We start from the raw sequence: 72089 nt of genomic DNA, 5'->3' as shown, positions 1-72089 counted from the left end.
AAAGATTCTCCTGGCCACAGGCTTTTAGCAGGAGCCATGAGTCCAGGAGAATTTGGGGGTGGGCAGGACTCCTTGAAGGACCTAGAAAAATCACTGGAACTGAACAGAAGCAAGGATGGTTCAGGCAATCAATAATTCCATCTTGCTAGGATTTTTGAACATTTTCTTTTCATTAGACACAGCTTTTAAAATTAGTCCAGTTATTTGAGCAAAGCATACTTTCTAATAACGCCTCTGAATATCAACAGTGTCGAACGTCTCTATTTAATGTTTAATTAATTTTTATCCCTGCTGTTTTCTACCTCATTAAGGAACCCACCTTCATGGCACAGCATCAATAATTCACAACTGCTTCTGAAGCCAGGCTCAACACAAAACCCTGTGCAATCAACGTAAGGCAAGGTTTGTTGTTTGAAGGCACCCATCTATTGTTTATGGCTGAAACGCAAGGTCTCATTGATTTCTTATGGCTCATAAACACATGTGTTACAATTACTTTTGTTAAATGCACACACAGAGAAATAACCCATTAGACTTACTTATAAGCACCATCCATCTGTTTGTGAGCTGATGAGGCAGAACAGATTTATTGTTAGTTTATTTTGAGGCACACCATTGCTTAAAAGTCAGGAGTACATTTGTACTAAAACTGCCACAGGCATCCGTAAGACAATCTGATGTGGTTTTAGGTCACTTCTCTAGCTACAATAATCAAATTTACCATTAAGAATTTGCCTTCGGCTGAAATTGGAGCAGCAATGCCCAAACACAATTTCCCCCCCGCTTTCTTTCTGGTTTTCATAAAAAATAAAATAAAAATAAAAGCAGTGTTTTGAACGGTTAATGTTGCAGTTGATCTATGCTGTTTTCCCCCCCCAAAGCTTATGTGAAACCTCTTTTATTAAACTGATACAATGACCCATCACATTTCTTTAAAAAAAAACACCTCTATATTTCAATGTTAGGTTGCTTAGGTAGATTTTCTTTTCAGGAAAATGACCATCTCTTTGTGCGGGATAATAGATACATGTGCAAGCAGATGAGAAAAAGAAAGCGGAGAGGGGAGACAAACAGACAAACAGATGCAGTTAATCTGGAATGAACTCTATATATGTAAGGCTGAATACTGTATTTCTGATATGCTAAATAAATGAATAAAAATGCATGCTTGTACATTATGAAAACCTGTGAACCTTTTGGTAAAAATGAAGTGGAAGTGTGAATTGTTTGTCTAACAGGATTTAAGATCCTTAATTTACTTGATGTTAATGTAGAAGTTACTCTGCTAAGAATTTATCCCTTCCATACACTGTCAACATAACATGAAAAATGGGATGGAAAGAGTGATTCTAAAATCCAATCAATGTTTGAACTGCATAGCTTTCTAACACAGCTTGACTGAACGTATTACGGGAAGTCATAAAGTAGTTTGCTTGGTTTTGTTAAAGCATCATGAGTGAACTCAGCCATGAAAAAGCAAAGAAATGTTGGGTGCAAATCCATACGATGATGCAAAAGATATTGCAGGCTCATAGCATGATGAAACCAGAATTATTCCTACTGAGTTTTATGGAAAAGGAATTAGAAAAGCAATATGGGAAATGAATATTGTATAGGGTAACTGTGGCAAGGTTATTGTATGCAAAAAGATGGAAAAGCAATGAAACACCTACGGTGGAAGATTGGATTGTAAAATTAACTGAATTTGCAAAAATAGTGAAGCTGACCAGTTTGGTTAAAGAAAAAACAATAAAGACTTTTAAACGACTGGAAACCTTATATGGACTTTTCCTTGAAAGAAGAAAAGATGGAATTGTTGATTTCAGGATTTGGGGCTTTAAAAGGGATGAAGAGGATGGGGGAAAGATTAAGATGATAATAACTCGATAGAAAAGTTGAAGACATAATTGTATTTTTTTTAGTCCTTTTTTCTCTTTTTCTTTTCTTCACTTTCTATCTCTTTTTTTGTTTGTTTTGTATACTTCTACAGTATTAAAAATACTAATACATATATTGAGAGCCAGTTTGGTGTAGTGGTTGAGGCACCAGGCTAGAAACTAGGAGACTGAGTTCTAGTCCCGCCTTGGGCACGAAACCAGCTGGGTAACCTTGGGCCAGTCACTATCTCTCAGCCCTAGGAAGGAGGCAATGGCAAACCACTTCCAAAATCTTGCTAAGAAAACTGTAGGGATTTGTCCAGGCAGTCTCTGAGAATTGGACATGATTGAACAGATTTTTAAAAATACATAAATAAATATAAATATGAAAAATGAGTGAACTCAGCCACTTCCATTTATGATTAATGGTTCCATTTATGATTGATACCCTTAATGTGGGTAAGGACATTATGATGTTGGCACTTGTGTGAACCAGGTTTCTGTGCCCAAATGCAAGACTCCTTTTTCTGCCCTTTCAAGGATCCAGAAGTAATGGGAATGAATCCTGCAAACAAATCTGAAAGGAGTAAGTATCCCAAGATGAATGTTCAAAAGCTCTGGGTTTCAAATTCATAGTGCCATCTCCCACTAATTCACCAAAATAATTTAAAATTTATTTATATTTTCCCTTCCAAATATTGATCCATTTGGGCAAGTTTCTGCATTCCTTCCTGCAGCAATATAGTCAGTGAATTCCCTGATGTTTTTCCTTTTCTCTTTAATCTGCCGGGACCGAGTTCCATTTGTCCCACATCTGTCTGGACAACATCTGGAGCCTCAGGAAACTCAGCTGCTTGGCTTTTTCAAGCACTTCATAGGGGAAGCAAGAGCATCCTTCCAAGCAAACAAGGCCTTTTGTTCTCCCCAAGCAAGTGTTTCTCATTAAAATTGTCATCTCCCTAACAAATTGCTTCATTTCTCCTGCAGCTGGGCTGATTGCTTTCCTCTGGGTTTGCACTGGCCATAACCTTCCTAAGGGATTGGAAGACTAGAGCACAAGGTGACTTTGCATTTCTCATTCTCTCTCCCAGCTTGTTCCATTCTCCATTGCAAGAAACGTCTGCATTTTTCCCTTTGCTGACTTAGTGGCACTTTTCTGTTTTTTGTTCTGTTCTACTTTTAATTTGCCTGCCCTATAGTTTCTCTGGGCAAGTTCCCGCTAGCAGAAAACATCTGTCCTCTGTTAGAAGCTTCTTTTAAAGTCAGGAAAGACAGCTGGGCCCCTTTGGGGAGGGGAGAAGACTCCCTCTCCATAAAAATGTTCTGCATTCCAATTCTTGAGGCAAAAGGGGGAGCACATTCTGTATTTGGCTTGAGATGTTCTCATGCTGAGTAGGGAAAGTCTGTTGCTGATGTGGATCTTCTCCAACAGGGTGCAGGGGAAGAAAATGGACCACTGGGTTGAGATGATTCCTACACAACCCTACACCCTTGATCCATTGTTTCAGACGGGGAGGGTGGACATATGTAGTTGGGGGCTATGGCTACCTTTGACTGAAGGAGGCAGTGTGATGTTCATTGGGGAAGCAATGTCTTCATGGCTTCATCACAGATAAAGAGATCACTACTAGGACAGAGCATGGATTGCCATCCTCTGCATCACGGCATCAGAGTAAACTATCAGTAGTGATGAGTACAATATTGCCTGGTCCGAAAGCAGTGGGAGGCGGTGTTTTGCCCAGAGGCACCAACATGCTTTGAATGCTTCCCTTAGCGGTTGCCAGACTCCTTCCCTTCCCTAAGTTGATGTTGCTTTTTGATTCCTTTAATCATCAACAACAAAAGGGTAAATTGCAAGCAAAGTACCAGTTTCAAACGTCATATTTCCTTCTAGCATCCTTACTAGCATCCTCAGAGAATAAAAATGGTGGGATGTCACTGCAGCCCCATGCTGTGGTTGGACATGTGTCCCCCATGCTGAGGTAGAAAAGATAGCCTGAGAGTGGTGGGGAAACAACCCGGAGAACAAGAACTAAAAACAAGAGCACCATTTCAGATTGCCTTCTGGTATCTAGAGACTGCCTGCACTTATCTGAAGGCTCATTGTTCAACCAATTTGCTGAAGATAGACAGATCTGTACCTGGACACTACTTCCACTGTCTTCCACAATACAGGAAAAGCCAAATATAATTACAGTAAGTAAAACTAATCATGTTGTCTCTAGAAACACTGCTGTTAGCAACCATGTTTAAGTTTCAGGAACCACAGGGATTTTGAAGGCCCTTGGCCTATTTATTTATTTATTACAGCATTTCTATACTGCCATATCTTACCACAACTGAGGACAATTTACAAGCTGAGTAGGAAAGCACAGTCTTGTGTATAGTGGATCCCACAATATTCTTCTAGCATCTGAGATACGTGGTTGCTTAGTGTAGGTCATTCTAAGGTTGGAAAGACCAGTGTTCTAATTCCAGCTATGTAAGGCAGCTTCCCAAGTTTTGAGCAGCATCTTCATGGGCTAACAGCCCTTGAATCTTTCTCAGAGATGAAAGGGAAGGGTTCTGTGCAGCATCAACCTCATCAATTGGTAGGCAGCATGAAGCATCTCCATTGACTGGTCCCAGGAATATTAGAACTGAACTGAATGTCCACTTGCTCTGAGTTTTGGGTTGGCAACAGTGTAGGAATAGTATTCCAGTTACCTCTAAGAACATACCATGAAAAGGGTTATTTGTCCTTTTGCAATCCACTGCCTGCATTTCTTCTCTGTTGCTAGAGAATCTTTTTTCTCCTAATGACTGCAACTTCTTTCTTCATTTGTCACAAGGGTGGTGCTAGTTACATAATGACTACACCATTGCTGCACTGCTATGAAATCTATCAGATTTGACCACACATCAGGAGAAAGAGAGACAGAAAAAAGTGAGGGGTTGCAGCTGATGTACTGGTCTGTGCCGATAAGCAAATCACATTTATAGTAATCAAGATGGATCAAGAGCAACCGGGAGTGAAAACTCATTTATTTCAAAGGACCACAACTCATGCATGTTAATTTAATCTGGCCTTGGCTGAGCTTCGGTTGATTGGCCACGATCTACCAAATCTGCACTTCCATCACTTCACCTGAATCCAGTAAAAAAGAAACATCTATCTTTTGTCCACCCATCTACTTATGTATCTGCCAGAATGTAGAACTGTTGGTGATTGAAAATACAGAACTAGCTGATGATAAACAGCTACAGGTGCAAGACCAGTGTTCCTGTTCATTGAAATAGTTTTGTTTTTCACATTGATAACAAATGAGCAACCTTAGGAAAGACATTTATATTTCCAAGTTTTTATATCTGGTTTTAGTATAAGCCTCTTTTTTTAGCAGTGAACAAATGGGAGCTAAACTAACGGAGGAGGCTCGGTATGTTTTAAGAAGCAACATACACATACACCCATGTTTAATTGGCAAGTTGCTGGTGGACCTCAGCTATGTAACTGGGAATATTGTGAATATGTTCTAGAAGGTGCATATTTTAGAAGGTATATTAGAAAATGTGCTTAACAAGTATAGTAATCCCCACATTTCATTGTGTCACTGACCTCCATTAAGTAAATCTGTATTTGCTCATATTTCACAGATTTAAACTGGTTTATCATCAATCTCTTAGTGCTGAGTACTGTAAGGTGGTTATATATATGTGGAATCTCTAGTAGACAATTCTTAGTACCTCAGCCAACTTTTGTTTTCCAAATTTGGGGGGGGGCTGTGACAGGTAAAATGGAGTAAAGCTGGCATAAATAGATAGAGATTGGTGTAATCAATAATAAATTAAATGTCTAAATATTGAAATTCCATTATCTGTTGTGGCTGTTTGGATCCACTGGTCTGTTTTCATAATGTAGACATTGTTAGGAGAGCCAGTTTGGTGTACTGGTTAAAGCTTCGGGCTAGACACCAGGAGACCGTGAGTTCTAGTCCCACCTTGGGCACAAAGCCAGCTGGGTGACCTTGGGCCAGTCACACACTCTCAGCCCTAGGAAGGAGGCAATGGCAAACCACTTCTGAAAAACCTTGCCAAGAAAACTGCACGGACTTTCCAGGCAGTTGCCAGGAGTCAACGCTGACTTGAAGGAGCACGCGCACACACACACAAAAGACACTGTTAGGGAGGAAGGTTTACCCCACCAAAATTTCTAGTACTGCTTTAAAATGGAAAGAGGAGAATCTTCAGCCCTCCTGAATATGGCATGGTTTTGATTAATGCAGCATCTAAATTCCCAATTTTGGCCAGGTGCAAATGGCTAATTCCCTCAGCCTACGCATCAATTTTGACTGTAATTCCTAAGATAAACCTCTTTTCCTAACATTAATGGGAACCAGCTGCCTCCCATTGACAACATTAATAACAAGGCTTCAGCAAAAGGTGGGGGAGGGAAGGGGAGAAGGCAAGAATGGCAGGGGGGATGGGTGGCTGAAAAAACCCACATGCCTTTGCAGTCCTCTCCTGGGAGTGATTTCCAAAATTCTTGGGGCATAATAACCTGCTGAAACATCTTGCTGGGTTAAACACGTCCACTCTTGCATGCTTGGAGTTCAGCCTGACTTATCGGAGGTTGTATATTTCAGCTGCAAGGGTGTAGTGAGGGTGTGGAATACGTAGCCTGCATTTTCTTTCTTTGACTGGGTCAGTTGCCCATCTATCTTTTGCTATCTTTTTTCGGTATTATGACCTGCATCACAATGACCCACTACAACATTTTCACAGTGTATCTCCATTTATTTCTGCTCAGACCTGACCATTCCATCATGTTATTCACCTTTTGGACCCGTCTTCCTCAAGCTACCACTTTCCAGGTGTGTCACAAACTACAGTGCCTATAATCTCAAGCAACAAAGTGCTGGGATTTATAATCCAACACATTTGGGGCACCAGGTTGGGAATAGCCAGTTCTTCATTGTCTCTCAAAAATATTCTTCTATTTTCTTTTAAGGGCTGAAACTTCATATTGGTATTTCCTGAATCTGGGCATTTTTCTTTCAGTTAAAATATACTTTTCCAGTTTTGCTTCATATCTGAATGGTCTTCTGAAAGTCCCAAGTATGCTGTTTGGGCTCTTAAACAATGATTATACATATGCATTTACTCATGCATTTACACACACACACATACACCCTTCTGAATAGGCAAACTGATACAGCTGAGAAAACTCAGGTTGAAAGTGTATTCCATGCTAGTACAAGTATAGAGTAATTACTATTGAAGTAACAACAAAGTACAATTAATGAAGGATCTACTATTAATTTAACTGACCTGAATTCAAGCTCATAGCAACTTTGTCAACTTTTCAAAATGCTTTCATCAACAGGAGCTTCAGAATATATTGATTCATTCATTCATTCATTCATTCATTCATTTATAAGACCTCTGTGCTGCTTAGTTGTATCTGACTGTCAGAGACAATAGGCAAAGTAAGATAGTTCACTCTGGATGGAATTGGCCTCAAAGAATCAATGCCTGTGGTTGAAGCAAAGTGCCAGTGGTCTGTCAGTGCATTCTTCTTCCCACTATAAAAGTCATCTTTTGCCTTTCCACATTAAAATCAGATGCAGAGCGTAAATAAATAAAAACAAAACAGCCGTCGTCTCGGCTTCTGTACAAAGAGCAACTCAAAAAACTGTTGGTCCTGTTTGTCTACTTTACAAGCCAACTTCTGCTTAAAACAGATGAGCCTGACATGATGCTTTGACTGTTATGGGTTTGAGGCTTGCCAACTACTTGATGAAGGATCAACTATTTTTGAAGGCAGTTCTGCACCAGAACTTGTCATCACACAAAGCTAGAATATCAACAACAGAGCTCCACAACAGACTTTCTCACTGATATCTTAGAGTAAGAAAGCCTCCAAGTGGAAGTGTTGGAAATCTTTTTTCACCCAGAACAGACCAGGCATGAGCAACATGGTAGCCATGAGCTTCATTGTTCCCGTGGACATCTCCCTTGCTGCCCATCAGCATCCCTGCTCTATGAGATATTAACTTTCTTTAGATTCTTTTAATAAGTAGTGAACTGCCATCCTGCAGCCTCTAGAGGTCTTGAGATAGAAATCAGACTCACCAGAGGAATCCAAATTAAGCACCCCTGACATGGCCGTCTGTAACCTCCCTTTGAACACATCCAACAAAGAACCACTGAACTGCTCTTATTATTACCAAGTTTTCCTAACATTCAGTTGGAATCTGCCTTCCTGTAAATTAACTATTATTCTGTTTCCTGAACTGTGGGATGATAGAGAACAGATCTGAGCCTTTGCATATTGGAAAAGCATTATCCTATCCCTGCTCAATTGTCTTACCCAAGTCCCTCAGTCCCTCCTTGCAAGATTTAGATGCTTCTCCTCTGCTCATCCCTGTTGTCTTTCCCTGAATCTGTTCCAGTTTCTCTGATATGTGATTCCCAGAGTTGGATCTGATACTCAGGTGGAGTCTGGTCAATGCAAAATATGGTGGAATTATTACTTCCTGTGATTTGAGAATCTATTGAGATCTATTGAAGCAGCCTAAAACTTCATTTGCTTTTTCAAAAAGGTCTGCGTTTAAATTGTTGGCATCACCCAGTAGACCAACCTCACCAACTTCATGTCCTTCAGATGTTTGGAACTACCACACCATTAGCTTCAGCCAGCATGGCCAAGCAGATATTTGGAGACTTAACTTGGAGATACAGGAGAGCACACATTTGAGGAAGTCTCGTTTATTGAGCTTGATGGAGCAATGATCTAAGTCACTTTCCCAAGTAAGGAAGGAAGAATTAGTTGTGCAGTTTATCCTCTTGAATTTCTCTCCTGTGACGAGAAATTTGCACACTGTGTTCCTGGAAAACTGCAGAATGGTAAGCAATGGGTTGGTGGCAGGATTATTTTGAAATGAGGCAGACACTCTGTGTTTAGCCTTTGGCACAGCTAGTGTTTTTGGCTACTAGCCATGTTGAAAATATGTTTTATTTGAGCTGGCAGCCATGTCTACACAAGCGATTCCAGGTTGACCCTTTATCCATGCAAAAAGTAAATGGCAGAATTCCTGACGTCTCTCTGGGTCTCTCAGATTAGAGACAAGAAGGCTGTGTCCTCTGGCCAGTCAAGTTGTGGACCAGAAAGAATGTTATGGGTTATAAATGCATGCAAAGGTGATAAATGAATATTAAACAATACCATTTCTATCATTTCAAGTAAGTTTACCTTCTTCCCTTGTCCTTCTTGGTGGAGATCTTGACTGGATTATATTTACCTGGCAGGGGAGATACCATGATCATAGAGACCTTGACTGGATTCACATAGTGATCCAAACCTGAAACCCAAGTTAGCAAAATAATTCCTATCTTCCCATAATACACTATTTTCAAACAGTATGATGACTTGGTTCATGCACCTCACTAAGCTAATAGCTAGGTTCCCAGAAGCCTCTTTTTCCCTTGTTATAGGACTGAGTTCCAACTCCAGTGGGGCTGTTCCTTCATAGGAGGTTAAAGATTTACCTCCACAAGCCACCCACACATTAAAAATGAGAAATACGTTTTTCTAAGAGTCTGAGTAAACTTTAGGAAAAACTTCCAAACAGGAAGAGCGGCTTGACAGCAGCGGCTGGAATTAAGGTTACCAACTGCAACTTTTCAATACGTGATTTTGGAGTCGGCTATAACAACTTTCATGAATGCCTATATGTTGGGGAGGTTTTACCATGAGCAAAGGTGCTGAAGATGTGATACACATGAAGGTGCTTGAGATGGAAACAGAACAATTGTAAGGGTCCTTCCCTGGTCCATAAGATTATACTGTGAACTATTTGGGTCTTCCCAAGGTTGGGGCCAGTTCCTAAGCTGATGGGGAAGTAGAAGGCATCTCATGTTGGATTCCTCCCTACTACCCATGAGGATGAAGCTGTATCTCCAATCCAGGAGGGAGAAACTGAGCAACCATATAAGCTATACCCAGGAGCTTTCATTCAAATCCGTTCTGAAGTTTGACGGTCTTCATCCTACTCTGCCATTCCATTTTTATATGAAGACAGTCACATTCTGACTATTTTTTATTTCTCCTGAAGGTTCAATCCATCACAAATGTTTAAACAAAACATCTTTGTATCTCTTGCTAGATCTGTATGCCTTTTCTCACTTTGCTGCCTGAACCTACATTTAAAAGGCTTGTCCAACTGGAGGATGGGAGGGAAAATAATGCTGGTATACATCCAACCCTACAGCCATTAGAAAAATAATAATGCTGTCCTAATTATCTCTCCATAGGATGGCATAATTAAGGAGAAGGGTAGCAGATGCGGAGCAGCCATAAAGCTTCTTTGTGTCAAGCCAACATCATTATGGCCACAGCTCTTCAGAGGAGAAGGCAGGAAATGAATTGGTTTGTCCCATCAATGAAGAACACCAAACGGGCACACAGATTGTTTGCATGAAAGGTGCAGATAATGAGAAGAGGGAAAGAGAAATAAAACCTTTTAATAAGAAAAAAAAACAGATAAACAGTTTTAATTCTCAGTAGACAGGCATCCTCTGGAAATACCACCAAGGTAGCTACTGGATAATGGGGACATTGGTCCCCATCCTATTTTCTAAGGGGGGTCTTTAACAGTAACTGCAGTCTTAATCTTATCAGACATCTAGCTAATAAGATTACTGCTTAGACCAATTTTTATAGCAAAATCTAAAGTTGCTCTTTACTGACTCAATCCAACTGACCTAATATTATTTACTTTTAATGAGCCATTGCTTAGGTTGGAACAAAATACTAACCTTCTTGTCCTTCCCCTTATTTCTTAGTATTCTGAAAAGCAGGAAAACTGATTGGTGTCCTTGTGTTTCCTTAGATCTGATTCTGTAAGCTTTGTGTATTTTCAGCTCCCTAATATGTATTTTTTATCTCCTGAGTATATGAAGTTTTTCATTTCGGCATGTTTATAGACACCTCCTTTGTCATTACTGTTGTTTCCCATCTCATTTGACTAAGTCCTTGTGTGTGTATATCTATACACACATATATGCAGGGAGGGAGGGAGGGAGGGAGAATGGAAAACTGGTATGCTCTGGAATAAAATACCAACCTTAACTTTATTTCCAATGATACCTAAAGGTCCCACAGGAGAAAATAAAAATGGCAAAGTAACTGGAGCCCAACATTTTCTTTGGAAATATGCCCATCTGCCCAGAGAAAAAGCAAAGGTATGCTATTGGGCTAGACAGCACCTTGGGGAACTACAGGAGCGATGAGGAAAAATCTTACTAGCGTGCCTTCCAGTAAATGGGTCTATTTTTGTGACCAGCTGCACAAGCCATGGCATTCATTTCTGAATAAGGAAGTCTCTCATGACTGATTATGTGCCATCAAGTCAGTGCTGATTCTTAGTGACCACATGGATAGATTTTCCCCAGGAGGATCTGTCCCCAGCCTGGTCCTTCAGGTTTCCCAATGGTGCATCCATCGCCACTGTAACTGAGTCCATCCATCTTGCTGTTTGCCATCCTCTTGTTCTCTTTCTCTCCACCTTTCCCAGTATCATGGACTTCTCAAAAGAGCTGGTTTTTTGCATTGATTGATTGATTGATTGGTTATGTGCCATCAAGTTGGTGTCGACTAGAAAGAAGGAGCTTCTCCAAAGAAGGAGGTCTCCCAATAGTGCAATCATCGCTGCTGTAATTGAGTCCATCTACCTTGCTACTGGTCATCCTCTTTTTCTCTTCTCTTCCACCTTTCCCAGCACTGTAGACTTCTCCAGAGAGCTAGGTCTTCACAAAATGTGCCCAAAGTAAAATAATTTGTGCCTAGTCTTTTGTGTCTTCAGTGAGATCTCTGGGATTTGTTCAATGACATATTGTGACAGTATCCCCATATTTATTTACAGTACATAAATTAAAAAACACCCAAATCTCAACAACTCTGGATGCTTTACACTATTACAAGCCAGAGCAATGTAGTAAAAGAACAAAGAGATGTGAGTCCAGAAAATAAACCATACCAAACAAAACCAAATCTTACAGGGGTTCCTCACTATCCCACCCCCAGACCTGGGAGAATAGCTAGGTTTTCAATGCCCAGAATAATTCCCACTGGTCCAGTCCAGAAATAGATAGAGTAACACTAGAGTCAGAAGAAAGAAAGTCTGCAGGAAGATGTCAACTCTAAACTATCTCCAAATCTGCATTCACTATGAGATCTTCAAACAATAGCCAAAAATATTGCAGTTTCTTCCATAAATATAATATATATTGTATAAATTGCATTAAACGTTTGAATTGTTTGCCATTTTCTTCTAAACATTTCCTTACTTGTTTGACGCATGACCTTTGAACATTATTTTTACTGAAGGGAGTTAGGAATTCAGCTCAAAATACAAAATAACAAGTACGATGAAAAGTCTAAGAGAGATCAAGGACATGCACTCATTTCCAAGAATGGTGGTGAAGAGGTGGAGAGGCTCCTAGAGATAGGAGAGAGGATTCACAAGATTACCTTTCCTAAATATCTCATTGGATCAGCCTAGGGGGTAGCCAGAGAGCAAGATCACCTGGATCTAGGTTCTGAGATAAATAAATGATTGCTGGCCGCCCAGCAAAGCCCTGAAAACATTTTCCTTGATTTGTCTTGGTTGGGAAGGACCTCAGCACTATCATTTGCACGGTGGCCCTTGAGAAATGTTTATTTTGTTCTATCCTAGAAGCTTTCCAGGCAAAATGAATGGAGGAGCAAGAGACAGCCAAAAAAATAGGGACTGATAGCTGGAGAGACCAGGAATAAGATACCTAGAGCTAGCTAGATATTTCTATTATGGCCATAGATCAGCTCAGAAAAAAATATGTAACAGAATTTGCAACCAAACCAATAAAGACAATCCAATACAATCCAATTTTAGCAGAACCTGACCCAGCAAAACACTATTAACCCTCCCAAATAGTAAAAAGGAAGGAAGGAAGGAAGGAAGGAAGGAAGGAAGGAAGGAAGGAAGGAAGGAAGGAAGGAAGGAAGGAAGGAAGGAAGGAAGGAAGGAAGATGCAGACTAATATACAAACAGCAGCCCAACTCACCTCACAGGACTGTTGTTGTGGGGAAAATAGGAGGAGGAAGGAATATTAGGTATGTTCGCCGCCTTGAGTTATTTATTAAAATAATAAAGGCAGGATAGAAAATAAATAAAATAAAATAAAATAAAATCATAACATGCAAGTGAAGTCTAAGAGGAGCTGCTGGCCTAAGGCTCACTCCCAAACAGTTGAAGCTGCTTTTAGCAATGGGTCATGTCGGATATAACATTCATACACAACCTACTGGCTCTGTGCCGCTCTGCGTTCTCCCAAAATTGCTTCTATTTTTAATATGTTAGAAGAGGAAGATTATTAAATCTGTTGGGAGTCATAATAGAAACTGAATGTCATTCCTAAATTGTATTTCCATGTACATTAATTTACACCACATTTTAATCCTCCTCCTGACTACCCCTACTTTTGGGAGTGTATTATAAAGTTAGCTTTCTGAGTTACAGCCTCCAGCTGAGTGAGTTATCTCAAATTTAGTGGGGAATTCTGCCTTGAGTAGTGATCAACTTTTGATGGACTTTTCCAATAGCACATGTGCTGTGCTGGAAGAGCTCAACTATGGCTTTAGCATGTTGCACGAACCAGACCATCATGTGAAGTCCTAAGGTGGTTTAGTTATTTGGGCATGATACATAATATGAACACAGCCACTGTGTTTCATCAGTCTGGATACAAGGCTTGGCATCTTGGAGGAACTTAGACATCTATCCTGAATGCTGCACAGATGTTCTAGAAACAGACCTTTTTTAAACGTGGTGTTAATTCGATTTACAAAAGAGGTTTGCTAAAGCCTCGAAGAAGCCTTTGGGATGGGAAAAAGAAAAATTGAAGAGAGATCGAATCCTATGACACCATGAGCAAATTGAAGATCACGATTGTTAGAAGTAAAAGGAAGGAATATGAAGTTGGTCTGTTCAGCCCGTTAAATATGAAGTTGGTCTGTTCAGCCTGTTAAAATAAGACAAGTTTCTATAAAGCTCTGGTAACCCTCTACGGACTTTTTGCTGACGCTAGGACTGAAAAGTTGATGATTTATGGATTTGCAAATAGATAAGCGATGGGTTATGGAAAGAAGAGATAGTTATCTGTAACTTTATAGGGGGTGAAGAGTTATCAAATTTGTTTATACTTGTTGTGATGAAGATCAGAAGTCATTTCTTTAAACATTTTTTTCTCTTAGTCTCTTCCTTTTCTTTTTTTTTTTTCTTCCCTTGCACCTTTTATTCTTTTTTGTATCTTGCTTTCTCTTTCTGGGTTTGGTTTGTATTTGCTTTTACTATTGCAATCAAAATTTTCAATAAAAACTATATTTAAAAAGTTGGATTAATTCCATAGGTGTGTTATCTTCAGGGTACAGTATTTTAATAGGCCATTTGCTTTAAAGCCTTGGAATGCTTTCCTTCTGTTGGATTGTTTAGGCTGTAAGCTAAATATGTCCAGATCTCTGACTTCGGAAGACCCGAGAACACTCTCGATGCTTGCAAGTCAGTTCTTGAACCAGACACCTTTCTGAAGCATCTGCCACTGCCAGGGAGTGAGATTCTTGCCTGAGAATTGTTCTGCACCGTCCAGCCACAGCTGCTTTTCCAACAGCCACTTCGGCCTCCTCTGCCTCCCTCGTGGCCCTCCTGCCCTGCCATTGCAAGGAATTCCAGCTCGGCTGCAGGAAAGTGGCTCCGTTCAGACTTGTCTGATGGTGTCCTTGCGGGAGAGACATACTAATTTGTCACACCTTTAGATCAGATAGCAGATCCTGCCTTGGGAGGGGTGCCAGATTTTCAAGTTCCGCCTTTTGCCGTTTTAGCTTTCTGGGAAAAGAAGGCTGACGAGATGGGTAGGCTTTTCCAAAGGTGGGAATAAAAGTACTTAGAAAAGTCCTTCTTCTCCTTCTCCTCCTCCTCTCCCTCCCCTCCTCCTCCCCTCTTCCTCGTTTCTTCTTCCTCCTTTCTTCCCCCTCCCCTCCTCCCCTCTTCCTCTTCCTCTTTTCCTCCCCTCCCCCTCCTCTCCTCCTCCTCTTCTCCTCCCCCCCTCCTCCTTGTTTCCTCCTCCTCTTCCTCCATTCCTCCTCCTCCTCCCCCCCTCTCCTCTTCTCCACCCCTCCTCCTTGTTTCCTCCTCCTCTTCCTCCATTCCTCCTCCTCCTCTTCCTCCTTTTCTCCCCCTCCCCTCCCCTCCTCCACCCCTCCTTTCCTCCTCCTTCCCTCCTCTTCTCCCCCTCCCCTCCCCGTCCTCTTCCTCCTCCCCTCCTCTTCTCCCCCTCCCCTCCCCGTCCTCTTCCTCCTCCCCTCCTCTTCTCCCCCTCCCCTCCCCGTCCTCTTCCTCCTCCCCTCCTCTTCTCCCCCTCCCCCCTCCTCCTCTTCAGCCTTTCTTCCCTCTCCCCCCTCCCCCTCCTCCCCTCCTCCTCCTTTATTCCCCCTCCTCTCCTCCTCCTACACAAAAAAATGATTCTGAAGGAAAGCAGCTGTGGTTGTCATTCTATTTTTCAAACTTTGCTAAAGAACGGAAGGGGGTTATAACCCTCCCCCGGCCACCCTCATCTTCCAAAGGCATTGGTTTTGCAGAAACTCTTCTTCTGAAGATGGTTGCATACATTAAAAGGAGGTGGGGCTTCAACTGCATGGTCATGGCACATGCATACACATACTCACTGGCACCCCTTGTCATACTGTGTCCAAGTGCAAAATACTGTTCAAGATCATATCATGGAGAGTGACTGACTTTCTTCTTCTTCTTCAGCTTAACTTTCAGTTTGCACATGAGCCATCTGTGATCTGTTCCAAAGACCATGTCTTTGATGCTATCATCAAGCATCTCCACCTCCCTTTAGCAATAATATAGTCAATATTGGAGGCAGGAAGGTGGTTGCATTTGGAAATGGCCATCAGGTAATTAAAAAAGAAAAGCTTCCTTGAAGCTGAACTTGTGTGTTCATGGACATGTCCATACTGGGGGTTTTGCAACAGTGTGGAAGTGGTTTACCATTGCTTTCTTACTATTTTTTCCCCAAACTCATAAACCTAGGATATCCTAACGGTCACCTATTCAAGAACAAAACAGATCCAATCATATTTACTTTTCCCAGCTGAGCCAAGAATGGTTTGCTGCTGCTGCCAACTTTCTAATAATTAAATAATTAAGAATGCCAAGAGGTCATTATATCTGCAATATTTGTTGAACTCTGCAGAATTTAAGAGTGAAATCCAATATATAAGCCCTCCTCACTTCTTCCAGAGATGTTGAGACAACAGCGTTCAGAATTCCCCAGCCAGCTGGGAATTTGGGGACCTGCTGTTCCTTTCATCTGGAGGATACCATACTGGGGAGAGATGCTACAAGTTCCAGTGAAGTCAGAGAGGGTTGTTTTGGTTATTGAGTAGCATGCAAAGATCTTTAAAGAAGAAGCATATATAAGCATATATATTATAAGATATGGGTATAGTTTCAAAAGCATTCATTCATTCATTCATTCATTCATTCATTCAACTGGTTTATATAGCCTCCCATCTCAAGCTCATGACTATGGGCGGTTCACAACATTAAAATAAGTATACACACACACACACACACAGATAGAAAAATAAAATGAAAAATAATACACAAAGCAGCCCTCAACGTAACCAGGACACGGTTATGACCAGTTTAGGGTTTTGCTTCCTAAACTGAAAACAAACAAACTCAGTGTTGAGATGGTTAAAAAAGAAAGAAAGAAGAAAAATAATTTCAACTTCTCGCCTCCAGGTCTGCAAACTGTGTTTTTTTTCTCCTTTTTTCTAGCTGTCTCATTTTGCCATTCATGGTGCACCTGTTCAAATTAGACTGAGAAAATGAAATCAATGAAAAACACTGCCGGTGGGCTTTTCTTTCTTTTTTTTCAAAAGAAGCTTTGAAGGAAAGGCAAAAGAGTGGAGAAATGCTTCTCTGCAAAGTCCCTTCCACTTTGGTTTTTCTCTTTTTTTCCAGATAGCTGAGGTTACAAGTGTCTGGGCCTCACTGAAGAAGTGGAGGTCTGCCATTCTGTACAGGAAGTACTAAAGAGTAAAACTCAGAATAAGGTTGCCTCTTTTTCTCTGGATTTCTCTTCCTTGTTAACAATGAACTGTCTTTCCTGAACAGACTTGCAAATCACATGCAAAAGTACTGATGCTCTGCTTAAGGCTGGCCTTAGTGCTGGACAGAGGAACAGGCCTCAAACAACAGACGATGGCGTGGTGATGTGGGATTGAGAGCATTTCACTGTCCCAAATCTGCTCCAATGAACTTTACATGATGATTTCTATTCTTTTTTAAGGCACAATTCTTGAACATTCTTCATGGAATCTTTGTTTACAAGAATTGTTATTGTTATTACTACTACTACTACTACTACTACTATACCCTATGTTTCCTTCTAAGGAGTTCAAGCCGGCATACACACCTCCTCTCATTTTATCCTCCCAACAAAAGTGCTGTGAAGTAGGTTTAGCTAGGAGACTTTATTTCCTATAGGGTCCTGGAGGTACAGTATTGCAGTCTCAATATGGAAAAAAAAGCAATAGAATGGAATGTATACAAAATGCTGCCACCTTCTGGTAGAATGAGGTGTTGCAGCCTGGTGGCGGAATGAGGGACTGCAGTATAAATCTGAAAAATATCATAATATACTAGAATATACAGGAAATACTGCCCCGTAGCCATGGTTTTCCCAGTAGTAATGTATGGCTGAGAGAGATGGACCATAAGGAAGGCTGAGCACCGAAGAATTGATGCTTTCCAACTGTGGCGCTGGAGAAAACTCTTAAGAGTCCTTTGGACTGCAAGGAGGTCAAAACAGTCAACCCTACAGGAAATCAACCCTGACTGTTCATTGGAAGGACAGATACTGAAGCTGAAGCTCAAATACTTTGGCCACCTAATGAGAAGAGAGGACTCACTGGAAAAGTCCCTGATGCTGGGAAAGACTGAAGGCAAAAGGAGAAGGGGACGGCAGAGGAGGAGATGGTTAGATAGCATCACCGATGCAATGAACATGAATCTGAGTAAACTCCAGAAGACAGTGGAGGACAGGAAGGCCTGGCGTGCTGTAGTATATGGGGTCACGAAGAGTCGGACACAACTTAACGACTGAACAACAAAAGTGGCTTAGTGAGGTATAGCAGTGTCAATATGGACAATAGGGCAAAAGTAAGGCATGTAAGGAAATACTCTGGTGGCTGAATGAGGTATTGCAGGCTCAGTGGATTGAATAGGGCAATATTTATTATTTTATTTATTTTATTAATCGAATTTATCACCGCCCATCTCCCAAAAGGGACTCTGGGCGGTTTACAATAAAAGATAGATAAAAATATAAAACTATAAAACCCTATAATACAGATACAATAAATATAATAAAAACCTCGATGGTTAAAAGTTCTTTATGATTTGCAGGCAGAACTGGGTCCTTCTAAGAAACTAACCATCCCCAGAAATGGCTACTCTCCCTCCTGCCCGCCCCAGGCATAATTACAGAACCAGGTCTTTAGCTGTTTCCTAAAGTCCAGGAGGGAGGGAGCTAATCTCACTTCTGGGGGAAGGATATTCCAAAGGGCAGGTGCTATTGCAGAGAAGGCCCGCCTCCTGGACCCCGCCAGATGGAATTCTCTTGCAGACGGGGTCCGTAGCATGCCCTCTCTACACGACCGGGTGGGACGGGCTGATGTAATAGGGAGGAGATGGTCCCTTAGGTAACCTGGACCCGTGCCATACAGGGCTTTAAAGGTGATAACCAACACCTTGAATTGGACCCAGAAGCATACTGGCAACCAATGCAGCTCGCGGAGCAAAGGAGTGACGTGTGCTGATCTTGGGAAACCCAAGATTGCCCGCGCAGCTGCATTTTGCACCAGCTGTAGCTTCCGGATACTCTTCAAGGGTAGCCCATGTACAGCGCGTTGCAGTTGTCTATAGATTCTAATATAGTGGAATCTATGGGAAATACTTCCCCCTGGTGGCTCAATGAGGTATTGCAGTCTCAATATGGAAAATAGGGCAATAGAATGGATTATATAAGAAATTTTTGCCACCTTGTGGTAGAATAAGGTATTGCAGGCTCAATGGGTTAAATAGGGCAATAGCATAGAATGTATAGGAAATACTGCCCCCTGGTGACTCAATGAATGATTGCAGTCTGAATATAGGAAATAGGGCAATGCAATGGAATCCACAGGAAATCCTGCCCTCTGGTGGCACAATTGAAGTATTGCAAGTTCAGTGGGTCAATGCATTTTCCTATATTCCACCTGAGGCATTCTATCATTGTTAATGGTTCTTAGAAATTTTTGGAAGCCTTTGTAATTTCATTTCTTACATTCACTTTCATTTTAGATGGAACAATTTACTTGGAAAACAATTGTAGTCAAGATATGTTACAGCAATACCATCAGCCTTGTGAGGCAGTCCAGACAAGAAGCACATCCAGAAGTACTAGCTCTTTATTTTAAGGTTACATTAACAGAATCTTGGAAGTCTGAAGGTACATCTCCCCCCCTCACCTTTACAGTACAAGAAACTAGGGAGGGTCCCATCTGAGATGTTTTCCAGGCTCCCATTCCTTCTGCAGATTCAGCTGTTTTTTATCTGACCATTGCCCTGGCTGTGGCTCTTCCCCATGTCTCTCAAGGTTATTCCCACATACCATTACAAATACTATTAAGATCAGTTCAACCTACTGTAATATATTCTTAGCCCTTCAAGCTCCCAGAACTCAATTGAGTCACATGGGGCAGTGTTGCTATGGGAAGATTGCATTGCCCTATTTTTCCCATGGAGCCTTTGATACCCAGCCTAGACACAGGGGGCAATATGTCCTACATACTGAATATATTGCCCAGTCTTCTACCTTGAGAATAAATAATAGGGCAATGTATTTAACACAGTATATTCTGTCCCCAGTGGCCCACTTGGGAATAAACAGGCCTATAGGGCAAATACTGCAATGCATTTAGGCCGTACCATAGAACATACTGCCCCTCAGGGAAGGCTTGTTTATTAAGGAGTTCCCTTTTCGGGAGAGATGGGCGGTGATAGAAATTTGAAAAATAAAATAAATAAACAAACAAACTAAAGGCTCAAGATGGAAATAGAATAATGCATATAGTTTTGTTTCAATTCCTTTAATATTCTTGAATGTCATAAACACAAGGATTAGCTTGTGTGTTAAAAGTTAATTCTTACAGATTTTGTAAAGAAAAACCAAGAACAAGTATTTTTCTTTTCCTGATCTCATCCCTACCTTAAGCAGTATGACAGCGATGTGGATTTTCTGAGTATTTTGAACAAAGAACTGGGATTATTTTGCAAAAACATTTCCAGTCCGTATGACTATTCTACACATTTTTTTTCTGCTTACAACATTTTGCCTTTTATATTTTCACTCAGCTAAAAGCAGTCAGGTATGAGTACTTGCTAAAAGAAAAATATTCCTATTTAATCAAGTATAATGGTTAACAAAGGTTAATAGGGTCATATATGGGCAGGTGCAAACATCAAGATTAGATTTTTTTCCAAGCAAAAATTAAATAGATGTAGACTTGAACCTCAGCTGACAATTGACAAGAACAATACATTGACACCCCCACTTCTCACCCCATGCAAATACAAACCAAGCACTATGGAAGACAGTGATGAAAATACATAGGAGCCTCTAATACTGTTGCTACTTAAAGACAATCATATTGTGCCCAATTGTTCTTCAGGGTTTACTGGATTGGCAGTCCTATGCTTTAAAGTGAGCACCAAATACGGAATGCTGGCCATTAAATATGCAAGAGCGCCATCTCCCAGCCACTGTCACGCACTGCTCAAAGTTCAGATAGACATGTTGGAATTGGTGAGAACATCAGAACTGATAATTTGCTATTTTTATGCTGGTTTCAACACTCTCATATGAAAAGAATTTATTAACAAGACAATCTGGATCTGACAAATAGATATGATGGTGGATTTAGTTGTATTTAGTTCCAGTTTACAAGGTGGTATCTCAACCTGTTATTACAAAACAATATTGTTGTTGTTGTATTGCATTGAATGAATATCTTTATTACAGTCTTTGACCAGTCTTTACAATAAAAGAAGATAGTTTAATCCAACAATTCGTTGTCAGGAAAAAGAAAAACAATAAAACCGTGAAATGATACATCTAATTAAAAGTTTTGCGCAATTGTGTAACTTGATAAAAATGTTTGGCCACCTGGTGTGTGTGTAGGGTAAGCATCCCTTAAAATGAAATAAACGTAAAATCTTTCAGTATGACCCTCAAATTTAGAGTTGTATTACATTAATCTAAGAGGAAGTACTCAGTTAACGACCATTTGCTCAGCGACCACTTGAAATTATGATGGTGCTGAATGAAAAGACTTACAGTATATGTTTTTAATTATGACTCTCTTGAAACTAACATGAAAGAGTTGCCAAGGAAACAACAAAATATGACAACATCACTGTAAATTACAAAAGAACACAGGAGGGTTGCCATCCTGGTGAAGCTCTAATTGGGATTCTTTGATGTTTTATACTTCAGTAAAAGTCTAATCCTTCTGCCAATGAAATTCCACGGCCCTCTGGAAACCTATTAAAGAAGGAAAGGTCCGTTTAAAGCAGTGTTTCTCAACCCTGGCAACTTTAAGAGGTGTGGACTTCAACTCCCAGAATTCCACATCCAGCCCCGGCAGGGAGCTACGGAGACGAAGCGGAAGTCTCGCGAGGCTCCGTGCGCTTCCCGCGGCCCAATCCGCGTCCTTCCTGGCGTCACTTCCGCCTCCATTGAACCGGAAGTTGACGCTCGGGCGGCGGTGGAGGTGTTTTCTTCGGGCGAGCCGGTGACTTAGCGTGCGGGGAGGAGGTGCGTCCTTCTTCGGCCGAGAGCCGCGGGTGAGCGCGATGCCCTTCGCCGGGCCCTGAGGCGGGTGCTCCGACGGCGGAGGAGCGCAGCGGGGCTGCCGTTCTTCTTTCTCTCCCTCCTCCGGTGGGCCCGGTTGCCATAGAAACCTGCCTGGGGAACGATGAGCGGCTTCCTCGCTGCCCCCTTGATGGTGATAGTAAGGGGGGCAGCTCCCGACGTGTTCAGGGCAGTAACGGCCCTGCTGCAATTACCAGCAGCTGTTGGAGGGCCTAACCCAGTGTTTCTCAGTTTCAGCAACATTATGATGCTGGTCTTCAACGCCCAGAATTCCCCAGCCAGCTTAATCTTGCTGAGATTGAGAAACACTGGCCTAAACCAAGCCGGACGACCGCTAGATGGCAGCAAAACTTGGGTTTTTTGCATCCTTGATGTGGGAGGCTTAGCTGTTGGCCGTGCTGGTTGCTGATTCTGGGATTTCGCTGCCTGTGTCTTAACACCAGACTAAGCTTGCTTCTTACCCCATTCTGCTGAGTGAGCATAATGGTTGCAGTGGCGCAACATCCTGTAATGAAACAAAATGACGGAGTGTTGTTTATCTGCTGTCAGTTCTAGCGTATGGAGTAGTTGTAGTGTATGTCAGTTGTGGTGTATGGAGTAAACCACGTTTCAGCAAGCCATAGTTTAATGTATTGTGTGGGCTCAGTGTTCAGGCAACCTGTGGATGTCCAAAGGCAGGACATTTGGGGGCCATGAGTGCTACTAAGCAGCTGGAATTACATCATGCAAGCAGGTGGGGAGGTGTTTTTGTTTCTTTAAACTGATAGGGCTAATTTGGGGCTTACATGACTCCTCAGTTTGAATTCCGTTTTCGATTTTTAGTAGTCCTGGACCGAAAGGAATGCTGGCAACATAACCTGGCCTGGAAATGGTGTCTTTTTTTTGCTGAAAGTAGTTTGATGACAGTTGCTGCTTATAATACAGTTAAAGCAAGTCATGGTGGCGATGGCTTTCCTGGTACTGCATGTGTCCTTGGCTAGTTGTGGGATGCTAGTTGAGAGTAACGTTTGAAGAACCAGAGTTCCCCATCCCCAATTTAAAGAATTGCTGTTGGTGCTACCTAGGTTTATCTCGCTTTTGCTTTAAATAAAATAAACATCTTGCATTTTTATTTATTTATTTTATTTATTACTCAAATTTAGCCACTGCCCATCTCCCCCGGAAGAGGGATTCTGGACGGTTTACAATAAAATCCCGCACAAAACATGAACATTAAAATCACATAAAACAATTATCATAAAATACAATAAATAAATAAAAACCAAGAAAGATGTAAAATCCAGGCTGGTGGGAGGGACTCTAGGGTGCGAGCCACCCCCAAGAATGGTTATTCACTTTCCCGCCCCAGGCGAGACGGCAGAACCAGGTCTTTAGGGCCTTCCGGAAGGTCAGGGTTGAAGGGGCCTGCCTCACCTCCGGGGGCAAGATATTCCAGAGGGTGGGGGCCACCACAGAGAAGGCCCGCTTCCTGGACCCCGCCAGATGAAATTCTCTTATGGATGGGGTCCATAACATGCCCTCTCTGGATGATCGGGTGGGGCGGGCCGATGTAATGGGGATGAGATGGTCCCTCAGGTAACCTGGCCCCATGCCATGTAGGGTTTTAAAGGTAATAACCAACACCTTGAATTGGACCCGGAAGCAAACTGGCACCCAGTGCAGCTCGCACAGCAACGGTGTTATATGTGCCAACCTAGGGGCACCAAAAATAGCCTGCGCGGCTGCATTTTGGACCAGCTGAAGCTTCCAGATACTCTTCAAGGGTAGCCCCATGTAGAGCGCATTGCAGTAGTCTTAGATGTCCACCCAACTTGTTTGTTCAGGGGAAAGCTAAGTGCATCTCTGTTTATATGCATGTCATAGCAAAGCAGCTTTTCAAGCAGCCTTCATTTCTTTAAAACTTCTCACCTCTGTGTGGACATCACTTCCATACACATAACAGTTACGCTAATGTTGGGTTGTAAGGTATAATAAGTTAAGGACACCTGCTAATTTGATAAATATTTTCCTGCTTTTCTTATGAATAGATTTTAGTACAGTATTAGTATCTGTCAAGTCAGTTGGCCTGAATGTTGTTGCTATTTTAGGAATACATTAATTTTTCTATCTGAATGTTCCTGTGCTTTTGGTTTTAGTCATTTGCTTTGTTGCTTGTTTTCTACTGTTAACAGTGTCACTGCATTTTGCTTTTGTTTTGTGACAAAGGCTGTATAGTTTTAAAAATGTAGATGCTTCTGAAAAAAACTGCTTTTGGAAAATATTAAGTTGAGAATCTTACCGGCCAAAATATTTTTCTTCTGTTTTTCTTTCAGAAATGATCAACTTTTGCCATGAATAGAGTTCTGATAAGGTGGCTGGGCCAGTATCTGCCATGGCATCAGAGCTCTGTAAAACAATATCGGAGGCAAAGCTAGAAAGGCACAAGAATTTATTCTTGAACTATCGAAATCTTCATCATTTTCCTTTAGAATTGCTAAAGGATGAAGGTCTGCAGTACTTGGAGAGACTATATATGAAAAGAAATTCCTTGACTACCTTGGTATGGGATTTAATTGTTTAATCAGCAAAATATTTGTTACTGTGTTGAATAGAATTTGTGTTTTGGAGTATCAGTTGCTCCTTTCGTTGGGCAAAAAAGGGTCTATGTTAGCCTTTGAGGTAGGCCAAGCCAGGAAACAGACACTGTAAGTTAGAGTTTCTCAAACTTGACAACTTTAAGATTGGTGGACTTCAACTCCCAGAATTCCCCAGCCAGCTGTGCCAAGGTTGAGAAACGCTGCTTTAAGTATTATGGGAATGCCACTTTATTGTTTTACGGTATAATAACCAAAGCTTCAAAGCTTGCCAGAGTTCCTCTCTGTGCCTCCCCTTCACTCCCCTTTATACCAAACAGAATCAAGGCAGGATTGTTTTGAGTTTCTTTCTCGTGCTTTCCACTTTCGTAGGACTGAGTTGTCATTTCTCCTGCCATATTGGTTCTTCCAGTCCTTTATCAAGTTTATCTCCTCATTCCTTTACAGCCTTTGAAGAAGACAACGTTATGGGAAGTTCTGAATTTCTTTGTTGTGAGTCAGAAGGAGATGTGCAGTAATTCTGGGGGAAAGGGGGAAGATACATGCATAAGTAAATTAGCCAACATTATACAGTCCTTCTGCTGTAACTTCCATGCTAGTTTGTACTACTTCTAAATGTTTTCTATTAGGGCAGGCAAATAATATTAAAAAGTGGTAAAGTTTTTTTAAAGATAGTATCGGGGGTGGGATAGAAAACAGTAACGTCTTTTCTCTATACTTCTTGGGTTAACATAAATTTCAGATCAAAGTGAGTGGAGATATTCATCATTGCTGTATCCTCCCAAATAATTAATGTTTTACGGTAATTAGAAGAAACACAAGCATTTAAATAAAAATGTCTGTGGTAAGAACTAAAATATATAAATAGCCAAACTATAGTAAAGGTAAAGGTTTCTCTTGACATTAAGTCCAGTTGTGTCCGACTCTAGGGGGCGGTGCTCATCTCCATCTCAAAGCCGAAGAGCCGGCGTTTGTCCGTAGACACTTCCTCCGTGGTCATGTAGCCGGCATGACTAAACGGAACGCCGTTACCTGCCCACCGAAGCGGTGCCTATTAATCAACTCACATTTGCATGTTTTTGAACTGCTAGGTTGGCAGGAGCTGGGACTAGCAACGGGAGCTCACCCCGTCACGTGGATTCAAACTGCTGACCTTCCGATCGGCAAGCCCAGCAGCTCAGCGGTTTAACCCACAGTGCCACCATGTCCTTAGCCAAACTATAAACATCATTAAAAACAAATCACATCCAATCAATCAATCACTGTAGGCCCTTTGGAGTAACTCAGTTTTCAGCCATTTCTGGAAAGCCAGGATAAGTTGGGACCAGCCTAATTTGTAAAGTGGGGGCTGTTCCATAAAATAAGTGCTCCTCCTGAGAAGCAACACCTGTGAGCCTTTACTCCAGATACCTTGCAGAAATTGAGTATCACCAACAGTGTCTCTCAAGATACTCTCGTCAGACCAGCCCCTTCTGTTTGGAAGAGACTGTTCTGCCAATACCTTGGTTCCGAGCAACGTAAGGCTTTATAGGTAACAACCCGGTCTTTGAATTGCCCCTGGAAGCTGGCAGATATAACTTATTTTCTTCTCTTTCCATCAATATAAATCATATAGACACACAGCTAGTAGGAATTAACTATTTATTTATTTATTTATCAGATTTTATCACTGCCCATCTCCCCCCAAAAGGAGGGACTCTGGGTGGCTTACAATAAAAATGAAGTATAAAATTCAATACAGTTATGAATACCATAAATATAAATAGACCATAAAAATAGAAAAATGTGATAAAATCCAGATGGCTCAATATTCCATATCAATCCGTGAGTATAAAGTGCCATTCTAGGGGGGCTAGCCATCCCCAGGAATGATTTCCTAGACAGAGATGGAAAGTATCCTTTTTAAAGGTAAAGGTAAAGGTTTCCCTTGACGTAAAGTCCAGTCGAATCCGACTCTAGGGGGCGGTGCTCATCTCCGTTTCTAAGCCTTAGAGCCGGCATTGTCATAGACACTTCCGGGTCATGTGGCCAGCATGACGACTCGGAACGCCGTTACCTTCCCGCCGAAGCGGTACCTATTGATCTACTCACATTTGCATGTTTTCGAACTGCTAGGTGAGCAGGAGCTGGGACTAGCAACGGGAGCTCACCCCACCGCGCGGTTTCGAACCGCCGACCTTCCGATCGGCAGCTCAGCGGTTTAACCCGCAGCGCCACCACGTCCTTTTTAGAAGTGTGCAAAATGTTCTGAAATTAAAACACCCTGGCTTAGTACAAAACAAGCTCTTGTGCTAATTTGGGGACTGTTTTGAATTCAGCCCACAGGTCTGTTCAGGTTCAAAATGTTTGCATACCTCTAGTTCTTATTAAAATCATTTTAAAGAATGTAAAGGGATCCTGAGACCAAAATGTTTGAGAACCACTGTAATAAACATTAAAGATAACAATAAAAGATGGCAAGTCCGATGAAGCGAGGGGTCTCGCTCTTCTTTGACAAAGGGCTGGATAAAGAGCCAGGTCTTCCTGGCTCTTCTAGACAACAGCAGAGTGGGGGCCATCCAGATCTCAGGGGGAACCTCATTCCAGAGGGCAGGCGCTGCTACAGAGAAGGTGTGCTTCCGTGGTCCAGATAGATGACATTGGTTAATCAAAGGAACCCAGAACACACCAATACTACAGAATCAAAATGGCTAGGCAGATGTTATGGGAGACAGACTTTTGTCGATGGCATTCTAATTTGAGAATGTTGAGAAAAACGAGTAAAATCTTTGCTTTTGCTTTTTTTTAAACAGTGGCTGTACCACCTTCCTTATAAAGTCAGTGAACCCTTAGCCATTCAATAGACTTCAGTTAGAAACTGCTGCATCACTTCAGTGTGTTGAGCATTAATTCCCCAGTAGGTGGAAACCAAAACTCAGTTCCTGAGTTTCTTGACAGGAAACAAGGCTGAGGCTCTAAATAGATGCTCCAGGCTATGAACTGTTCTGCATATGTGCTTAGCTGAAACAGACTGTTCTAAGGGGATTGCCTGCATTACGAATTGAAATGAGTTGCCAGTAATAGCCTACCCTTCCTAGTTATTTAACCATCTGTAAATGCTGGCCACGTTTTGCATGATCTTTTGCCTTCTTGCACAGCTACATATAACTGGAATACATGCTTTTGATATTTTATAAGCTGCTTTGAGCAATTCCTTTTTAGAGAGGGCCTCCTCTACCCCCCCCCCCATAAACATTGCAGTATTGAATATAAAGCTGTGACTCATATGCTTTAACCATAGTCATTCTTCAGTATCTATCCTAACATCAAGTTCAGCACCATAACAAAAAGAGAGTAACCAACTGCCAGTGATCAACAAATAATCAGTCAGTTTCTGAATAGACCTATTTAGAGTTTGGTGACATGGCTGCTGTAATAACAGCTGTTGGTTTAAAAACTGGTTTAGCAATCTTTCAAGTTTAGGAGACTTCCATCTATATGGTATATTCATTAAAATAAATGGTTTCATTGTTTTGTTTTGGCAAAATCAGATTATTTTATATAAACCAATAAAATTATAACGGCATAAACTGTAAAATATTTATTCCAGCTAGCTTGGAATTCCTCCCTAGCTTGTGTTTTTGTTCAAGTAATTAAAATGGCATGATTGAAATAACCAGTATAATTCTGTAATGATTCCTACTGTAAGGATAACTTGAAAATATAGTTGATATTTCTAATCTTATCACTGTTAAATTTTGGATATGTTGGAATTTTGTACCAAGAAGTTAATTAATATTTTGGCTGATTGGTTTATTAATGTGAGCCAACTCCACTGTTCTAGAATTCCTAGTTTTACATTGGAAGGTAACTTGCTTTCTGCTACCAAAAGGCCTTTTTGACACACTATTACTCAGTGAGGTCTATGGTTACTGGTTAGGCAAGGCCAAAAATATTCATTGCCAAACTGGGTAGGGGAACAGGTCTGGTGTGTAGCTTTAGGATTCTGGTACCTGAAGCTGCATCCTGGTTCTTCCTTGAAAGCAGAACTGAATTGATGTTGAGTGTGTAAAAATGAAGCTATAACTTCGTTAATACTCTTCCTTTCCTTTCCTTTCCTTTCCTTTCCTTTCCTTTCCTTTCCTTTCCTTTCCTTCCCTTCCCTTCCCTTCCCTTCCCTTCCCTTCCCTTCCCTTCCCTTCCCTTCCCTTCCCTTCCCTTCCCTTCCCTTTTTTTAGCCAGAGAACCTTGCCCAGAAGCTTCCAAATCTTGTGGAACTGTAAGTGTATTATTTTTGTTGTTATGCTGAGATTTTTAAAAATAGCTTGACTTATAGGAAAATACCTTAAGAGGATACAAACAATATATTATGAGCTCTTTTTCCCTCAATTTTACTGAAGACCTGATCTGCTCAAGTTTTTGGATGACCTAATTTTGTTCCTATACTGCCATCCGCAATGTTGCAGGGTAATGTCTGTGAAGCTATAGACCAGCCTTTCTCAACCTTTTGACCTGGAGGAACCCTTGAAATATTTTTCAGGCCTCGGGGAACCCCTGAACATTCAGGCTCAAATATAGGCCAGAAGTTACAAAATTATTATATACCTTTCATGTGTAGGTCTGTATATATGCATTAACAGTGTTCTTAAAGTAAAAATAAAGAATGAAACTTACCTCTTTAATGTGAAGTTACTCAAATTTGAAATAATTTTTTAAATAGATCGTGATCTCCCAGGGAACCCCTAGTGACCTCTCGCGGAACCCTAGGGTGCCACAGAACCCTGGTTGAGAAGCATTGCTATAGACATTATCATGTGAAACAAGAGCTAGGAAACATCATCATACTAAATTCTTGCTCAGTGACTACATTTTATCTATAGCAGCTTGATTATTTACTCAGGGAACTTAAGAATATACTTTCTAACAATAATATAATTCTTATCTGTAATAAGGATTTAGAGTAGCATTTTACTTGTGTACTATCCCTCTTAGAACATTGTATTCTAGTATGTTTTATAAGTATTCCATCATTATCTTGATAGGGAGTTTCTTTGAACATGAATGTGAATTCTTGTGCATTGGCTGGAAATACAAGAAGCTTCTATCTAATATGGAGCAGTATAATTCCATTTTTTGTATCTGACCGTTAATATGTTTCATCAGCAATCCCGTGGAAATGTTATCTGGGTGCACGTATGTGGGCAAGAGAAAGCCTTCATTAGCAATTGTGCCAAAACTTTCTGGAGGACATAGTTACTTCAGCAAAAGGAGGATGCTTCATTTTCCAAAATGCCTCTTTGATAGGTTTGCATTGTCCTCACGACTGCTGGAATAATTTTCAGCTACAACGTCAGGGCAACAGTTCCTGTAAGCGTTAGTAGCTTGAAAATATTAGAAAAGCGCATCTGTAACCAGGCCATATTTTACATCCCCTCCGCAGACATAGGATGTGGGCTAAATTATTTGTGTACATTATATAGAGGCACTGTGATCTATGCAGGCTGATTCCATATAACTTAAGAAATGTGGTCTAAACTTCTGGTTAAATCATCGCATCATCAGCATCATAGCAGCAGCCCATGGCAAGCTGTACCTTATTTATAATTTGAGTGTCTGCAGTGCAGTTAATAATTTTTGAAGGTCATTGCGGTCTGTAGCTTACTTAAGAAATAATCTTGCTTCATCTTATCTAGTGGGAATTCTGTTTTAATGAACTTGAAGTACAGCTTTCATGATGAGTTGCATGTTTTTGGCACCATGCAGTTTAAAAGATAATCTGATTAGGCCATAAGAATCTTCTGAAATTAATATTTGGAAGAGGGTTATTTGTAGAAGCTCTGAAAATTAGCAAGCTTGTTGAGTACATACTACATTTTCTTGTCTAAATTTTATTATGTCTTCAATCTTTTTTCTGTCTAATTTACTCAATTAAGATGGCTAGAATCTCAATGCAGGATATATTTTAATCTTGTTAATGTTTATCAGATTGTAAAACCGAAGCTGAGGTACAGTAGAACAAAACTTAAGGAAGCCACTAATAAGATAGATTTCTTCTTGCTGTGGCTCTGTGTTCTGATGGACTCACAGATTTCAACCCATCACCTCAACTTCCTTTTGGAGATTTGAGAATTTTTTTCCCAGTTATAGTTAACTAAGCCTTAAAAAGCATGGCATTGGAACCTTTTCCAGCATGGATTCATTAATATAGCTGTCCACATCTGAGCGGCAGTTCTTCCTACTTTTAAATGCTGGATAACAATATTGACAATTTATATGCATAATTAATAGATCATCTCAACCTTAATGCAACTGTGATGAAGCTTGGGTATCTTCATTGCTGCAGGCATTGAAATGAGTGGCATAGAAAATCCAGAGCCTCAGATTAGTGGAGTCCTAAAAAAAATAATTGTTTGTATTCAATGGTCCTTAAACTGTTTTAGCTAGTTTTATGTGAAAGAAGACTGCTGTCTGATCATAAATATAGGTCAGGATCCAAAGCACCTTAGAAATAGTTCCAGGCACCAGAGATAACTTTGTGCTACATGGCAAAAAAAAAAAATTATAAGTAAGAAGACTTTTAAAATTGTATGATGTATGACTTTTAAAATTGTATGATGGAATGGAACACACCCAAGCCTTTGGTTGTACTTAAAGTAGTTCTTTGTTTTAATGTGCTTGGGCTTGTCAGGAAATATGGTTGAGTCTTTTTTAAAAATAATATCAGTTTCTCAATTTTTATTTAATTGAAATTGCCACTTGAATTTTGTTAATGTTGCCATTAAAACTGCGTGAAGACTGAAGTAAATAAGGGAAATTAGAAGCATTTTGACAAAAAATATGTTTCTGATTTCCTGGGGGTTTTTTTGTATACCACCTTTAAAATAAAGACTATAATAATTTTCCATTATTTTTGAAAGAGCAACTCCAGTAGTTTTTTACTGTGAATGAATTGCTCTATCGCAATTCCAAGCAGTCTAATTCTGAATTAATGATAAGAAAGAGTTCTTAACTGATACAAGAACTCAAACAGGAAGTCTGTGCTGACCTTGGCCTGGTTTCAGTCAGAGAGTAAGCAATGATCTGTGTATTTAAGATTATCACATTTTGACTGCAATAGTTACTTGACATGACTGACTAACTGCAATCTACTACCTGTACTGACAATGAGAGAATAAAAGAAACAAGTACCATGCTTGTTTCTGTTGTTATACAATCTCATTTCAAAGTGGCATTCAACTAGAATACATGGATATATTTAAAACCATAAATCAAAACAAGTCTAAGGGAAATAAGTGAACTTTACTGATAAAATTTTTCATCCACCACTTTCTCCTGTTTTGTGTCTGCCACTGAAACATATAGGAAGTCACATTTGGTAGATGTTGGGTTCAGAGCATCTGGCTAATCATTGTTTATTTAATAAGCAATGATTTAACAAAACAATGCTAACCAAATCTTTTATCAACTGGGCTTGCTCATGGTCACTCATACCTTTGATTAGTGCAATGCACTCTACATGGGGCTGCCCTTGAAGACAGTTTGGAAGCTGCAACTGATCCAGAATCCAGCAGCACTTGCAGTTCTGAGTGCCCCGCAGTTTGCCCAAGTTACACCACTGCTGCATGAGCTGCACTGACTCCCGTTGCTTTCCAGGTGCAATTCAAGGGCTGGTTATCACCTTTAAAGCCTTAAGTGGTACGGGGCCAGGTTATTTGCAGGACCTCCTCTCCCCAAGGATATCTGCCCGTCCCTCTAGGTCAGATAGAGTGGGTGTGCACCTATCCTTTTAGCCTTCCTGAAGGCCATGAAGACCTGACTCTTCCACCAAGTTTTAGGCTAGGATTGGGGTTGAGTCAGGTGATGAAGAGTTTGATTGGTCTGGTGCCTGGTGGGAAGGGCCCTCCCTGGACTGACCCAGCAATCTTCTCCAGGTCCTTTCCCAGTGCTTGGAAACTGTGAGGGTCTGGATGAGGGAGAACAGGCTTCAGCTTAAATTGGCAAGACAGAGTCACAGGATTTTAAGGCCCCCATGTTCTGGGGACTTTCCATCTTTAACTATGTATGAGGTAAACTGGTAAACTGCCCAGAGTCACTTGTGTCAGGTGGGTGGCTATATAAACTATATATTAAAACGTTGTTTTCTTTTATTCTTGTTTTTATTGGTTGTTGTAGGCCGCCTAAGATCATTATATGAGATAGGCAGTTAAATAAGTTCTTTAAATAAATAAAAACTGGTTTTATTTGCCCACTCCTGAAAGTTAACAGCTGATTCTGTTCTTTTCCCAGATATCTCCATTCAAATAATATTGTTATTGTACCTGAAGGTAAGTGCCCTAATAGGGTTCAAAATATTATTCTTAGGTTTTAGTACTAATCTTAAATGATGAGTTATAGCCCCTGAAATGCTCTCTAGATCTGAGATAAATGAAAATGTCTGGATTCTCAGATATATCTAAACTCCATGTACTTTGCTTGTACTTAGAGTACTGGGAAGGCCAAAATACCATTAATTAATACAAGCACTTCTCGGTGCATCCTTGGTCCGTGAAATGCATTCAGCCTCAACTCAACATATGGTTTTTAACCTTATTAATCATTTATAAATCTTGTCTCTTTAATTTATTTATCAAACAGTCTTACGCCATGCAATTGCCTGTAAACATAAACCCTCGGAGATAAAATTTTTCCATTCACCTTTTAGAGAAGGTCATGTGCCAGTATTATCAAGGGAACATTCTGGCTGAGCTGCAGTAGTTTTGATTTTCTAGCATGACTTCTGCAGAGTGCAGGACCATGAAGGCAAATGGATTAAGCAGTTGCAGAAAACGGTTGAGAATTGTGGCTGGAGAACTCTTACCCTTTTCATGTTCTGCTTTCATATACACTAATGCACGGATGAAAACCCAAATGACTGTAGTTGGTTATAGTTTTTATTTTATATGTTTAATCAGTTTATATGATTGCCCACCTTGCAAATGTGATTCTGTGCAGCTCACAAAATTTTAAAACTGTACAACCCACAAAGAAAACCAATAACCAAAGACAAGGACAACAACATGCTAGGGCAACTGAGGACACCAGCACTGAATGTACCTGGACTCAATTCCCTGACCTCCACACCTGGGAAAATAGCCAGGTCTTAATGGCTTTCTGAATGACCAACAGGGTCACAGCTAACCTAATGTCCAGTGGTATGGTGTTCTAGAGAGAACATATTTTTGTTCCCTCAAAATTCTTACTGTGTACCTGGTGAAATAGACTTACGCATGAAAAGCTGTGCAAGAATAAATGTATTAATCTTTAAGGTACAACAAGATTTCTTGTGTTTTAGGGATAAGCTGTTATGGAAAAATGTCTCATTCTGTTCTTGATTTATTAAATTTGTTACTTTTTTTTCCCTTAAAGCAATTGGTTCCTTGGTTAAGCTGCAGTTTCTGGACTTAAGTGACAATGCTCTTGAAATTGTGTGCCCAGAAATTGGTCGCTTGCGATCTCTACGCCACCTTCGATTAGCTAATAATCAGCTAAAATATTTACCAGCAGGTAAGGTATGAGAAGCATTATGGCTCATGTGTACAATTTTTGACCTGTTATACAATATTTGAATTATGTTAAATAATACTAGTCAAGTGTTCTTAATGTACTCCTACTTCCACTAATGTATGCATTGTTGCTGACTTAAAATTAAATGCTTAAGGTATTAGAAATGCATTAGATTTGCTGAATGCAGATTGCATAACACGATAATTATTGAGCTTACCAAACCTTTATTCCATTCTATATCACTTCCCATATACCAGATAATCTGATACATTGTGCCACAAAGTAACTACATTTTAAGGTATTGATTTGGGGTGGGGGTATAATTTAATCACCATTCATTAATGTTACCTTGCTGGAATTAAAGTAAGAAAAGTATAGATAAAAGTAGCACAATCCAATCATGCTTACTTGGAATGAGTCTTAGTAATGTTTACCTCCGAACACAGTGCAATCTTAAGCAAATTTTCATGAGACAAAGTTTTTATTTTTTGGAAAGTGGCAAGAACTCTGTAGTAAATGCTGAATCTTAATAGATTACTTCTACTAACAGTTTGCCAGAATATAGAAATCCAAATGGGCAGTAGCCATAACTGAAAATGTCAAATGGCGGGCATTCCATAAAGCCAGGAACATCTTCTGACTGAAAGTTGCCCAAAATGTTCATTAATGTTTTCAAAATATTTAATTCAAAAGTGAGTATCTGAATATGATTAAGTTTCTTAAAATTCATGCTGGACTCCCACAGTATAAATGTATTAAGGTTTGTTCAAGCAAAAGTTAACATTTTTCTGAAGACCTCAGTACATGGCTTTTACAGATTCCAAAGTGGGAGCATTCCAAAAAGATATATTATAGAATAATTGACTATTTGTCTATTAAGCTTTACTTAGGAAATAGCCTTCTCTGTATAAAGATGCTACTTTATTTTATCCTCCATTTATATAAAATATGGGACATTAAACCTTTTCTTCCTATATGTTGAAATCTTTAGGTATGTGATATTTCTTACACTAAAAATATCACTGGTTTTAACCATTAAATTCTCTGCTGATGTTGAATTGCTGATATAAAATCAGATTGCCTAAAGTCCGCTAACTTTTCCTTTCCCTCAAATGCTGTTTACGTATTCATGCTTCCCTGCTTGTAATAATTTGTTTCTGCTAGGAAATTGGCCTACTTTCTGGCGTTTCCAGCACTTCCAAAGCAGTTTTCATGGCTGCAAATCTTCACTCATAATCCCTCTTAAAGAGACTGTTATTCTCAAAATTGTGAGTAGGGTGGTTAGTAAATAACTGGATATCCTATCCATTCCATTCCAGCAAAGAACTTGTAGAGGACTTTACAGGATGCAGGTTATCACTGCAGTAATGTCACCATTGCTCTGAACAAGAATGTGATTTCATGAAAAGAATATATCTTTAGAAGTTAAATTGTATCTGTTTTAAATGCCTTCTCGGGATAATACTTTTTGGGTGCAGTGGATAATTTTGGGAGGCCATTGCAGTGACACTGCTGAATTGTTCTTAAATCTTACCATCTCCAGATGTGTTTGAATTTGATTTCTGCTTTTTTTCATCATGAAAGATTTGCTGAAATTGGATAGAACTTTCAAAGATGAAAGAAGAGCTTGATAGTTTTTGCCATAAATCAACAAGGCACCATCCAACTGAAGCAGCTCCAGAAAGAAATTAGGAACCCCAAAACTTGCTAGGGAACCATAAAAGACTGAAAGAAAGTGAAAGGAGCAGAGACCTTTGAAGACTGTACTCAGGAAAGGCAGGCAAGAAGAGAAAATACTTTGTTTCAAAATTTGCTGATCAAAGAAACAGCTACGAGTGGGGGTATAAACAAACTTTATCTGTTTTTTGTTTGTTTACATTTGTTATGGTTGCCCACTGCAGCAGGTTCTGGGCAACTTACAAAATCCAAAAAATCTGAAACAGCCATAACAATAACAAGAAACCAAACAGGGGCCCCACAAACACATTAACCCCAGACCTGAGAACAGAGTCATGTCTTAAGGGCTTTCCAGAACTTCAGGAGAGAGGGTATGATCTGCGTCGGGGGTGCGGGGGGAGAGGCCAGGACAGAGAAGGTATGCTTCCTTGGTCCTGCAAGATGACAACAGTTAATAGAGGGGACCTGGAGTTCACCCCAGCAGGCAGAAACAATTGGAGATATCCAGGCCCTATGCCATGAAGGGCTTCATAGGGACAAGCAGCATCTTGAATTGTACCCAAAAGCTGACTGGCAACTAATGCAGCTCACGTAGCAGTGGAGACACATGGGCATAATGAAAAGGGCCTGTTACTGCTTGCATTGCTGCCTTTTGAACCAGCTGTAGCTTCCAGGTGGTCTTCAAGGGCAGCCCCATGTAGAGCGCATTGCAATAATCCCCTCATAAGGTGACCAGAGCATGAATAAATGTCTAAAGGGTCTCCTGGTTGAGAAACAGATACAACTGGCCCACAAGATGAACATGTGCAAAGGCCTTCCTCGCCCAGCTGCTACCTGCTGTTCAAGCAGTAGCTGTGAGTGCAGAAATACCCTCCAGTTTGCACAGTGCAAGAGTATTTAGGTATGTCATCCTGCCACCAATAGGACTAGAAAATCTGGTGGACTGATATCAGTCCACAAACCTGGGTGGCCAAATCATACTATATTACAAATGAGCTGTTCACAGAATCAGACTCTGGTTAACCCAAAATTGCTTTTTAGTTATTTATTTATCATATTTCTTTGCATCTCGACAAATGACTTTGGGCAGTAGTAACTATTACTTTTCAGTTATACTCTAAATATAGCAATAAGCAACAGTTAAGTTGAGATATATCCTGGGTAAATATGTAAATTTAGTAAACACTATATTAGTATACATAACAATGTTTATAAATATGAAAAAGAACCACATTTAATGCATCTGCAATGTAAGTATGAAAATATATTCATCTGCAACAGACATCAAATACATGTGACCATCATTTAATTCTCCAGTGTCCAATAATGTCATAATTTTTACATTTGTTTATAGAAATTCTGGAAACCTGCTTCTCTACCAAATAAAGTCAAATGTTGGTTCACTGGTATACAGAAGTATTTATTGTCCTGCCATTGAAGACCACCCAGAAACTTCAGCTGGTCCAGAATGTAGCAGTTTAAGTGCGTATTGGTCAGTCATGGTACTACCATGGCACACCGTTGCTGCAGGAGTTGTACTGTTTGCCAGTGGGTTTCCGAGAACAATTCAAGGTGCCTTCAGGGCCAGAGTATCTTAAGAGATTGCCTTTCCCAAATAGTCTCTGCTTGTCCAATCCAGATGGCCAGAGAGCACTTACCACATGTCCCCAGGAGATGTGGGGAGAGAGGGCCCCAAAAGCATTCTGTGGTAGCTCCTATCCAATGGAACGAGTTCTCTTCAAGGTGAGGAGGGCCCCAACTTTCAGGGCCTTCAGAAGGCAGATAAAAAACAGTATCTTCTGGAAGACTTCAGGGACTGACTGTGAAGCTACTGACCCCTAGGTGTGCTGTATCAGTTTAATTATTAATATAGTTGTATTATTTATTGTTGTTGTATATATTATTATCTGAAGTGGTGGTTAAATTGTGCAATTAAATAAACAGAAATAATTAAAAGGCTCTTACCAAGAGAAGTTGTTTTATTAGGAGAGGAATCATGTATTAATTTTGAACTCCTACCACATTTTGGCAAGCCTGCAACATGAGTGTTCTCTCTGATAAATGCAAAGATAGCCAGTAATTAGATCCTAGGATTTGGCACCTGGGATATTGTGTTAGTTCCAGGTCCTCCTGTTGAATCAGCATGACCTCTTTTTACCTATCTGGGAAAAGTTACATGAACACTATACATCCCACAATATAAAAAAATTCCAAATTGTTCAGTTCACTAATTGGAATGGGGAAGGAAATTATTTGCACACACCCCACACTGCAACTTTCATAGCATTCTTTGTCTTGGGATGTCTGGCTATAATGGCTTTAGAAGGAGTTAACACAAATTCGCAACATCCAATGGCTATGTGCAATATCCATGTTAAGAATTGTAACAATTGTTGAGAACAACAGGAAAAGGCTGTGACTGTTGTATCTGATTGTGAAATTCCCATAGGCGTCTAGGTAAGAATGAAATTGGTATATTATATGGGCCTTCAGCTATAGCCTTGTGTTGATGTTTTAAGCTCCATTATTAACGTTGGGCCCTATCAAGAGCTTTCTTTTTCTACAAGAAGTTTTTTTTTATTATTTCTGGAAATACTTTTGGCACCTAGGTGTTATTAACATATACATATTTTCTTTAGAAGTACGGTAAATGATAGATAATTTTTTTAATGTCTGACAAGATTTGGAGGATCTGGATTTTTTTGTATCAGAGATTTGTGACATATAAATCTTACAAGTTGTAGCATTATGTAATATTTAATTAAAATTAGCTAAGTTTACTCAGCTAACGTTTGACATTAATTATAGATTTAGTAATCGAAAAGCTTCATGTTTTGCCAACTTTCATGGTAAATGAATTAAACAGGTTTGGCAATGACTACCATGGTAAATTTCCTCTAAAAATATCATCTGTACTGCAGTCTAAGGAAAGGGCTAGGAATATAATTTTGAAGTGGCATATTTCAGATTTCCGCTAAGTTAAATACTCTTAGCCTTATTAGCTAAGAGTGCATGGTCATAGCCACAATGTCTGTGCCTGCAAAGAACAGTGTTGACATTAATGGTTGGTTTTGCATGTTACCTTCTGGAACTTCTGAATTTGGTAGGTGAAGGAACAATAATCTGCCGCTTGTGCCGCTTTAAGTGCAATTTGGTCAAAAAAAAAAATCAACCAAAGGCAGTATGCTCTTGTGTGTCCTATATCATGAGTTGGCATCCTGAATGCTTTAATAGGTTGCATAGAATCGTTTTTGCCATCTCATGCTTAAATATCAAGTTTCTCCTAATATACGTGGTTTTCTCCTTTTTTTTGTGAAAACCATAAATCTATAACAGTGTTTAAATGTATTGATAATTCATTTAAACAAATCACTATATATTTACGTGAAATGCCTTACAGGTATTAGTGAGAAAAATTAATAAAGTTTCCCAGACTAACTTGGTTTTGTCTCACCTTAGTAGCATGGTGATTGTTCAGTGGGACAATAAGATATTTTTCATTCATTGCCCATTACATTTTAAAGTGTCTTTTTCTGATCATTCTGCAAGTCTGAGTTTAGCAGCTATCCACAGATGAAAGTTAAATCTTTATAGGGCAGATTTTTTCCCCCAATATTACATACTCAGAAGTGATAACGGTTCACAGATCTATCCCAGCAAGTAACATTACCAGTGCTCTATCATTTATGTGTGAGAAAAATTCCATGTGGATTTGTGTTAACAACCAATTTCTAGGAAAAATTAATATTGGCCAGGATCCAAAGATTTGCTTCACATGCAGGAACAGATAGTGGTCAGCCCCATTGGGAATCTTTCCTTGGAGTTGTCAGTCACAGGTTATGTAAGAAACAGAATTACCTCAGTTTCAAATGATCTTTGCTAGGCAGCATGAGAAAGTCTTTCTCTTTTAGAGGTCTTCAGTGATACTGCTGAACATGTTAGCTATCATTATTTAAAATGTATCTTGTATTACTAATACTTTACCAATGGTTTCCCACAAAATCTTACACTGTGCTTCACTGTCTTTCTCTTCTCTGGCTTGTAATGAAGAAGATTTAATATTCTTAAACCCTCCCTGTTTTGATGGCTTTTAGCCCACTTGAGTGTTCATTTGAATAGAAAGGTGGAGCAAAAATCAAATCAATTGGATGTGTGTGACCATGAAGGTAAATAATATATTTTCATCTTCCAAGTACTTTATTTATCCAGTTGATAAATGAATGGATGAGGCTTTGTTTCAAACAGTGCGTTTTTATTCTCCCTAAGAACTGGAGAGCCAGTTTGGTGTAGTGGTTAGGGCATCAGGCTAGAAACTGGGAGACTGTGAGTTCTAGTCCCATCTTAGGCACGAAGCCAGCTGGGTGAGCTTGGGCCAGCCCCTCTCTCTCAGCCCTAGGAAGGAGGCAATGGCAAACTTCCAAAATCTTGCCGAGAAAACAGAAGGGACTAGTCCAGGCAGTCGCCAGGAGTCAACACTGACTCGAAGGCACACACACAAGAACTGGGTGTACTGTATAACCTCTTTTTTGTCACTATGAACATTTATAAAATTACTTAGGAGTGATAATTGATTTCCAGCAAATTATTTTGCTTCACAATTTGCATGGCTACTTTGGAGTCATTTAATGAGTTGACACCGAAGCATTTTGTTACCCCTTTCCTTTTGGTCACCAAAAATGTATTTGTGTTTACTATTACGAGATGACTTCATTTCCTACTCTGTAATTCCCCAGTACCTTATTATTTCTGGGGAAAGCTTTGACAGTGAAAAAAATAGTGCTGAACATTTTTCCTTTTTTGGCTAAGCTAGTAAATTATCCATGGCTTTTCAAAGAGCTTAGCATACCCTTTTATACTCCTGTTGTAGCATTTGACAGTGAAATAATACAGTAATCACAAAGTCAAACACGTAGTTTCAGTACTGTGATCTAAGTAGTCCTTGGGAGAGAAATGTTTTAACTACTAGCCTTTCAATAGTGTTGTTTTGTGTCATGGTCTTCCAGTACAATTGCATGCCTCAGTAAAGACTATTCCTTGGAAGGGGTCTAACTTACAAGATGTCAACCAGTGACGCTGACCCTTTGTATTTCTTAATAGGCATTCTGCTTTCTTAATTTAGTAACAGGCATGCAAATCTGTGCCACAGGACAAGTTTGGTATGTCAGGCACATTTCCAGGAGGATCATGTTTGAAAGTGTTCGAAACTTGCAGAGCTGTGAGGAGAACATCCAAATGCATGAGTAGCTTACCTTTCACCAGTCCTCCGTGGTGTTAACATGTCAATAAAGCAGGTTGTTTTAAACATGAGTAGTCGCTTTCACAGAACAAGCTCTTCCTGGCTGCCTATTAACTCTTCGCAGAATAACACAGTTGAAAAAGGGCTTGGATGAAAAAGCTTGCTTCGGTGCTGTTTGACTAGAACAATAAAAACTGCAGGAAGTTGCTGCTTCTCTTTTATTTAAAAAAAATGTGCTTTGATTAGAGCGCTAGATGCCTTTCCTGCTTGGCTTTCAGTGCTGTAAGTAAATTCTAAGAGTGCTATAGGCAACTTTCTTTGAAAGTATAGTATGTTCCAGTAGTGTTTTGGCTGTAAGGCCCGTCAAGTTCACCTTCACTCCCAGGGTCTTCGTGAACATGGTTGTGAAGTTTTCTTGGCAACCGTATCCAGATGTTTTGCTATGGCCTTCTTCTGGGATGCTCTTCCAAAGTCCCAACCCAGCCTACAGCCCAGGGGTCCCCTGAAGTTCTCCATCCAAATGCTGAACAGGCTCAGTGCAACTAAACTCCCAAGGTCGGCTGGGTGCTGTTCTGCCATGTTGTTTGTCAGTTTCCATCCCACTGGGGAATTATTTGTCTTTTTTTGCCCAGTTTGTCCGATTTTGTTCTACAGCTTAAAATGATAGCAGGTGTAGGAATGCCGTACAGTGTGCGTCTTGAAATGGTAATAGATCAAAATGGGTAGTAAAATCGGCAACCCTGAGTACAGTATTAGAAGTAGTTTCTACTGATTTGTAAGAGCTGGTTCTCAGATGGACAAAGATCAAGAAACTGTTGTGTAAATAATTAATAGTGGCAGACTCCCCTTCTTTCAGAGAAGAGACCTGCCTCTTCCTTAGTTTGCCAAAAGACTGTTAGAAAGAGAAACAAAACTTCCATCCAATGGAAACTCCCAGAATTTTCTCTACTTTGCCAAAGTATCCTTCATCTTTCTTCTGGGCAGGAGGACAAACTTCTAAAGAAAGTGTTGCAGCCACCTATTTCTTTTTCAAAGAATTGGAATGGGGCTTATGTATGTTCATAGGCATTCTTGGTAAGAAGTTGATGTAGAGGCCAGTGCTTTATATTGCCATTTGTTTCAGGTATTTTTTAAAATAAAAATGCAGATTAAAATAGGTATTCAAGTGTCAGGAGATATATCCAGAGGCTCAGAGATACAGTGACCCCTAGTTGGCCTTAATAATTAGTCAAGATGTGTGAAAATCCAGAAAGTTGAAAACCATATGGACTTCTTTCACAGTCTACTCTGGAAGAGAAAAATACTTTCATGTTTGATATTAAGCTTTTAAGAACTTTTATGGTCAAACTTGAAAGCTTCGGTCTTTCAGAGTATTTCTTACTGTCTAACTCTAAATTTATGACAAAAGCATCCATTGGTTTTTCTAACAGATTGAAGATAGCTTTATAGGCTTCTGTATACAAAGCTGTTTTCTGCAAAATAATGCGTTGGTGAAATTATTCTAAATGTCTTGAATATAATGTTTCTTTTCCAATGTTGTATTCTATCTACTGTATTTTAAAACTTTATTTGAATTGGTGTGTGTCACATTTAAAATTAAGGATTTCATTTTAATTTAGTTAGCTAAATCTACCCCTTTTTGTAGCTGCCATTCCTTTCTGTGGAAGGAACAGGGAATTTTGACCTTTGATGTGGGATGCTGAGCCAGAGACCAAAAAGCTAGCAGCAAAGGTTATAAACTATAAAAGTTGTAGTTAACTTGGAAAAATACTAAGTTGTCATGGTTACTTTGATCAGTTTCTCAGAATACTGTGACAGAACTCAGATAAAGAACTCCAGATTACAGCTTTAAAATAAGGCACTGGTGCTGTCTTTCAAAAGAGATATGTTGATGACAGTTAATTATACCTAAACATGAAGGCTTGATGGTTTGGTTGTTCATAGGGATGTCTTTTTTTTCAACTGTGATTTTGTAGTAAGGCAGATTAAGGAAGTTTTTCCTCTTCACTTGTTGCCTAGGAACTGCTATGGCAGTAAGGTGCCGTAGGTTGTACGAAAAGATCCAGGGCTAAGCGCGTAGCACTTTTCCTCAAATTGTTTTTTTTTTCCCCAACTGGTCATAAAATGAAAAATTGGGGTTAGAGGATTGGGGTTTTTTTGCCCTTATCTCAGTTCTTTTTTCTGCTGCATCATGTCTTGTAGTTAAGCAGAATCAGTGATATATATCTCTGTACACAAAGGAAGGATCTGGGAGCCTTGTTGGTAAGAACTGGATAAAACACTTTAAACATAGAACTATGTTACATTTTTGACAAGGGCATTTAAACAAATGAACCTGAAAAAACATTTACATTCAGCATGGCTTGTCATGCTTCGCTTCAGTGGGTGCCTGTGTGTGTCATCCTCTTTGCATAGTGAAGTTAAACTTGCACTGGAAAGTGAAGGAACTTTGTGAATTAAATATCACATCTCTTGCTAGTTTACTCCTTTGCATCCTTTGGACCATAAAACACTAATTGTCCTGTTAAGGAAATGCAGAAATGAAGAACAGTTTGGATCAGAAGAGTTGAGAGGAAGTATCTAACCTTTTTAGGTGTCTCTAGAGCAGAACTTCTGCATCGAATGGTATAAGCCTACACATCACCCTGTAAGTTCCTCCCGATGCAGGAACCTTTCCAGCAGCCTACAGTGTCATTTATAGATCTGTGATTGGGAGAATTGTGCACCAATTACTGTTTCCTCAGAAGTTTCTGCAAACCTGAAATATTAACTCTCATTATCATCTGCTGCTGGGTCAGTATGGAATTAATCCTTCTATGGCTTCTTTCAAATTCAGAACAGCAAATTATATTCCTATTATTTCCTTCAGTTAAAAAAAAACATAAGAGGAGGGTTATTTTATTTGCCATTTTTCTTAATAATTTTCCTATTCTATTTCTCTTGTGATCGTTAAGGAATGTAGATCTATGCAGCCACCATCCAACCATGTTATGATTAGTCAGATATTGGAAATACTCCATTTGAGTTGTTACTCAAATACAGTAATAACTGAATAAGAATCAGGAGCATGCATATTTTAAATTTCTATTTATGTAATTTATCTACCGTGTCAATCTGGGTGATGTACAAATATTCATAGGAAAAAACTGCAATACGGTAACAACAGAGCAGAGCATGCTAGAGAGATATATCCTGTACCAAATAGATGAATCCATTTTGTGTTCAGTGAGATTTGACACTGGATGTGGATCCTTAACACTTCTCCAGAGGTGTAAACTTCCTTGTGATTCAGGTCAATGTTCTCTCTATTACAGAATCCGAGCCCTAAAAGTTGCCATTCATTCAGATTCACTGGCAGCATGACAGGAGCAAAACGTGTAGCTAAGAATGAAGCACAAGGTTTAATGACAAATCCTACCCTTTCTTTCCTATACAGATGAACGGAGAATGGAAGTATTACTTCCCAAAATGCTGTTAACATTAAAGCATTTTTGTTGTGGGGGCAACATCATTCTGCTGAGACATCAAAGCAGTTTCATCTGTAAAATCAAGAGGTTGGAGAGAAAATAGTAGAGAGGGAAAACAGGGTGATGAAAATTCTAGATGGGGTAAGATTGGGAACTTTGATGTACCAAGAGGGTCTTACCTAATTTTATGAAAATATTTGAATTCAGGAAAGTTGTGTTGGCCACATACTTCAATATCCCGTGGGAAATGCTAATCAACTGAAGCTGTAAAGTTTTTTAATCTCTGGCTGACGTGTAAAGCCATGTGCAGTTCTTCAATTTTCCTTTCAAGCATTAGCTTTATCAATGGGCTGTTGGCTTTTATGGCTAGATTAGCTGTAAAATGTAATTTACCAGCAAACATAATTGTTTAGAAACTTAATTACTGTCGTCTTCAAACATGAATGCTATTGCTTTGGACACTTTTTGACACAGTGAATAAGGAACACGACAATAATAGGACTTGTTGAAATTTGGATAAAACAAACACAGGTTTCAGAGATGCCTTGCATAAAGCCAGAAATTTGAATCAAGATAAGCCTGGACCAGAACATCTTGCTTGAGGAGCTAGGTTTGGTAACTCTGAAAAGTGGAATCAGTTTTGGACTTCCGGTGGAGACATGGCAGACTGAACAGCTGTGCCCGCGGGACACAGAACTGACAACAGGCAGTTTTTTCGGGCTCAGGCAGGTTTTTCCTGAAGCCCAGGAGTGTTGTTCCAGAAAAAGGAAAACAATTGGAATCACCCCGTCTGTCCTCTGGATGGCTGCTTGCTGCCAGAAGATCACAAACGGTGTTTGCGCTCGACTGGTAAGAGCTAGCTGGGAGGCTGGGACATCACCATTTCCAAGCTGTGCTGTAACCTTAAAGGGACACTAAGACCAGCCACCCCATCTCTAAATCACCCAATTTATATTTCTTTTAAGTGTGCGTACCCTAAGAGAGGCTTTCTACAGCAAGGAGAAGCAGGTTCTCTTGGTGCTTATCATTATTTTTGGGATCAAGTTTTGGACTTTGTTTTCCATCCAAATATTAAGGAGGATTGAGAGTAAATAATTGTCTCCCTGTTATTATTTTTGTACTAAATTTGAAGATATTAGCATTTTCCTACATGTTGAATTGGCTGTTTTGAATTTTCAGTTTTCTGCTTCTACTTTCCTTGGGGAACTGTCTGCATATCTCACTTTTGCTTATGTAAATACATTCCAGAATTCTTTCATATCTTTGACTTTCGCTGGTTAAGCTCTTAGGGGGCGCCATAAACTACTGCGTGAGACATGGAGGATTTCAAACAGACTTTCTCTGACTTCCAACAAGATTTTAAACAGATTCTTTCTGATTCCTACCAAGTTTTATGCAAGGCACTCAGGACATTGTGGAAAATATGAGGTCTAAAATGTGTCATCTGGTTGGGGATGTCATGGATGAAACTGAGGAATTTAACAGCGACAGAAATGTTTTTTCTTAGAGTGAGATTGGGACTTCTGTTGAAATGCTGGGTGAAGATCAGTTAGTTGAGTTGAAGATATTAAAGGAAGAGATCGAGTTGCAAGCCAAAAGTGAAATCTATCTTCTGATGGAACGCCATGGAAAAGAAGGAGTTATTATGTATGGGAGGTCTCCTGAAGAGAAGTTGGAGTTTTTGTGGGGGGCAGTTGGGCTGTTCAATTTTTTCTTAAGAAAAAAGCTCTGTGCGCATTGTGGGGATATGCAAATGCTCTGGTTTATTTTGAAGTGGGATAAAGGTTTAAGAATATCTGGATTGCTTTTAGGGTTTGGCTGATTTCATTTATCTTTAACAATTTGGATTAAGATTATTAAAGTATAATAAAAAATAAATGTCTGGTTTTGGGTTTAAGATGATTAAGATTATTAAAATTGTTGTATTATCAAGTACAATGGCAGACAATTTATATGTTTTTTAGTTTGATCTTTATTATAGTAGACAGGAATGTGTAGAATAGTAGTAGGAAGGAAATAATTAAATAAATAAAAGTTATCTTTTGCGGGGAGCTGATTAGGAGCTTTATATAGATAGATATAGATATTTTCTTTTAATATAAGGGGAGGGAGCAACTGTATTTAGTGATTTTTATAATGTGCCAATGGAATGATTTATAAAAATAATATGATTTTGGTTTAATATAGAGTAAGGGATTGATTATGGAAAATTGTTGTATATCCTTGCTGTTAAAAGTCAGAAGTCACCTTTTTTTGTAATTTTGAAAAAATTTTCTCTTGTGTTTTTATACTTTTTTAGTTTTTTTTTTTCTTTGCGGTTTTTTGTAGCTTTTATTTTTACTTGAAACTTAATAAAATTCTTATAAAAAAAGAAAGAAAAGTGGAATCAGTTTCAATTAGCTTTGTTAATTAATTGACAATCATCTCATTTTTTTTTAGCATTATATAATTTTCAAGAGCCAGTTTGGTGTAGTGGTGAAGGCACCAGGCTAGAAACTGGGAGACTGTGAGTCCTGCCTTAGGCATGAAGCCAGTTGGGTGCCCTTGGCCAGTCACTTTCTCTTAGCCCTAGGAAGGAGGCAATGGCAAACCACTTTTGAAAAACCTTGCCAAGAAACTGCAGGGACTAGTCCAGGCAGTCGCCAGGAGTCAAAAATGGACTCTAAGGCACACACAGACACCCAATTTTCATTTTTATTACTAATTTTTACTCAAAACCTTCTGAGGCTCTAGTTAAAAGGTGCGGTCTGTTCTAAGGAAACAAATAAGGTTGAATTTATGCAAGAAGAGAATACTTGGACTAGGCATGTTTATGATTTAATTACAGGAAACTTCAGAAGCCAAGTGAAAAGCACGGATCAGAAAGATTAATAAAGTTTTGGAGTGTTGGTTAGCTTAGGGTCAGCTTTAATTGTAACACCATAAGACATAATCAACAGCCAGTGAAAATCCAAAGAGGTAACAACACACGGAAGTGACGTAAGTTAAATGGCCAACCCAATCATGAGATGTCATACCTAGGCCACTGAGAGGTTCCCCAGACCATGACTTTCACCTGCTGCTGAAGAAGGACCTGTGAGGACTCCCAGATCACAGACCTGCTCCTTGCAGGAGAGTGCAGTTCCCTCTAGAGTCAAGGTTGGAGTTGGGATCAAGCCAGTTTGATGATGGCAAACAACAACTCGGTTTTGCAGGAGATTTAATCCAAGCTTGTTTTTAATTTATTTTTATTCATCAAATTTATATAGCTGCCCATCTCTCAAAAAAGTGGCTCTGGGTGGCGTACAATAAAACTATAAAACATTGAACATATAAAAACAAAAGAATTTATAATTATCAAGGCTAAGAGAGGACAGCAGATGTTAACCACAATGGAACCACCTCAGTTTAACCCATCCAGACCCTTGCAGCCTAAAGGCACCAGCCCAGGTCTCCAGGACCCTCTCTGGTCCAATCTGAGGTGGGGATGTACTCTATGCATCATTGGCACACTGCTGATGCCACACCCAGACTTGTTGATGCTATCCCCAAACCTTGTAGATATTGAACAGCATGAGGGAGAGGTCAAAGCCCTGTAGACCTCTACGTTGGCACAGCCATGGGCATAACTACTGTTTCCTTGTGAATAGCAACTGTAGCTGCCCACTTGAGAAAGAGGAGGAAGGCTGCAAAACAGTGCCTCTTGCAGGCAGCACAGAACAATTCTGTTGTACTGAAAGTTGCTGAGCAGTAGGAGGATGCTCTGTCCAGGCCCAACAGAGGTCATCTGCCATGGCAACCACAGCTGTTTCTGGCCTGATGCAGGCCAGATTCCATCTGCCCTGAATCCAGACTGCAAGAGGCCCGGAAAACGGTATCTGGTAGCTGTCTAAGATGGCCAGATCAAGAGAGAGCTTCTTGAGGAGAGGGTGCACCACTCCCTCCCTTAACAAAGCATTCCATGCCTTCTGAATCCACCCATCTGTGCCTTTCCCAGCTGCATGGATTAGCCAGAGGAGGCATAGATCAATCTTAGAAGTGGCAGAGGTCAAGCCATGGAGAACTCTATCCACATTCTCGATTTTAACAAGCTCAAAAGAATCTCAGGTCATCTTGCAAGATATTATCCTAGCCATCTTCTTAGACTTTATTCCAAGTGCTGTCAAATTCAGAACAAAGGCAGGCAATTCTATCTGCAGAGGAACCCACAAACGTGATAGTAGCCTGCAAAAGGATCTGTGCTCCAGTTGTTCCCTAAAAGAGGGACAGGTATTCATGGACACATCTGCCAAATGCAAGGTCACAGACCCAGTAAAGATAGAGAAGTCAGAGTGCTTTGCCTCCCTCGTTACCATAATTCACCCTCAGATGTGAGTTGGTTGGGTTCACTCTTCGTTTTCTTCTACCATTGCTGTAGGCATCTTTTCATTTGTTTCATTTTCCATAGCTCCTCAGTAAGCCAAGTAGATTACTGGGATCTGTGAGGGAAGAGAGGTTGCTTGGGGGCAATCTTGTCCCATGCCCTTACTGTCTCTGTATTCCAGAGACTGGCAAGACACGCGGCAGAACCGCCTGCAAGACTGCTTGGAAAATTCCCCAAATGCCCTTAGAAAGCCCAAAGGATTCATCAGGCGCCTGGGGTGGACCATTTTACCCAGTCCATTAAGTGATGTTATCAGTTTGCCTATTATTCCAAAAACACGTAGACTGACTTGCTTTCCTGTACAGTCTTGATTCAGTGGCCACTTTTCAGAAGCTTGATGGAGCAACCCACGATAAAGGGGGATGAAAGAATGCAATTTTCAAACTCACTTGGTTATGCTACATAACAGAGACTCTTTTCTCTCTTCCTCACCACTATTGTCAACCATACTGGGAAAACAATTCTGCTTTTCTGCTCCATTTACTGCTACAGTAAATGATGTGATTTCTTTTCCACCTCATACAGAAAGATACAAGCAAATGCAACAGTTATTTATTTGGTTTTTTTAATGGATGCTTCAAGTGTGGGATTTGACAACTACTGGCAATACATTAACAAACTAATTTTAAGAATTAGCAAACTGTCTTTATGAAGCCTGACTTGAAAGAGTATAGCACACATCAAATCCTAACAGTAGAGAGCACATTATGCCATTGCCTGGCTTGTATACCTAGCCAGAATTTTCCAGTTAGTTAAATGGATTGGTTCTTGTGAATTATGACCAGTTGTATTCATGAAAATGGGGAATCTGCATGTCTGGAGATGGTGAGGATCCTTTTAAAATGAGGTAAGCCTAATAAACAGAGTGTAGCAAAGCAGTGTGAAGCACCAGTAGTACTTGTTAATAATAACATGCACTATGACAGCTTAATTATCAGGACAACAAAGACATTGTCATGTTTTGTATCTTAATCTCTTCCTTCTGATTAATCGTAATTTCCTAAGGCAATAGTGAAAGTTAGTATTTATAACATAAGGAGTATTCACTTTGAAGCGCAAAATTCACATAAGCTCCAACACTAATCCCTGGTAACTTTTTTCTTTGATCTCAACCTTGGGAAAGCATATTTTGTTATTAAATATGTTGGCTCCCAGTCATCCAGCAGCCTCATTCAATAAAGGCAGATTATGGAAGAATCTTAGAAGCAGAATAAAAATATTTGGTCTTTTTTATTGCTGGAAACTTCCTAAGGATGTGCAGCACATTTTTTTACTTGCTACTTTTGATCAATCTAACCCTCTGATGGGCTAACATCAGTGTTCTAGCAACAACAAAGACTACTATGTTCCTTCTACTCTGAGCAGCTGCAAATGCCAACTGCTCAAATCTGACATCCTCCAGAACAGTATTAAACTGTTTGACCCAATTACCCCTTGTCCTGGTCTCGAATAATGTCATTACCTACGCACACACACACACACACGATTACCCTTGGGGGTAATTACCCCCAGTTTAAGAACCACTGCTCCAGAAGTACTAGGATTCAACACCTAGAATTCTCCAACCAGTCTTGTACTCTGAAAGGGGAGCACTGAGTTCACCCGCAGACGTCATACATCCCCTTAAGGTCAATCTGGTTTATAGTGGATATATGTTCCCTTCTCTATATAGCATTGTATTAACACTGCATAACACTGGTTTAACATTGCAGGAAGTATTGATTTAAAGCAGCCCTCTCCACCTGGCACTTTCCAAGTATGTGCTAGGGATTCTGAGAATTGAAGTCTAGCATATCTAGAGAGGACCATAGTGGGAAAGATTTGTTTATACCATTCACTGGGAAACACTATGAATAGCACAGTCCATCTTTATGGGGCACCATTCATTGCTAAACTCATGGTGAAATAATTACTGGGACAGAGTGTCATAATCTTGCTATGAGGCTTTGGGTTCTGCCCTTAAAGGCAATTTGGAGGTGTCACTTGGTCCAGAATGCAGACTTAGGCTGTCATTTTGCTTAGTTTTGCAGCTAGTCCTAGTACTGGCTGTACAGCTGGCATTTTCTGCTACAGTATCTTGGAAGAGGGCTGGAACTCTGAGTAGAGGATTCTGCCTATGCTGCCAGTTCTGGCCAATTGTGCTCCATGTAGAGTCACTTGCTGAGATGGGCAGCTATAGAAATCAAATAAACAGATAAATAAAATGTAGGTGCAGAATTAGAAGTAGCCCAATTCCACTGTTATGGGATGGAGGGGAGGTTTAATAGCGATCCAGCCCTTGCCACTCTAATGAAATCTGAGGAAAGAACGCCCTGTTTGCCTTTGATATGTGTATGTCTACCATTTGGTGTTCCAAGGATAAGAAGAAGATGGCATATTTGAATGAGCGCTCTTCTGGCTAGACAACAAAGATGAGAAATACCTCTGTCTCTCCCTAAGAGTTGAGAAAAATACCTTGGGCTGCGCTGCCTCTGGATCCTTGCCAGTTTGCCAACTGGCAGCTTTGAAGGATTTGAACTGGGCAGTTCCTGCCACTAAAAATAGTCTTGCAGCAGAGGTCTTGTGACTGAAAATAGCTGGGCCTTCTACTTGTCAGTCAGTGGTTTGGGTATTATGCAGGCAGTGCTCTTCATGGCCTTCTGCTGCTTGACAGCCGTTGAGATGACTCAGAAGGCTGGTCTATGTCCGTAATAAAGATTTGATTTGACTCAGAAGACTGAATATTCACCCACCTTGTTCTTAAATGTTACCAGCTAAAGGAGTGATGCTTGTTTCCCCGACTTTCTCCTTTAAAACTTTTTTTTTTGAGATGGGGAATCAGAGTCTTTCTTTTTCTTTCTTCAAAGCAGAACCTGACTTGTCCCTTTCAAATCTAGCCCCATTACTTTCTTTTTTTTGTCCTTTTCTTGCTTTGGTAGAAAGAAAAAGTGGTTGCCTCCTCTCAGCTCATTCCATGGGTTTTCCCTTGGTTACTCTTTCCTAAACTCAGATCTTCTAGTCTAGTTGCCAAACTTGGATAGCTCTGAACAGAACCTTTCACTGTAATGTCCCATCACGCTGAATGCTATGTTTTGTAAAGGGAGATCATGAAAAAAATCTCATCTGTTGCTGAGTTCCTTGGTTTCTTCTGGATTTAATAGGAACCAGACGTGTCCTGCACCACACACGTCTTAAGTTCCTCAAAAAGCATATCTCCCATTCTGTATAGCTTTTGTTACAATCGGGGGGGATGTATATTCATTTAAAATCTCTTTCCCTCTGTGTCCCATGCCTGCTCCTATGTGCTGGATTAATTATGCCACTTTTGAGTTAAAAAAAACAACGAATAGAAAAGTAGAAACAGGAGGCTGCCTTCACTAGAACTGACGAGTTGTAGAACTATCTCCTCCTCCCCCGCTTCTTTAAATTTGTTTAAAAACTCTACACGTAAGCCTTTTTTCTTTCTCCAGCTTTCCTATTATGTAAATCTATCCAGTCTTTCCCACCTGGCTCCTTTCAATTATCCTGTATTGCACAGGAGCATCCTAATGACCTGTAATTTTTCCCTTCCTCTCCCTTCCCCATTCTTCCTCCAGCACCTGCAGATAGCTCCAGATCTGTTACTATCTCTAATTATCATAATACAAATTCTGCTGTTTTTAATGTTTCAGTGTCTTGACAGGCAAAGTATCCATCTTGCTAAAAATGACCCCTCAGTTTTTCCTAGGGATTTCATTTTAGCTGTTTGTGTCTTGGAGTTTCACTTTCACCCACACCATGCCACTGGAAACAGTCTTATTTTAATTAAGATGTGATGGCTGTGATCTTTATGGCAAGGCTTGCAGAAAACTTTTTTTATATTGTTTTTTTTAGTCTTTCCCATTTAGGGATATGTAGCTTTTCCCTATGCCTATCTTTTTCCCCATTGTGTCTAATGGGGCTTCAAATTAACAGAACTGCTTGTTTATTTGTTAGGGGCAGCAATCATAAAATCAGTTGGCATGGCTTTGAGTACAGAATCTTCTAGTTGCTACTACAAAGAAAATTGGAAAACCGTCTCTGTTAGATGCACTATACCACATTTGCACTTCAAAACAGTCCTAGTAGCCCGGTAGAGACTATCCATGAATAAAGTCTTACCAGATCATGTGAACATTGTAGGAGATCGATATTAGACTATGGTGTCCAAAAATCAGGAGAAATCTAGTAGCACCACATTTTATTAAAAGACAAAGGTTTCATGCTCACAAAAGTTTATGCTTTTTAATAAAATTTGGTAGTCTGAAAAGAGGCTACCAGACTCCTCCTGATGGTTGGCAGATCATGTGAAATAATTCAGAACTTCCATAGTAATGATAGTGTAAGTCAATCACAACTTGTGTCATGGTAACAGCAAATGCCCCTGTGGTGCTAGGTGACAGGCTCGGTGGATGCTACAGCACCTGTGCTACATAAATGTCCCTTTTTAAACTTTGAATTGGATTTTCCTTAAGGCGCTTTTCATAAAGTATGAAACTTAATGCCTTTTTTTCCTGTTGTGTTTGCAGAGCTTGGAGACCTTAAAGAGCTACAGACGCTGGATATCTCATCCAATCATTTGATAACTTTGCCTGAAAAACTGCACATGTGCCTCTCTCTTCAGTACCTCACTGCTGACCAAAATCATCTCTGGCACGTCCCTCGCCATCTTTGCCAACTTCCCAGTCTCAATGAGTTGTCCATGGCTGGAAACCAGCTTGCATTCCTGCCACTTGGTGAGTGCTGTTTTGGCTATTTGAGAATTAAATTCTAAAATATATGGGAAGGGGGTTAGTTATGAAAGGGGGCAAATGTATTAGGAATCGAAAAGTATCTGATATATAAATTAATCAAAGTCTTCTAGTATTGCACATTCTGAGTTCATGCATTATGCTAAAGGAAAGTTTGTTTGTATGAACAACAATTAGATGGGCTGATACCCAAAGCCACAATCCATGCTTTATAAGCCAGGGTGGCTGGATTCCCAGATCATGTTAAGCCAAACAGAATAAATTGCATTATGCTTTATTAGCTGATTTTTAATAAACTGTCAGCTTAGCCCAAGTTCACAGTTTGTCAGCTTCACTGAAGAATTCCACTTTTTAGATGTGGTTTTTACCTTTCAGTGTGCCACCTACATTGTTCAGTCATACATGGATGAAGAGAATAATCGTAAACAAGCCAATGAGGAGCAAAGCTAGTCAATTCCACATTTTTAATTTCCTCTCCCCCCATTTCTTTTTCCTCTTGTTCTTCCAAGATTCAATTTATATCTACATTCTTAAATATTAAGAAAAGTGTTCTTCACGTAACAGTCCATGCTTTGGTTCATGTAGTTGATTGCACCTACATGGCTCGTCTTTCTGCACCAGAACAAACCACTGCCAGTTTCACAAGCTCAGAGACATTAATTCATAATTTATTATTTAATGTTACGTATAGGCGAGGAACTCTTTTCTCCAAGAAGGCGCTTGGCTTAGAATCATATTATATGTTCCTTTATTTGAACTGTGTATTGTTTTTACCCGACTCATTCAGCTGGAATGATTGAAACACGTTGTGTGAATTATTGAAATGATTGTGATTAAACACTGAGAAAATTGAAGTATTGGGTCTGATGCAGGGCCACTTTCCCTAATTAGCAGTTGTACTGATAGAGGTATAATTGCAGTACCCTAAAAAATATTCCACAATCCCATGTTTGAATTTGAGAATGGAGACAAAGACCTCAAGGCAAGCTTTTTTTTTTTTTTTGAAGGAACTAGTCATACCTGTGAAAATAACTTCAGACTGTATGCTTGAATTTGAAGGCTGTACACATGAAAAGCTTTCTGGTCTGGGAAAGGATGTCCGTGAATTTGGCAGCAGAATTTTGGTCAGTCCAAAAAGTAGCTTAAGGGTGGGAATTGGAGTGTTTTTCCTATAGTACGCATCTCTCATTTTTCACCCTCATTTTGGAGGGAAAGCAAATCAAAGCAAAAACTGAAATCACAGCAACAAGAATCTGGCCATTTTGCTGCCAAATTCAGCAGCATGTTCTTTGGTAAGCTACGTGGCTGCAAATGTAGCCACCTGCAGCTTTTGAGTTGCCTACCTCATTTAGGGTATTACTATGCCAACCCATGTGTTTGAGGATGAGTGTATTAGTTCTCCTTTTTTATAACTGAAAGATTTCTCATTTCCTTTCGTTGCTTTGTATGTTGTGCAAAATAAACTTGTAAACACTTAGAAAGTTGATGCTTGTTTGAGATGATCCATGGAAATCCCAGGGTTGTCGCCTAGAGTGGGACGTCAAAAAAGAAAAAGAAAAGAAAAATATCCTGGAGAAGGATAATGGGAGACTACTTCTGTATGGCAGCCGGGCAAAGTGCATGGACAGGTCCATGAAGTCACCAGGGTTCAAGCTTGTCTCCAGGGAGACTTGACTATTTCACCTTCATAAGGTTATCATACCAGGGACGCGGTGGCGCTGCGGGTTAAACCGCTGAGCTGTTGATCGAAAGGTCGGCGGTTCGAAACCGCGCAGCGGGGTGAGCTCCCGTTGTTAATCCCAGCTCCTGCCCACCTAGCAGTTCGAAAACATGCAAATGTGAGTAGATCAATAGGTACCGCTTCGGCGGGAAGGTAACAGCGTTCCGAGTCGTCATGCTGGCCACATGACCCGGAAGTGTCTATGACAACGCCGGCTCCAAGGCTTAGAAACGGAGATGAGCACCGCCCCCTAGAGTCGGACTCGACTGGACTTTACGTCAAGGGAAACCTTTACCTTTAAGGTTATCATTCCTGATGGTTTGTGAGCCCAAGAACAGCTTGAACAAACAAGTCTTTATCATTTGTGGATCTACATAAGAATTAGACCTAATAATTCTAATTTCGAAAGTGGGCATTTACTATTTCATAACCAAGTGAAGCATTCATGTGTACATCTGCTACCAAAACACGTGATCTTGGTGAAAAGACCTTGTGCTGTTTTTTGAATCACACACATACAGTGTAAATTCTTCCATTTGTGGATGGAGGGTTCCTGTAACTTACTTTATTATCCCACAATATATAGCTCTTCTGCTTTTCTGCTTTTTCAGGAGGGTTAAAAAATATCAAGGCAGACTTATAAGTGTAATGATTGCCTACCCTAACAGACTCAGACTCAGAAGCAGGAGCTTAAGAATATCTGGTTTATTAAAGAATAGCATGCAGATAAAGAGAAAGCTGAGAATGAGCAAAAGCGCGCCAAATACAAACTAAAAACCCTCGGCGCAAACGTAATCCCTCCCCTCGCCATGCCGTTGCAAACTCCCCCCCCCCCCAGGTGCTGGTAACCGTTTCTGCTGGTGTCCTGGGAAGAAAACCTTGACTGGATAACCCAAACACATTCCATTCCCCTGAACACAGATAACAACCCCAGCGGAAGGAGTCCGCACAGCCCCCTCTTTCACAGAACACGCATCAGCAACTTATCTTGACATGCGAAACGTTACGATGTACAATGCACATTGAAACGGTGAACATGACAATAAGACCTTTTGTTCCATGTTCAGCCATGTGGAATGCAGATGGCAGTGCCATGAGGATAATTTTTAAGAAGTATAGTTGAATTGGGGTTTGTTCAGGACTCATGCAGTTTGGTCAGTTCAGGTGAAAAGTCTTTGATCTCCTACTCTAGGAGGAGGAAAAGTTGTAGACAAACTGCACTGCTTTAAAAAGCTACATGAAAACTTATTTTTGTAACTTCAGATGCTAGCTTCCTTTCTCTGTGAAGCCTGAAAGGAACATGTTTAGGAAAGAATATTTTTTTAGTGTTCCTTGCATGATCAGAAGTTTAAAACTTTAATGAGAAGAGTCACTTACAAGAGCAGCTACTAAACGTTTAGAAAGCCTTTTTGTGGTTTGATTTGGCTTGGCTCAGCTTTTAAGGTTGTTGAGAAGTTTGGATGGGAAAGGGACAAGTAAAGATATGATGGATGTGCTGATGCTACAGATGTGTGTCCTATGGACCTCAGTTGCAGAAGAACTTGCATCCTCAGAGACTTCTTACAGTGCACTATAAGTGGGAAAGGAGCCATGGGGGGGGGGGGGAATCAGCTATTTGTTGCTTGTTTTTAAACAGGTCTAGGCTTCATTTTCACAGCTTAGGGAATGTTTTTAAAAATCCTACAACATTTGAAAGTTTTAATAGCAATAAAATTATACTAACAGTTAAAGTACCAGCTAGAAGGAAAGAAAAATGCAGCTTAAATTAGGGACGTACATCATAACTGCAAATTAAGTTATAATGAACTTCCAGGGCTTTTTTATTTCCCATCTGACTCTGGTCAGGTCAGAGTTGCTGTTGTAAAGGTGAGTGAGACTGAACTGAAGTGGCTGTTGGTCGTTTAAAAAATTGGTCTCACATAATGAGTCCCAGTGAAGCAAACTGCATCTCCTTGAACTAAGAAAAATATTGTAAATCAAACTGTGAATAGCTATTTCATTCATAGGTGTATACACACACACACACACACACACACACGCACACAGAGATAAGTGTTCTTATATTCTTAGTCACCTCCTTGTTTTTCTTGGAATCAGATAGTCCTACTTAGAGAGTGATTTGGCAGCCTTCTTGAAAAGATCACATAAGAAGATTGGAACTCTGCATTGTTCTTTTTCCAGCCATTTAATGAGACTTCTGTTATTTCTTGTGATAGAATATATTTGCATATCTTCCCAGACAGAAACGTGGAAAGAAAGGGATTGACTTAGGGGATAATTTTCATTGCAGAACCTGTCTTGTTTTTGTACCATTTTCATTTATTTCACTAATAAAAGGTTTTTCTTGTCTGTTCAGGTGATAGGCATGTTGACGGACACTCCAGGAAGGTGTGTGTCTGTATGTGTGTGTGTGTGTGTGTGTGTGTTTGTTTAAACATGTCTGTCAGGAATGTGATTACTTATTTTCTTTTTGTTTCTTAAATCCAGATTTAGGTCGTTCCCGGGAACTGCAGTATGTTTATGTGGATAACAACGCTCACCTTAAAGGTCTCCCTTCTTACCTATATAACAAAGTCATTGGTTGTAATGGGTAGGTATTCAAATTTAAATTAAGTATACAAATATAAATTGCCATGTATCCTTTTATCTTCTAAGTCTTTTTCCACAAACGGGCCAAGTGAAACCTTATCTTTGATTATTTTATTCAACATAGTACAGTACTGTGCTTTAAAGGAATTTACCTAGAATGTCTGCTCCATTCAGCTGTGTTAACTCTCCTACATTAATGTTCTGGCTATCAAATGCTTCTAGAGCTTAGCCCTGCCTTCTGTGCTGTTTCTTGATTTTCTAGGACAGTTCAGGGGGAAATGTTGAACTTGAGACCTAATATCAATAGAACAGAAACATTGACGTAATCCTGCATTTTTTCATATGTATTTTATGATAATGTTCTCTTTGCCTGTTTTGCAACATATGGTTCTGTGGATTTGTAAAGGCCACGTATCATATAGAGTGATATAGGTAAAAGTCTCCAAACTGACATCTTCCAGATCTTTTAGGACACACTTCCCAACATTCCCAGTAGCGTTCTGTGGTGGGGAATACAGGTCAACACATCTGGAGGGTGATTAAAGTATTTCAGCTTTCCTCCTGCCTCTGAAAAGTGTATTGGATATCGCTTGCTTGCTTTTCATGTTAAGATGGTAATTTTGTAGCAAAACGTATTCCCTAAGCAAACAGAATAACATGTCTCTGTTTAATTTGGATTGATTCATAATTTGAAAAGCATCCTTCTGTGTGCTTTAGGCACTGTTGGCAAATCTTGAAAGCATGCATATTAGATGAAATGGCAACTGGTGGTATAATCCCTTTAGGTCTGAATTGCCTTCTGTCAGGTGATTCTGTAAATAGATCAGTGAGTCCTGCTCACTCTTCTTACATTGGACAAAGAGAGATTTTATCTACTAGGAGTTGAATATTCATAAATAACAGCCACAGAAGTTAAATCCTTAGCCCTGTTGGGACAACACTATAGGAGTGGATATATGAAAGGTAAATGTGTCCTAGCTTCTGCTAGCTGAAAGATTCCATGTTCTTTGAATGACTGAATGGCAAAGGGTTATGTTCCAGTGGAAACAGCAGCATTGAAACTAAGTGGCAGCACTTTGTTTTGCGGGATCAAGAAAATAAATGCATGCCCTTATTTCCTAATTCAAAGCAGCCCTTGAAGATTGAGAAACATCTATAAGCTAAACAAGTAATATGTTTAGCATGTAGATCTTGTAGCCAGGTTACTGATGATGTTATGAACATTATCTTAAGGACTTAGGAAAAATATACTGCGTCAAATTCTGTGTCATCTTTAAGGCTTCTGGAGGAAGCAGTTGACTTGCATAAGGGTCCCTTCCTTGAGGGAATGCCACCCGTAGAGACCATGGGGTTAAGCCTTCTGTGGAACAGCTTATAACCAGATATCCAGTCTTTCTTTGTCTTACTGGATTTCCAAAGATGCAGGTCTTCAGAAAGGCTTTGAGCGATGTGGAAGTTGAGTCAACCTGCAGGTACGGTACTGGCATTAGATGCTGATCAGAGCAATGCAATATTTTTTAGCCCCCTGTAAGCCACTTGGAGCATGTGGAAATCTCCAGCTTAGAATCCCAAGTATCTAAGTAAGTCAATATATACATTTAATGAACGTTGTTGCTAAGCAAAGATCTGAAATTTCATTTGCTATATCTAGTGCAAAATTTTCATTTCTAGATTATAGAGCCACATCTTTTTCTTCTCATGTCTGTCATTTAATTTCTTAAGTGTAACCAGATTCTAGAAATCTACATTTACTTAGGTCATTCCTAATGTTCTGTTGGGATATTATCCTTCTTTGTGGACTAAAATACTTTTGAATCAATTACCTTGTGTACAATTGCTACATTTACGTCTATCTGGCCCTAGAGCAAGCATATGCTTGTCTTTTGGATATGTAATTTCTTGACATCTATGAGTCTGATTAAAACTGATAAAAGTCAAGTTGGCGATGTCAACTTAGCAAGCTTCTTGTCAGCAAGTTAATTTTCATCCCTGAAGCATGATACTGGGCAGCTCCTGTGTATATGAGACATTTGCAGATTGTTGCTAGGTTTGCACATTGAGTTAATTCATATTAGGTAGCTGGTTTGATTTTGATTTAGAATGTTGTGTGAAACCAGCCATTCTGGTTAGTCAACCAAGATTTATGGTTAGTGTGTTGTGAGTTTTTTTTCCCCAGTAAAATGTGATTAATCAAACATGACTTAGTTAAGTGTGTGAACCCATATTGAGTATTCTTCCCAATTTTTTTTTGAAGCCAAGGTGTGTGGTATTGTAATGTATTTCTGATCCATGATTTATTTTTTTATGGCATTCAGGGAAGTCTCATTGAAGAAAAGCTTTGTAGGAAGAGGAGATATAGAATTATATTGTAGTTCTGTATACTTGACAGGGTCAAGGCAGTTGGCTGGCTATTGGGTAGGAACACTATGATCTCTCTAATATGGTGTTCAGCACAAAAAACTGATAGTTGGCTATGAAACATGCCTGCCTTAGAACTCCATTATAACAATAAATCTTGGATTGCATTTATGTTTTAGAGTTCAGCAAGGCAAAGCCACCTGTTCTAAAAATGTCAAGCATAAGTTCAGGAAAGACCCTGTTTCCAAGCAAGGGTATGTTAGAATTTACTGTGATTCCTTGCTAAAATGACCTGTCCATTCCTGGCATGAAATATATAAAACAGTCCATTACCAATAAAAAGAAAGAAAAAAAAAGATATAAGCAAAACCAAAATTTAGTGGCTTCCATTTGGATCATTTTTGGTATAACAGCTCATTAAATCAGTACTTCTTTGCTGAAGAAAAAAAATATTAAGCTCATGTACTGGATCTGCTCATTTGTTTTTATAGTTCCACTTTGCATGTGGTATTATCAGGGACTTTTTAAATGTTCATTTGACCATCCCTCCCCACTTCCTTTTTGGGGTAATCCACCACTGTAATGTTTTCCTCTATTTTCTTTTAATCCGCTGAAGTCAATAGCCCAGTAATGTGACTGTCTGGAAAACCCTGAAATTCTGAAAAAATTCTGGCCATTATATTTTAATGTCCCTGAATGAAAAATACTGATCTGATCATTTCAAATACTAGATTATAATTTGGATGGGGCCACATCACTGTTCCACCTTTTTAAAAAAGGCCAGGAAGTTATTCACAAGACATGTATTTAATGCAAATGTGCCTTTTCTTCTCTGTGCAGTTCTTACTGAAATGATCTGTGATGGAGTCTACTTTTGATTGCAATGGCATGACTGAGTGTTCTATGTAAAGGGTGCACCCATGAGCTACTGTTCAGGAAAAGTGATGTGAGAGAACAAAATAATTATTTAAATCATAGGGACACTAACTTTACATCACTCACTATAAACACATTTTTCCCTTTCCCCAAATATCTCTCCAGCTGTGGTTCTCCTGTTCAGAAAGCAGAGGTGAAGCTTCTCTCCTTTTCATCAGGACAGTTGACTGTTTTCCTCCCAGCAGAGGTGAAGTTAATAGGGACAGAACTGGACCATGTGCTACCCTTGCAGGAGATGGCCATGCGGACATTGTATAACACATACTGCCAATCTCTAAAAGGTAGCTGGATGATGATTGAATTTCTTCAGTGTCTTAAGTCTGGCGGCTCTTTAGCCTGCAAAGGTGGGGGGAGGAACCTGTGGCCATCCAGAAGTTGCTGAACGAAAACTCCCAGCATCTTTTGCCATTCTCTTTGCTGTTTATATGTAAACAATACATTTTCTGCCTCCTTCCCAAAATCTGGGATGGTGGTATGCATTTATCACCTGAAACCTTGAGGAGCAACCCCCAGGGACCTCCAGAACATTAATATGGTAGGAGGAAAAACTATTAAATGCATGAGTGGAAAGTAATCATATTAATAGTATTTAATTTTAATTATATCTGAATTTAAATGAAATCAATCAGGCACACTTCCAAACAGGTCACTAGGCTGCAGCTGCCCATCATTTCTATATTCTGTGAAGGTCCTTAGAATCATTTCTGATACAGAGGCATTATTGGAAGCAAAGATCATGCAGAATGCTTTTGCTGTAGTTTGCAGCATGATAGCTTCCTTTTTTGAAGAAATTAAAAAGATTAAAATCAAGAGAGGCAGAAAGGCTGGCAAGTCCAAGGAAGATGTTTGCAAGCATATTGGTATCCTCAAGTACCACCCTGGGGACTGATAGATCTAGAATATATAAATATTGAGCAGAGACATGCACATACCCCAAACTAAAAAGGTATATTGAAGGGCAGCATGCTAAGATCACCATGGCACTTCAAATATACAATTGGGCAATTAAGTTTTCAACCCTGTTATCAAATGGCATGTCAAGATACCCTTTCAGTAGAAATACTAAGGCCCCAAAAAGCAGTCTAATGTGCTTCAGAGTTAAAAGGCATTTCAGAGCCTTTTTTTTTCTTCTTTGTAAAGTCTTCTTTCTGTATGCAGGAGGGAGGACATAGTCTTCTAATGGGGGAGTGGAGCAAGTAGAAATAATAAAATTCCCAAGGCAAGAAGGAATGCCTCATCCAGCAAAACAGAGTTCCCAGGCAGCTAGCTCCAAAGCTGACCCATGAGGCAGAATCACGAGGCAGAAGAACCACTCGGGCCCACTGCCCATTGCAGCGCAACATGATTGCTGAGCTGCCTTAGTGCACTCCAGTCCTGGCTTTTGAAAACTGGCCAACAGCTTGTTTGGGCTCATCTATGTGCTACCACTTGAGGCCAGTGGGCCTGGCAGAGATGTTGACTGTTGAGCTGCTTCATTTGGGGCCAGGGGAGGATATGGTGGATCAGGAAAATTGAGATGAGGAGAGCTGGCAAACATGTTGATTTGCTTTTTTTAAAAAAGTTGCCCAAAATAAACACTATCCTCCTGGTGTTCAGTACCCCTTCTGCTTGGTGCAGTGCTGGGACAATTGCCTTGGAACTCTCTGTGGGCCTGATTGGAGGGAGTTTGGTGCTCCTGGAGATCTTAGTTATTTAATAGACTGACATTCACTTCTCTTTCATCTGGTGCAAATTTATCTCTGTGTTTTGCTAATATTAAAGGGAGTTCAAGGTGTAGGGCCAAATGAGTTGTGTCAAACAGCAGACTGTGATACCCTCCAAAACTGTTTAACCCTTTCTTCAAATATTTTTTTCTTCATTTTATCCCAAGTCTTTGACAGTTCTTATTAAACAGCAATAAAAACTATCATAGGGACTGAGTTCCCTGCCCTTTATGATTGCAATACAGACCAAAAGGTATCTCATTAATGATGCTTGTTTAAACCATGGTTTATGGAGCAAACTGTAGTTATTTAGTTCCCATAAAATGACAAGCCATTCAGTGTGGCTTCCTTAACACCAATATTAAGCCGAAGCAAATGAACCACGCCGTGGCTTAGCAGAATTGAGAACCTAGCAAATTTACTATTAGAGTGGAAAGGGTTTTGATGGAGAAAAAAGAGAAGAAGCTTCTTGAGCAGAGATCTGTCCCATCCATACTACCTTGGTTGTGCCTTATTCTGGAGCAGCCTCTCCCAATTTGGGCACTCTCCAAATATGTGGATTTCGATTCTCAGAATTCTTGGCATGGCTGTGCTGGCTGAAAAATTCTGGGAGTTGAAGTTCAAACATCTGGAGAGTACCTCATTTAGGGAGGTTTGCATATTATTATTGGAAGGGTTGTTTCCTTTTGTCAGATGTGAACAGAACTCTGGTATATATCAAAAGATAACCACGGCTGTCTCCTTTTTTCCATACTCTATAGGTTTGAAGTTTATGACTCCGATCTCATTACCCAGAAGCCTCTTGGATTTGCTACACTGCCCTCTGGGACATTGCCATCGTTGCAGTCAGCCCATGTTTACTATTGTCTATCCAAAGCTCTTCCCCTTGAGAGAGACACCAATGGCTGGATTACATCAGGGGTAATTACAGAGAAAATTACATAGTCATTTCAGATGGTACGCATGGGCTTCAGTTAGAAGGCAAGGCATTTGCAAAGGCAAATGCTTGGGCTTTTGTGATACACCTTTGGTCTGATGTCAGTGTTCTCTACAATGGAGAGGGACATATCTATCAGTGTATTATTAAGACTCAATTACTATGTTGCTTCTCCATAAGACACCGCTTATATTCCAAATTGCAGCTTTTTACACTGAACTTTCAACTGTATGGTTTTTGCCTAGAAAACTAAGTAGCAGTGTCTGAACAAGTATTCCTTCTTCCTACACAACAATAAGGAGAGAGTCAGAAAGTAAAGTTGGGAGGAGGAAGAAAGCATGCAACACTCAGAGAGTCTTGGCATCCAGATTTCTAGAGCTTTTAATACATTGCATTCCCTTTTTTTCTTCAAATCCCTGAGCACTAAAAACTTGTCTGCCTTCTCAAAGAAGGTTGATATTTTTGGAAATTGAAAGCTATAGTGCATGTTGTTTTTCAGTAATCAAGACTTGCTTTCTACTACAAAAAACCCCCCTCTAACCTGTATTTATAGAAGAACTTTGGCACTAGGGAAATAATAACATGTATTTTTAAATTTGCTTTTATTAACTAAATACAAAAAAAACAAAAGAACAGGAATACGCAAAATTATAAAAGAAGAAAAAAAAGCATAAAAATCCAAAAGCATACAGAGCATATATTCACTAATATACATACATTAATAAATGGTAGCCATGAGTCATTACAGCGATCTATAGCTAATCTGTATTAATCAATTCTGCAAACCACTGAATAGTTGGAGCTGTGCATGGGAGGTGTCAGCTCCCATGTGACAGAGATCAACTTCGAAGAATATAAACATCCAAAACTGTTAAATCTCGAAGTTGAGTTAATGTATGTAATACCTCCCTTCCCCAATGGATCAATATATTTAAATAAAGCATTAATATATAATGACTATATATTAAAATCATCTTCACAAATCCAGTCTGAGTGCAAGTAGCAGGACATCAGTTTGTAACTCTGGCATTATAACACAAGTAAAAGCCCCATGGTAGTGAAGAAAGTCTTACAGCAATCGGTGGTGGCTTTCATGCTGCAAATATGAAGCACCAGTCTCTTCTACAACATGGCTTTCATCCACTCACTACTTATTATATTCCTGAGTTCTTTAATGCAAAACTCAGAAGAAAATAAAGGCCTCCCTGGTTTATAACTCACCTTTTAATCTTGAGAAATCAACTTTCGCAAAGAGAAAAGCTCAGGGGTGGGGGGGTGGTTTTAATTCTTGCTGAGTGGCAGAGCCCCAAAGCCCAGATTTTCCCTTCATGAAGGAAACTCTTTGGAACTGTTCTTCTGGGGTGAGATATGTATTTAAATGTGAGAAGAAAAGGGCAAAAAGAAAGGAAGTTCAGTAATGGTCTTCTGCCTCCATGTCCTTCTGCCTTCATACCCCCAAGTGAAACCATAAACAATTGGTATCCTGTTCAACATGCTGTTTTCAGGATGATATATCAAAATAATAAAAGCATAATTTTCCCCAAATTAATTCTAAACAAATTTCAAAAGGAACACCAAATAAAATATTCATTAAAAAAAAGAGTCTAAAATCCTAATGCATATCAAGTAAAGCAAAACTCAAAAGAAAAATCATACCAATCCATATGAAAACCCAGTGTAAACACACATTAAAGTATGCACCAGGCAACCTACTTTGGTGAGGACTTTCCACAACTGGTGGTCCTTCTCTACAGAGACCATCTGTTGGAATCTCAGCATATGAGGGCGAATGGGGCAAAGTCTCAGGCAATCTCAGAACTCATGGGAAATTGGGAGGAGGCAGTGCTAGAATGGGTATGGAATTTGATCGTCGCCATGTCAGTATGTATTCTGATTGCCATCCAGCAAGGAAGTTCAATGAACAAGAGCGATGCAAAGGCCTTGCTCTGGCAGCCTTTCGGGATAGGCAGGTCAGGAAGCCGGAGCATCAGGAATTTCAGGAACACTCTTGTTGTTGTAGGGGTATAACAACAGAATTTGGAAAGCCCGAGTTCTCTCTATCACATCTTATACCAAACAAAATCAAGGTGGGGTTATTTTGGGTTGCCTTCTTCTTTAGTAGGACTGAGTTCTCTTGTCTAAGAGTCCTCCTCCCTTAATAGTTTGTTCATCCCTTTTCCACTCCCAAGGCCAAGATTACATTCCATCACATATTTCAATCCTGCTTTTGGCAAGCGAGTGTTCTGCTTAATTTGGCCCATAGCATGCTGCCAAGGTAGGCTCACCCATGGTGTGAACCATGATGTAGCTTGTTTAGATTAAATTTAGTGTGTTGGGCAAATCTAGACATTGTTATTAGCAAACCGTATCTTACATCTTACTGTGTACTTGCCAGTTATGGCCTAATCAACAGGCCATTGTTAAATAAGGCATGATTTAGCACAATGTATAAATCAAACAAGTTTTCTTGTGGACCAGTTGCTAGTTCATTTTGTAGCAACAGCCGTCAAAAGTCGTTTTAAAAGAAGAGTTTGCTGATTCAGGTAGATTTCTCTAAGAGGGTCCCTTCCATCCATATTAGACTACAATTGCTAGAACTCCCAGCTGGCATTCAATCAGAATCCCTGGGAGTTTTAGTCTGACTCACTAAAAGGGTCATCTTGGGAAAGGCTGAAGGAAGTGGTGTATTTTGCTTTTCTTGAGTCCTTTATAGCTTATAATTGTTTTCCATAGTCTGGCAATTCCTTCCCCCCTGCCTTTCAGTAACCTAAAAATTTCAACTTCTTCATAGAATTATAGGGTTGGAAGGGACCTTGGAGGTCTTCTAGTCCAACCCCCTGCCCAAGGAAGTTCATCCTGGAGAGCATCTCAGGAGCAATTACTTGCCTCTTAATTAGGCTGACCATACGTCCCGTTTTGAACAGAACAGTCCGGTTTTTTAACGTTTCCCGACTGTCCCGTCATTTTAATATAAATGTCAGTTTTGTCCTGTTTTTTAAAAACGTTGGAGCCGTTATTGGGAAAAGTGGAAAAAAATTGAAATTGAAATTGAAAAGGAGGCTGACTTGGCAGTAGTTCTCAATCCGGTGGGAAACCTAGAGCAGAACCGCAGGAACAGCTGATCGGCGGTGAGCAAGAGGAAGAGTCACTGCTGCCAATCAGTGCAGTGGAAGACGGTCGGAAAAGCGCGCCCAGCAGAAAAGAAGCCGATTGGCTCTCAGGACAAAAGGGCGGGAAGAAAATAAAATAAAAGGGTGCGCCAGAGAGGAGCTGGTTGTCAGGGACAACTGTTCACTAGACTCCTCTGTTTCTGTCCTCCCATCCCAGCTCGCTGCTGCCCTCAGCCCTCCTGCCACCTCTTCGCCCAATGCCACCCCTGCACCAGCCTCTCCAGACCCAACCATTGCCGCACCTCCCCCTCCTGCACCTTCCCAGCTTACTGTCAGTAACTTTTTTTATTGTCTTTTTCGTGAATACGGAATATTACGTAAGTTTAACCCCGTCCCGTTTTGCCATCCCAATGTCCCGTTTTTGTCTCAAGGAAATATGGTCAGCCTACTCTTAATATGCTGCTTTGGAAAAATCTTCTTTTCTTAAAAAGTCTCTTTGTTTCCAGCAACCATTGTGGACCAAGGAAACACTTTTGTGTTAGTCAGGCTAAGAGCAGTGTGGTGAATTGGGTAAGATACTGAACCAGGATTCCCCTTTCCATGGAAGTTCACTTTAGGCCAGTCACTTCCTTTCAGCCTAACTTAACTCACAAGGTGCTTGTACCCAGAGTTCCTGGAGGAAAGGCAGGGCACCAGAATAGCATAAATGCACATCCATCCTCCTCTTGTGTGCCTGATATTTGCCTAGTAAGTTTGTTGTTGTTTATTCGTTCAGTCACTTCCTACTCTTCGTGACTTCATGGACCAGCCCACGCCAGAGCTTCCTGTCTGTCATCTCCACCCCCACCGCCCCCAAGGATGAGTCCGTCACCTCTAGAATGTCACCCATCCACCTTGCCCTTGGTCGGCCCCTCTTCCTTTTGCCTTCCACTCTCCCTAATACCTCTCCACAATTTGGCTGCCTGCACAAATCACCAGAGACTATATGCAACTTCTTCCCATAGCTCCCGAGTGAATTGTGGGGAGCATACCTCATTATTATGTATTATCTTAGCTAAGAATGTAGAATCATAATTCTCCACGTTGTATTGGATGATAATCCTGATTATGCTCATTGGAGCAATAACACTTTGACTCCAAAAACACCCAAAGCCCTTTTGTTCCCTATCTCTAGTGTAAAATATTTTCCAATAATTTCAGGCCCAGTAAGGTTTCAATTAAAGTAGAACATGAGTTTATGAGTCAAGGGCAAGGAGGCACTAAGGTAAAAGGAATGCAAAATGCATCTTTAGTTGTTTGCCTTTTGGCACTGGTTGAAGCGATATTTGCCCAAGCATTTAAAATAATTTGGTATTCAAGTAATTGTGTGACTTTCTTTTCAGCATAGTTGTGTTGTTAAGATTCTATCCTGTGCACTGTGATTGTTGGCCTTTCAATACGCCAGTAAATGGCTATTTAAATAGGATTTTAATTGCTGATTATTTTTAATCTGGTAGTTCTGCTTTTATGTTTTCTTTGTAAACTACCAATGATGTTGCTGCTTTGGCTGATGTTGATATATTTTTAGATGACTTGTTAAAGCAATACACATCTTTCTTTTCTCCTATTTCAGCAAATAAATTTTCATAAAAAGATGTTGCCTTTTCCAGGACTGCATGGAAGAAGTCCCAGCATAGAGTGCAGTTTATTTAGTGGCAAATATGGAGGATTTGAGGCAGCATTGTACATTGTTCTTCCTTAAAGAAATTAAGAAATCTTCCAGATGTTTTCTTCATAGGTTCAAATCTGCAATAATAATTAGCTGGACCTTTTTGGCTATTGACAGAGGAAGAAAGCCTCTTGCTATTTTTGCAAGCTCAAATATTGTACGTACTTAGCTTACCAGGGCTTAATCCTTGCCCCTGGTCTGTTTGCTTTTTTAACCATCCTTAAAAGTTGTATATTGTGGATTAGAGCCAGCATTTTAATTTGTGACGACAGCTGTTGTCTCTTTCTCTCCTTTTTAATTCATTTATTTATTTGTGTTCCAGGAGAACAACTGTTAGTTTTGTGGCATATTGCTGCTCCACCCAGTGTCTGCAGACCTTTGACCTATTGAGCTGATAAATACTTAAAGCTATCCAGGAGCGGTGCCAGCTTAAAGCAGCATTAGACTGTGGCTCCTGACCATACTAGAACTTGTAAGTGTATGTGCCAAAGCAGCAGGCGTCATGCCCAGCTGGGAACACCGAGAACCACTTGAAGCCTGCGCCTCTATCGAATGTGGATGAAAGGCAGAAACCCTTTTGGAAGTGCTGTGATTCTCCGGCATTAGAAAATGTTTAACGCCTTCCTGTTCCTCCCCAGGCAGAACGCAAAGCAGGCAAACATGGAAGCGAAGAGCTTGCTGGACCCTCTTGGAACTTGTACACGTGATTCAAGTTGCATTTCATACACAACTTCACTTGGGCGGCTTGGGCAATATCAGTTGGCATGGGTTTTTTAATGATACCTTTGCAGTCCTTGTAACTTTTTCAATTACTTCCCTGCTTGATTTCCTGTTACTGCCCTCTTGAGAAGCAGCCATTTAAGGTAACAATTTATTTATGCTAGTGAGGTTTTTCCCTACTTTCCATTAACGATCCAATACGTTTTCTTTCTTCCCCAACTGATGTTTTGATAGTTACTGAGACTCAAAGATGTACTCGCGAAACACTTTTATTCTGAACATTACTTGATGCGGTCCGTCTTCCAGTTGGGTAGGCAGAGAGAATGTTTTAAGTTCTCCTTCATATGTGGTTGAGTCCTGAAGAGACCACTGTAGGCAGACACAGAAAGCAAATTCCTCACTTGTTGGTGACCCTTTACAAAACATTTTTCACCCTTGATATTGAGGAGCTAATGAGGTTCTAAAAATGCCAGTAGATTTAGAATAAGTAAAAAGTTGTCTCTGGCCTCCCCTTCACATTTAAACTATAAACACTTTTGTATGTTAATGGTAGTTGTTGTAAGTCTATGGCCTTTGTGCATGTTGAACTACATCACCTTCTGATCACACTCATTGCCTTTTGTAGCTGTGCATGGTGGTAGTTGTAGTCCAGCACAGCAGGAGAATGCTGCGTTGTAGAAGTATTGTATTGTACGCTCTTTGGAGCCCCTGTTTCAATACTTTAATTTTGCCATCAAGTGGTCTAAAATTGGGGAGGCCACAAAAAGGGTTGAAACAAACTCATTTTTCCTACACTATTTCTAAAGAGCTGTGGTAGCATTTTAAGTTATGCTCAAGAAATCTCTTGATCAAACATTAAACATTAAACATCAAAAATAATCAAACGTTCTTTCTGCTCCAAGGATTGCTTCTTAGAATCTTTGTGCTTAAACAGCTCAGAAGTCTGCAGGAATCACAGAATGTGGGCATTAAGTTGCCATTTAATTTTTGAAAGAAAAAAAGGAGGAAAGCCTCAACTCTTCTTAAATGGTTTACAGATATTTTTCAGAATATTGGTTGCTCGCATCATTATTAGTGGCAGTTGCTTGCAAGTTTGACATACTGAATTCTCTTCTTGTTAACAGCTAGTAATCTGAAAAGTTCAAATATTTTTTGAAGTGGCATGGTGGAGAAGATTAGGATCCCTACCAGGTGCATGGCAAGGGGTAATGAGAGAACATGCACATCTTTGATGCCAGAAAGAAATGGACCCCCTCCCTTTATGATTTCATCCTCCTGTATGCTCTTCTTAAAGAACAATTCCATGGAATTCAGGTTAAAAAGTGTATATTTTGAACTATTAGTTGGTAGGATTCTGAATAGTACAGCTACAGAGTCTTTGAGAGGGGGCCATGTAAAGCAGTACCTAAACATAATAGCTAAAGGGATACATGGAATTCTTTCACCTGAACTTTCTACAGTACATTAAAAATGCAAGTATCTTCCTGCCCTTTGAAATGGGTACCATTCAAAATTCAGCCATCTCAGTCAGTTAAGAGTCAAGCTTCTTGTTCTAGCTGCTCCCAAGGACTGTCTGAGAATTCTATAGATCTCTTCAGAGTTCATCAATATTTCTGCAGACAGGAAAAGCATAATAGCATGAAGCTTGGTTGTCACATCCTTTGTAACTTTCTGCTCTCCTGGGAAGCGGACAGGTTCTGGGCAAATCAAAGTAGGAAGGCAAACTTCCTCAATCCAGGTGCCCTCCAAGGGCATTTGCTCTGAGAGCAATTCCTCACATTTGGAAGGTGCCCAGGTTGGGGGTGTCTGAAATAAGAAACAACACCTTACATAATCCTCCTCCTTTCACCCTTGCCTTTGTTTTGTGTTTTAGCACAGTTGGTGCATATACACACTTATATCGTTAATTCTTCACCCGCAGCTTTTGTTGTTCTCCTTTTGGGGAGAATTAAGGAAATGGGAGGACTGAGACTGTTGTTCTGCCATTCCACCCTGGGTCCTCATATTACCAAATGTGCAATTACCCTGAGTAGCTATAATGTTTCATCCACCTCCTATTTCATCAATCCCTGCATTCTTAATTTTAAAGATAAAAGAGCCCAAATGTATAGTTTGGCTGCAATCACAATTCTTTCTAATTACAATCATCCCAAAATAAAACCAAACAGATGCATCACCTGTTGTGTTTTATGTGTGTGTTGAATTGTTAATCGTTGTTCTTTCCTCTCTGTTCGATAGGCCACTGAAAATAAAATGCCCTACAAGGTCAATAAATTGTCTTCCTGGAAAGCTGAAATTGAGTTCAGCTAAATTATGTCTATCAGAAACAGTGAAGCAAAATGGCAGATTTATGATTGCCTTTATTGACAACAGTACTTAATACTAAAAAATGTGCTCTTGAAGAGTACCACAAGTAATACTACTGTAAGAGTTTTCAGCCTTGGCTCTATCCATGTCAGTGCAAGCTACTTTTCTCCTAGATCAGTTTCTGGGCATATGCCTCACCCTTAGTTTGCTTCATGTTATGTATGTATGCTCATTGCTGGTAGCATCTGTAATGCTGGTGGCTCTGGTCTATTTAAGATGTGAAGCTTCAGGTACTGCAATTGGATGTTTCCTATGGGTAGCAAGCATTTATTCTTTAGCTAGAATAAATAGCAGTCAGTCTGGGAAGCATTCTGATGGCTCATTGGAAGAAAATTTAGTAAATGATAGATCGGCCTTTTCCAACCTGATACACTTGTGTCACTTTTTTTATTTTTATCCCACCTTTATTATTTTTATAAATAACTCAAGGTGGCT

At 40.0% G+C, this 72089-nt stretch overlaps 1 protein-coding gene across 1 annotated transcript; it reads left to right on the top strand.

Annotated features, from left to right (window-relative positions):
• The first annotated feature begins 21751 nt into the window (after positions 1-21751).
• LRRC28 (leucine rich repeat containing 28) lies at positions 21752-71463 on the top strand. Its single transcript, XM_063314491.1, has 10 exons — positions 21752-21853; positions 24194-24420; positions 28672-28712; positions 32720-32757; positions 33839-33976; positions 53285-53491; positions 57714-57816; positions 61215-61390; positions 63574-63733; positions 68890-71463. The coding sequence occupies exons 2-10, from the start codon at positions 24253-24255 to the stop codon at positions 68960-68962; spliced, it is 1104 nt and encodes a 367-aa protein (XP_063170561.1). The 5' UTR covers positions 21752-21853; positions 24194-24252; the 3' UTR covers positions 68963-71463.
• Positions 71464-72089: the final 626 nt, after the last annotated feature.

The sequence above is a fragment of the Candoia aspera genome, chromosome 13 (genome assembly GCF_035149785.1).
Source record: "Candoia aspera isolate rCanAsp1 chromosome 13, rCanAsp1.hap2, whole genome shotgun sequence".
NCBI classification, from domain to species: Eukaryota; Metazoa; Chordata; class Lepidosauria; order Squamata; family Boidae; genus Candoia; species Candoia aspera.
This window is presented reverse-complemented; position numbering and strand designations above follow the sequence as displayed.

What these genes read in the sequence shown, in the direction of transcription:
- LRRC28 (XM_063314491.1), top strand. Translation starts at nt 24,253, where the DNA reads ATGGCATCAGAGCTCTGTAAAACAATATCGGAGGCAAAGCTAGAAAGG. An exon ending in AAAGTCATTGGTTGTAATGG is followed by an intron (nt 57,817 to 61,214) that starts GTAGGTATTCAA and finishes ATATCTCTCCAG; the next exon opens with CTGTGGTTCTCCTGTTCAGA. An exon ending in ATGGCTGGATTACATCAGGG is followed by an intron (nt 63,734 to 68,889) that starts GTAATTACAGAG and finishes TTTGTGTTCCAG; the next exon opens with GAGAACAACTGTTAGTTTTG.